Source organism: Scomber scombrus, chromosome 14 (genome assembly GCF_963691925.1).
Source record: "Scomber scombrus chromosome 14, fScoSco1.1, whole genome shotgun sequence".
Taxonomy (NCBI): Eukaryota; Metazoa; Chordata; class Actinopteri; order Scombriformes; family Scombridae; genus Scomber; species Scomber scombrus.
Genome location: NC_084983.1, coordinates 1,413,544 through 1,464,407, shown reverse-complemented (window position 1 = coordinate 1,464,407; position 50,864 = coordinate 1,413,544). Strand labels below are relative to the sequence as shown.

The following is a 50,864-nucleotide window of genomic DNA, read 5'->3' as shown; positions in this document are numbered from 1 at the left end:
CCTCAAACAAGGTTAACTGTCCAGACACCACAGAGAAAAGGAAGGCCTCACATCAACAGTAAGGCTTTTATTAGCTGGCCAATTAATTCTATCATGAAAGTCAGTATCTCACACAAACACACAGTTGCATCTTTCTAATACTGCATCCAAACTGAGGGGAAGTGGCAGCGCCACAAAGAATTGTCCTATTGCTGTTAGAACCGCTCTGCCAAGCAGGATGCAGCTTTTATATCAAGGGCTCTCTGTGTGTGTCTGTGTGTGTGTTGCACCTGCAGGTTCAGCACCAGAAGACTCCATAATGATGGTGGTGGGAGTCCGGCCTACCCAAGGGCCAAGAACCCCACATCACCCCGAGGAGACCCTGAGTTTTTAATAATTCATCTGCAGTGTGTCCTTAGTGCCATTAAAGGGAAACTTTACACATACAGGTCTGTTTGCTCATCATGGGCAGAACTGCTCTATGACTACTCCTTAAATAACTGTTGCATAACATCTTCTGCAGCACTAAAGGAGCGTTGTCAAGTCTGTGAAAAAAACAACCATCAAGATGATGTCATAGTGATGTCATCAGCATGATCTCAGCTCAGGCTTGCAGAGTAGAAACTCAGAACGGTAAGTCTGTTACAAACTGGGGGGGTGAAGTTTGAAAGACATTCATTAGGCAGAGAGAGTATACTGAAAAACCTGTGATTAGCTGCATTATGGGAACTGATCCAGCATTTCTGGAGCTTGGCCCACAGTGGGGAATAAAAGTCTGCTTCTCTTTTGACTACAGCTTTTACTGTGCCTCTAGCTTTATAGAACTGCAATACTAAATCACTGCAATAGCCCTTTAAGAGACACATTATCAAGGTCATATTATATTACAGTGTGTATGGTAATGTAGTGCTAAGTAAAAGTTAGACACAGAAGTTGAATGATTGTCTCCAAATAAAGATCTGACGCTCTTAACATGTATCAGTTATGTCACTATAGCAGAGACTAGGATTGGCAGTCTACATTCCTATTTATATATAGATTCAATCAACACTATGACCTGCAGGGTGATTCATATTAGTTTCCATCAACCACCTGCTGGCTTTACTCCACCACCACCACTTCCTGGATCTCTTAGGATCCTGTCCTATCTCCTCAGATAAGAGGCCTGCACCTACAGAGTGACTCCTGGAAATCAGATCTTAGTTGATCTCCAGTGGTGGAACTTCTCACCTCGCTGCAGTGATATACAAATGTACTCCAGGACCCCATGACATCACTGTTGGCTGTGGTTACCGGTGCAGCAGACTGTAAAAAACTGCTGCTTTTCAGTATGGGGCCATTAAAGGATGGGTTCGCAATTGTTTAAGTGTGGCTTAAAATAACAGTCAGGTGGAGGTTTTTCCTCTCTGTAATCATTCCTCCTGTTCATACTGACTATTAAAAGATCTCCTTCTAATGTGCTTTCGATGGAAGTGATGGAGGACTAAATGTCCAAACAGTCATTTAAAAGTAGATGATCAGCTTCTATTGAGCTTCATCAGTGTGAGTTAGTCATATCAAGTGATATCTGACACATTTACAGTCTTTTTAGCATCAAATTCCCTCTTAGTGTTTCCCTGTTGAGCTGTGGTGGAAGTATAGTAACAAAAAGACTTTGCTACTAAAAACACTAACGTTGAAACATAGAAGATGAAGAGGAAAACAGGATTTAATGTTCATTTGGGCTCCTGACATCACATCTTTAATACAGATGTTAAACATGAGTCTTTTTCTCTCTCATTAATAACACACCCACTAACACAAAATGAAAGAACATGTGCTTTTGATGAATAAATACAGAGTCAGGTAACTGTGGAAGCTTGCACTTTATTGGAAAAAATCAAACAAACAAAAATATAATCTGCAGGGACAATGCAGCAAATATGCTCAGTTAATGGATTATGGGCCACTTTCATGTTCAGGTCATCTTTCATACCTGCATCCATCCATTCCTGTGACTGGCAGGATCAGTTTTATATACACAAAGCACCGATCAACAGCGCTCTATTCTCCTGCACAACTGGACCTCTCTGCTCCTGACCCAAACCTACACCTGATGCCTCACCGTGCCCCCCGCCCACCCCCACCGTCCTAAACGCTCCAGTGCTCACCTATGGAAACATGATCTGAGCATGAAAGAGACCCTGCACATTCAGGTTGGAAAAAGGGGGGCAGCCAGGGGCTTTGTTAAATGTAAGAATAAACGGCATGCCAAAAAGCATCAAAAGCATAAATGCGGATTCCTTTCCAATGCGATGCTGCCTCGATCACAAAATGTAGTGCTTTTGCTGATGTGAAAAATGTTCCCTTGCCAAATTCATAGAAATCGACCCCACTGAATTGACAGCGTTAATGAATTTTGACGTCCACACACACACACACACACACACACACCCTTAGTGTGACCTCTTGAGCCACAGAGAACTGTACAAGGCATCATGCGAGTACAGAGAATATTTTAGTGCCCCAACAGCAAAATGTGTCATCTCTTTAAACTTTATATTAACTTTTTTCTTTTTAAAAATCATCTCAATCACTCAAAATCCAATTCTACAATCAATCATACCTATGTATAAACCTGAAGACCTCCTGCAAGGAGAAGGTCAATGACTAGTTACATTTCCTTTTTTTCTTTTTAAATGTCATCCTCTCTTTAAGGTAATCATAAATAAATACAAACAATACACAAGGAATGTCTACTGCAAACAATACATAAAAAAAGAAAGAAAAAACAAATGTGTGGTATAAACAGTTGGAGTTTGAAATCTGTGAGGATGTTTAAAGAAGGTAATCATGATTGATAATCAAAAGAAGTGACTCCCACCTGGAAAAAGAGGAGCGAAAAAAAAAGAAAAAAAGACAACTCAAGCAGTGTGTATGTGAGACAACAACCCAACTTGTTTTGTTTTTTTCCCCCCCAGGTTCATGAACAGTGATGTGAAAAAAAGCTGTTCTGGTTATCTCTTAGTCCAGGATACAGAGGGGGCTGAGTGATCCCTGTCCACATGGTTTTAGAATGGCAGCACGTACTCTTCTTCTCCTTCCATGACTTAGACATGACTAGATGGGCACAATGTCCACTGTGATGCCTCTCTGAGATGGCCAGAGCCGCTCCGAGTCACCGTGATTTTATTCAACAAGTCTTTATTTGGGCCGTTCGTTCTCAGAGAGAGGTGAGTTCATTAGAGGCAAACTACAGGTTTGCTTGGATAGTTGACTTTGTCGTGGATCATCTTCAGACGGGAAACGGCGCTCCCCCTCAGATTACATGAACTGCATCTGCTAAAATAAACAACAGCACAGTCAACACACAGGAACAAGCTGTAGATGTAGTATTGTAACTCCAGTATCTAGACTTCTGAAGCATCTCTATGTACATTAATACACTCACAACAAGGCAAAATAAGGAGGTGTGTGAAGCTGGCATTGCACAATAAGAGCTGAGGTCCTATTCACAAGAGACTAGTGTCACTGTTCATTTATTCTGTGATCTCACTGATGAGTCACATCAACACCTGCCTTCTTTGTTTCAGATAATGAATCAGACATTCAGATTTGGTCCAGTTTCTGTGTATCACTTTCAACAAGGTGTGTAACAGCTACTTTGACCTCCATGAGTCCAGGAACAATATTGAGGTCTGTGTGAAACTACAAGTGTAATTCTCAGTGACCATAGTCCTGTGCAAATAGAGCTTTAGTCTCCTGCAGAGCAAAGAAACCTCCACTTAATCAATCCTCATTCAACAAGAGACAAGGCGTGTGTGCAGAGTGCAAAGTGTGCAAAGCAGCCAGCTGGGGAGTGGAGCGCAGCAGCATCTCACAGGGGACTGTTGTGACTGGCACCAAAATCAGCCATTTAACAGCCAACTGCGCTCAAACAAAGAAGAGTTCAACATGCAGTCTGTTCACTCAATCAGGATCCTGAGTTGCATGTAGCACACACACACAGAAGACGAGCGGTACCTAAAGATGCTTTATAAGAAATTCTGCAGAAAGAGCTGTGCAAAGGGGTCCTTCCCTGGTGCTCTGAGGGGGCTGAGACTGGAGGGACTAGAAGTTGTGGGGGACTGAGTCACACAGGATGAAAAACAGACCAGGAGAGAAATAGAAAGCCAAAGATAAGAAATGAAAAAAATGTTCAGTAATGCACATAATGATATGTCAGAGAACAGCTGCAGACCTTCTATTAGGTCATGATACACAGTGACAGAGAGCTGGAAGCAGATTTAGCAACCTTCATCCAAAAGATGGATGGATTCATAGATGATCAAAAAGACTTAGACTACATTATGGAGTCTATATACAAAGACTGGAAATACTAATTTACAGTGTAACAGCAGCAAGTGAATAGTAAAAAGTAATCAATACAAACACATGAACATATTAATATGTATTGATGTATTTTAGGAATGATTTTAAGGATTCTATGTATCTTATGTCATTTCTGTCTGCTGTGTGTCTGTTATTGGTGAACCAAAGATCATTTCCCACCATGGCAGACAATAAAGTTCTATTCTACTCTATTCTAAAAATAGAAAGATCAATAAAAAAAGAAGAAATAACAATAAATAAAACGTACACAAATCAATAAAAACAATAGTAATAAAAAATATAGTTAAAACAATTATAACATTATGACCAAGAGTAATATTGGTGTGGACAGAATGATAATATATCTGAGTCTGATACTGTACAGATTTTAACGTGAAAAGAAATATATTGCACAATTGAACTATAAGTAATAATACACCTGAAATACTGATATTGCACAGTAGTGTACATTAAAAAGTGCAGTAATAGTTTTTAGCTGCTTCCAGAGTCAGATGAAAGTTATCACTACCACAAATACATGATCAACCTGTGGAGAGAAACTTCTGGAAACCAGCAGCCAGTAAAACCAGTTAGAAAGTACTGGACACACATTTCCTGACTGAGTTGTAGAAGAACTGAACACACAGTCTATCTGCTTGAGGCTGGCAGGTTATTACACTCAAAGATAGAAGGAGTGGGATGCTGTAGATGTAGACTTCCGTTACCTGTGCGCCTGGATTGGGACCGAAGGGGTTTGGTGGTCTCATCACCGGCTGGGTGTACATCATGGTGGGCTGTGTCATCATCACAGAGCCCATGTTAGGGGGCTGATGGGAGAGAAAAAACAGCAGGCGACAGATGAATAATAATGCCTAGAATATCATAATGAAGTTCTGGGGTTAGTTATCCAAAAAAATTCGTGTGATGTTCAGTTTCCAGCACATTTCCATGTGCTCTATAAAGAAGTCTGAAACCAGCCTGTCCAATGAGAGAAGTGTGAAACCACTGAGCTTTGTCACTTGTCACCCAAATATGAGAACGCTGCTGTCACCTTCAAAGGACTCAATTGAGCTGGTTAGAGTGGGTGTAGAAAAGAAACCAGGACTTCCACTTCTCAGAACAGACTCAGCTTCTATCTGAGAAACTCATGTATTTACTCAAATAATCATCACTGAACACATGAAAATCAAAACCATCACTTTTACATTGCGTTACATATGTAGTGCTGTGTGTGCGTTACTGCACACTCAAGTCAAGACCCTAACCCTAACCCCCCCCCCCTTGCATGCACAGTGAGTGTGTGACAGGAAGTGAAACCCTGCTGGAGAAGACAGTTCCCAGCTGACTTACCATTCCATATGCCATCATGCCTGTTGGTGTGGTTGCAGGGAAGGCCATGACAGATGGTGCCTGAGGTGACACAAAAAAAACAACAACAAGATGATCACTTTTACAGAATGAGGGCACAGAATTCCCCAACTCACACTCCACACTTTATTCACTTCATCAAACTTGTAGTTAGACTCCAGTATTTAATTACAAGAAAGCACAAGAAAAGAATTCAGTTGACACCAATTTCAATTAATCTAACATTCAATTCAAAACAGGTGCTTTAGCAGCAGAATGTCTTCCGTTAAAGAGAGCAGTCACATGATGAAGCTGACCTTGTTCTGACTTGCTAAGCTTGTCGGTGCTTTTTTTCTCTGCTTCATTCAAACTTCTGCGTGCTGTGTGTCTGCACAGTTTTCAGAGTAAATCAAGAATGCAGCCTGAATGGAAGTGTGAAGATTGCAAGATACTGCAGACTGTAGCAGTCAGACAATATGAAGATATGTGTAGGTTACCAACAGCTCATATTCATTGTGGAAGATGGAAAGAGGCTGAAAAAACAGCATTTAAGGCCTCAACCTGCCACAAACAATCACATAGTATCTAAGAAATGTGATTGTTTGCTTTAAGAATCATGCCAATAACAGATAGAGGTAAAGGAAAGCAGAGAAGAATGTGTGGAGTCCTTGAAGTAGAAGTTGGTTACTGGCAGGTGCAGAGCTCCTTGTGGAAAGAGATTAGAGAGAGTCTGTTTCTCTGAGCACTCCTTGCTCCTCCAACAGCCCCTGCAGTGATAACAAACCCAGATTTGTCTAATGCCCAGCCCTCTCGGGAAGGATACGTTTCATTAACTATTCAGCGGTTGGCCGGGGAGGCGCAAGTGAGTCAGACGTGACGCTGCTGCCAAAATTGCTTCTTTCAACACAGACTGTGCTTGTTTCATTGCGGGCTAGATGGCTCCTTCAGAGTTCCTCCTCACTGACAATGTTTGGTTTGTTTCAGGGACGCCTCACTCATCGCCTCTTAGATCGTCAATAATGACATGATAAGGCTTGTTTTTTAGCATCATGTTAGGGATTATCCTTTAATAAGGAGCTCTGACTGATGACAGCTGTGTGAAGCTTCTTGGTGTCTTCTTGGCTTTCAACATGATCACAAGCACTGAGTGTATACTAAGAGCTAATACTGTTGAGAATAGTCAGAGGCTGGATTTCAACATTTTTATAAAAGTCAGACCATGGACTGAATACTTGAAACCAAAACATTGAATCCCAAAATCATGAAAACACAAAGCAGATGGATGGAATGTACAGAGAATAACATGAGAGCCTTCTTATTTCTCCCTTAAAACTAATCCAAACTACTTACTGAAGTCACTTCTTTTCTTATTAAAGGAGCTTGTTCAGTGACTGCACTGGATTTTAACTTGCACTCTATTAGGCCATGTGTTTTTATAAAAGAATTTTAGTAACCCATCTCCTTCACATAGAGTTGATCAGGTTGTTGATTGTGGCCTGTGGAATGTTGGTCCACTCCTCTTCAATGGCTGTGAGAAGTTGCTGGATATTGTTAACTGGCCACAATCAACAACCTGATCAACTCTACGCGAAGGAGATGGGTTAGCAGGCCCCCCCCAGACCCCCTCAATAAAGCAAAACTGCACATTTCAGAGTGGTCTTTTATTGTGGCCAGCCTAAGGCTCACCTGTGCAATATTCATGCTGTCTAATCAGCATCTTGATATGCCACACCTGTGAGGTAGGGATGGATTATCTGGGCAGAGGAGAAGTGCTCACTAACACACATTCAGACAGATTTGTGAACAATATTTGAGAGAAATAGGTCTTTTGTGTATGTAGAAAATGTTTTAGATGTTTGAGTTCAGCTCATGAAAAATGGGAGCAAAAACAAAAGTGTTGCGTTTATATTTTTGTTCAGTGTATCTATCTATCTATCTATCTATCTATCTGCTTTTCATCCAGTGGTTTCCCACTCTGTATGCAGTAAGTGCAAGCCAGTTGTGTTTTTCCATCCTATTGTACAAATAAGTGCATGTACAGTAATAAGTTCAGTGTAGAATCGTCTCTGATCGCTAATGTAATTTAGACCAAACATTATCAGGGGATCATTTCATTTCATATCATATTTATTGTATATCAATCTATCTATCTGTCAGACTAGTTATAATAATAATAATAATAATAATGATAATAATAATAATAATAATAATAGGCATTTTAATACTAGAACCCAACATGGCTAAATCAGATAATTCATGATCTTCTGAACATGGCCATGTTGTTACAGAGAAAGCTTCTCATTGGTTGATAAAGGTTTTATTAAAGTCCTTTTCTTCATACTCCTCCATTAACTATCCTGGTTGAATCATGTGACTGCACTCTGGATGACTGACAACAACAACAGCGACTACAGGAAATCTACTGTATGAGTCTATGAGAATGCAATGGTAAGAAAAACAATACAATGACAGAGCTTAAAGTTCTACTGGCAGCAGGTTTCAGCTTGGTATAACTTGTGGGAGATAATCAGTTTTTTCCAGTTTGTTCCCAACTCCAATGATGAATATGTTGATGTCATTGTTCTGACTGATTCTCTAATAATTCAAAAATATTGACTACAACAATGAAGACGAAGCAGGAAACTGAACATTTCACTGTAATAAAAGCTCTCAGTCTGCAGTCTTGTAATAGTAAGAGAAGTTCAGACACCACAACTGTCCTCTCTGCAGCTGTTCAATAGGACATAGTAGACAGACACGAGAGCTTGTGACTGGTAGGACACCAGTTAAAGAGAGTAAAGGACACTCAGGAGACACCGTAAATACACACTTGAGGAGAAAGTGACAGGCATCCAGGAAAGCCTTCAGTCAGTACCTAACAGTGGTGAGTCAGCCAGAACAGAGCTGGCAGGGAAAGCTTAATTGGACATTTCTTGGCAGACAGAAAACAGACTCATTTTTAAATAACAGTAACTTGATATTAGTTAAAAAGCTGTAATGAAGTAGCTCCACACAAGCCTACACTGAGCCTCTGTGCCTGTGTCTATGTAGTCCACACAGGAGCAGGGTGCAGAGGATGGACTGAGCCCAGGCTGCTGCATGCTGTGGCTGCAGTAGTTAAAGAGGCCTGACAGTGCGCTTGTGTGACTGTTAGCTGTGGCACGGATTCTGGACAGAGTGCTGCAGAGTTAATATGAACCAGTGCATGCCATGTGTTGGTCAGAGAGCAGGGAGATATTAAACCAGATGTACAGTAGGGATGGACTTACGTATTGTGGAAAAAGCATGCCGTTCTGTATGTGTGGCCCCCGGAGAACAATTACACATTGCAACAGACACAGACATTAAAAGAATCACTTGGAGCAAACAGACACTGTTATGTTAACATTAACAGACAAGACATAAGAAACAAAGTATACTACTAAGCTTTAAGATCCCTCCACACATATTGAATATATATTCAAATACTAAATAACAAATATTTGTCATTTCAAAACTTTACGTTTTTTTCTTTACTGACAAGTTTCAACATCACACTTGTGTTAGTTGCATATTGGACCATGACTGGCTCCATACTAGTTGTGATGTCACAAATCAGACGTTCATATCTTGAGCTCAGATTTTAAATGGAGCACAGAGACAAACACACTGTGAATGGAGGACTTGAAGTCATTATCAGTTAGCTTTCCCAACATCATATTTTATAACCACCTGGGCATGAAAAAATATTACAAGTAAATCAACTGCTTTTACTGCCAGTCTTTATATTCTCTCTTGCTGCATCAGCTCGTCAGGTTTATCTAGAAATCAAAGGCTGAATGATAGAACTTAAAATCTCTATGACTGACACCTATTCATGAAATAACAGCTACTTTCTGATGCATAAAAAAGTGAATGTTTGGCTGAAGCAAAATCAGAGATGTGAGCATTTTTAAAAGGTAGGGTTGGTAATCCTGTTCAGAAGCACTTGTTGTTATACTGGGTGAAATGGTACTTCTATTATCAGAGGTATCAATACATTATGACTTTAGAAAAAGGAACGGAAAAAAATCAGACCTCTGTGACAGCCACAGGACTGATAAAACTCTGACCAATCCATGCTCTTCGCACCGAAAAGCAAAAACCAATCAGGTGCCTTCATGTCTAGTTATGCATCCCTCTCTCCCTGCCTACTTCGCGCGTGCACAGTCTTCACCTGTCGCTGTTGCCGGTTTGTGGGGGCGTGGCTTGGACGGACTCACTGACGGGAGGGGGAGCAGCAGGGTGGAACTTAGAGGAGGCAGGAGGAGGTGATATTTTCAAATCTTGCTAGCTCTCTTGCTAGCTTTCCAACATTACCAACCCTACCTTTAATTCATTATTTTATAATGTACTAAGACTATGGGCCTGATTTACTAAAGGTCTGTGTGTGTAGAAACGTGTGCAAACTTGACATCACCCGCAAAAAATGTGCAAGCTGATCTACTAACGCAGTGCACTGAGGTTTGCATCTTACATCAGTGTAAGATAATACACTCTGTCCATTCAGTAGTTTACCATAATGAATATGTAATATGAGACGTTTTAACCCCAGTGTGAAAAATACAGGGAGGAGAAAATGTAAATATGTTATTTAGCACACACATTGTGATTTACCAAACCTGAAGGTATTATTTCTGAAGCTAACTGTCTATAAATAAAACCTTTGAAGGACAGGTATTAACCTGCTGCACTGTGCTCAGATGACTTCTGTTACTGTAGAGAGGAGGAGACGGAGGCACAATGACAGAATACACACAGGACACAGTTTTTACACCTGTGTTAATATGTTGGAGTGGAATATTTGTGGTTTTACTAACAGCATTGACTTCATCACTAATACTCTCCCATATGTTGGTTTTTCTGGTAATATTAGTTTTTGTTATAACTCAATATATTAGTTAACCTCTTCCACTAGAACCTGATCACATTTCATTCCAAACTCTCCATAAAGACACAAAACCCTCATTTAAATACTGCTGTCTGCACCTGTTGCACCTGTTTTCATTTACACACTTATTCTTAGTAGATCACCTGCAAAACGCACACAAACGAGACACGCAATCTATTGCACTGTGCACGCAATTTAGTACCCACTATTTGGGGTCTTAGTAAATCAGGCCCATAGTGTTTTAATCATATTTAAGATGGTTTAAATATTTTCTTTTTTATCATTATTGGTTTTGTATATACTATTGATATCTGTCTTTTAAAAGCCTAAGTAGAGACAGGAGATGGGAAATAGCAATAGCTATAATCTCTATATGTAGAACATCAGGTACTGCAGCTCATTTGGAAAAAGCTCAAGTTGTACTATGTTCATCTGCATTGTCCCAAACAAATAAACTAAATAAATAACAATAAATCTGTGTACGTGTTTCCATTATCATACTGGTTTGTGTCTGATATGTTTGGCCTGTTTAGTTACAGCAGAATCTGTTAAAAAGAACTGGGCTGTTGTCTAATTTGGTTGGTTTAACTTTTGCTTAGAGGCCACTACATATTTTTATGTTGTAATTATTGTCATTTTATAGACATTTATTGACAACTGTGATACAAACACATTTAGCAACGAGCTCCCATATTCTAAGGACATATAAGAATATTAAAGAGAATCAATGCTTTCTGGCTGTCATCACTAGTTGGGGGGGGGGGGGGGGGGGGGGGGGGGGGGGTGGGGGTGGGGGTGGGGGGGTTAGCCGATGGGTCGTACCATGGTGGCAGGGTTCCAGGTGGTGGAGGGAGTGGTCTTGGCTTGCCAGTTGTTCCCACCTGTCAGCTTCTTCTCACCTGGCTGACTCCAGTGAATATCACTGCAGAGATGAAGTCAACATGTCAGCTGAGTTTAGTATGCAGTATCAGAGACATTCAGTTAAATATTAGCTGAGGGCACTTACTTCTTTGCTGTGCCATTGCCAATCCCCAGATCTAGAATGAACAGAAGCAAGGTAAGGAATGCATCTCAGATTTTACACTTTTTCTTTACTGCTACTGTTTGGCAAAAATATCAGCTTATATAATAATCTGCTTAGAAAACAATGAGTTCTCTTTATGACGTGTTTTATGGTTACAGTATCTTTAATTCCACTTACTGCCCACAAGATTGGCCAGTGAGGAGTCCAGGTCGGTGGACACCAGCTTGTGAGACTGTTGGCCGTTGGGGGTCATGCTCTGATTGGGTGAGGATGCCACTGTAGGTTTGAGGATGTCACCTAAAACATCTTAAACAAAGGGGGCAGGACAAAGGGACAGGGAGTGGAGGGAAGGGGGTTGAGGGTGAGAGGTTTGGGGGTTGGGGGGGGGGGTCCAAGAATAGGTGAAGACACAATATACAACACAAGACAACAAAAATCCACACACGTAGACAAACACATAACAGTATAAACAACACAAACACACACACACAGACAGACAGAGAGAAGATGTTCAGCGTGGATGAAGCAGGAAGCAGCGCTAACAACAAAAAAAAACGTATCGAGCCAAGACTGTGTGAGAGGAATGTGTGTCGAGTCAACTCACCCAGTCATGCATATGCCATGCAAAAAGCCAAGACCCCCCCGGGAGTGTGTTTAATCCCAGGAAGAGGGAGGAGAGGAAAAAAAAAAAAAAAAAAGGTTATGAGATCGTGAGCAGCCTAGAACCCAGTGAGGGTGAACAGACAGTCAGTGTGTTAGAGCTTCAACTTAAACATTTATTCTTACCCCATTAATTATGATATGTTGGTATAATTATCAACTAATAAACTAATGAGGCCATGTGTGAAATAATTGTTAACCTCAATCACATCCAGTGGCACTGTTAGTGACAGTGTTTATCAAAGTTTTAATTTAGCATTAATCACAATTTCTTATGATTTTCTCTTAAATCTGTCTCATTTGCACATATGTTAATGTATCCAGTAATGGGCTCATTTGTTAGTACTTAACCTGTAACTATAACACAATTGATACTATCTGCAAAACCTACAACTTATTTAAATCATAGGTTTAAAAAACCCCAACTTAAGTACATAATAATATTTTTCAGTGTAAAGATCTCTGTGACAATAAATCATCTTTATTTAAGACCTTCCCGGCTGAAGTGATTTCCACAGCCACAGCAAATACACACACACACACACACACACACACACAATGTCATCTTCTGCACCTGTGCATGCTAAAAATAAACATTCTGATGAGATGGCAGAAGCACGACACATGAGTAGATATCCAAAGATAAGAAACACCGACGGCAGCTTTTCCCGATGTGCTTGGCAGGATGTTTCTCTGACCTCTGTCACCAGCTTCTGTTTGTTCACTGAGCACAGTCTCAAATATACTTCAATGTTTGAGAAAATCTCTTTTTTTTTTACTATTAAGAAAGCTCTCACTAAACTGTTTGTGGGTTTAATCAGACAGGGCTACAATTCTTTCAGTGCACATATTGCACACAGATGCTAACCACAGTTTACAGTGTACTCCACTTTGTACTGAGCACTTCATCAAAAGATTGGCCAATCATGTTATTCATCAGCCAAAATAAGAGTGCATTGTTGGAATTAGGATGGTCTACATAATGGTAATATATTTGAAGTGTGCCAGTAAAAAACTTGTAGCATTTAAAGCTCTGGTACTGTGGTGTGATTGGTTAAGAATGTTTTATTTGTTTGATAAAGAGTCAGTGGCACCAAGAAAACTTTTTTTAAAAGTGCCTTTTGTCATATTTAGGTAAGCAACTTTCATTATCTGCTGAGACATGAACACTCAGTTTTCATAGTCCACATAAAACACACACTGACAAATCAAAGTCCAGCACTGTGTCTACAGCCTCCACATGATCCAATCAACGTGCATATGTGCCCCCCAAACCTTCAGGTGGCAGCAGAGTACACCAGGCCTGCTGACTCCCTAAGGCCAGCAGGAACAGTGAGAGTTCAGCACTTACCTGTGGGATCCAGGTTGTTGGCGTTGGTGTTGTTACCAAATACTGAGTCAAAGTCAACGTTAAGGCTTCGAGCGTTTTGTGGCTGCTGGGGTGTTGGGGAGGCTGTAAACCCTGCACACACAAACACATCATAAACTATCAAGAACCACATCTGATACACATATACCTCTGTTCCTCCAAACAGCAGCACCACCTGTCATGTACTGCTAAACCAGACTTCTACCTTACACACAATGCTGTTATTTTTAATAGAGACGTCACACGGTGAATGCTTTATCATCCATTTCTCCAACTTTTGTATGTCGACCATCGGTCAGCTGATATTATCGGCCGATACTGACCTATCACAGATATATCGGTATCAGTGAATATGTTGCACGATAAGTGTCAAATTTTTATCATTTAAAAAAACTTAACTATAACTATAAACTATAGGCAGCAGTTTATGTAAATGTGACCCTTTTTATTAATTATTATTTGTGTTTATGTATTCAGTCTGTATATACATAAATACACTTTTTTGTAATGATCCCCAAAATGTGGTTTTCAAACATTTGTGACAAAGATATGTAATGGAGGTATTATCAGCCAATTATTATCAATATCGCATTTTTTTCCCTTCCTAATATCGGTATCAGCATCGGTCCCCAAAAATCCAGTATCAGTCGAGCCCTAATGCCTAAGAACACTATTACATCTACAATAATGAGAAACCAGTCACACCATAATGCTTTAGAACTATACTTACCCTTGTAGATACACTTGCTTGTTAAAATGTGTAATATAATGCTGTTGATCACTACGTCCTTTTATTTGTTGTCCATCATTATTTTGTGTTTTTTTGTATGATGTGTTACTTTTTACTTCGAGAGCTATAACCACATGTCCAGCCTGACAGTAGCAAATATACAGTAACCTCTGTCTTTCAAAGGAAAAATCTTTTTCTTGAAGGCAACAAACGCTGGAGGCAGATGATTCACGCCACACACACACGTCTACTGTTCTCTGTGCCAGCTCACACACCGGTGGGGTCTTGTACAGGTTGATGTGTCATATCCTACCAGCATCCACACCCATCAGTTCGCCCACTAGAATAGCACATCCCAGCTACTGTAGCTGACTACTTCTGTCCATGCATGTTACAAATGACGCAGAGCTACACAGCTTCGGACTGTTGCATTTTACATAATAATGATAATAATACTTTAGTGGAGGTTGTAATGCTTGTTTCATATTGACCTTCTATATATTTCTTCTTTAATTAATTGCTCCTTATTTACTGAATTACTTACTACAATATTTGATTTAGTAAAGTTCATATATGTTTGTTTTTAACAGTTTGTTGTGTTGTGTTGGTTGTTTAATTTTTTTTTTAAAGCGGCCTTGGTCTCCTGAGACTACTGTGCATCTGTCTCTTCCATCATGAATGAGTCAGTGTATATTTGTTGAAGGTTGTTGAGTCTACAAGTCTTCCCTCTTTTTGAATCTGAGGAACTCGCTCCAAAACATTTACCATCTGTCTTCTAGATCAATGACACATTTTTCCAATAAAACTCCACCTTGGCTCCTCTAAAGTGAAGAAAAGTACTCCACAAACAAAACAAAAAAACATGAAAACTAAGGAGCGTGAGGTGTGTTTTGGGGTTTTGGGTGGACATGTAACACCTACCTCTGAATAGACCAGCTACAGCAGGGGGCTCAGATTGGAAGAGAGGAGTGGTGGTGTAAGGGCTTGGCCCACAGAAGGAGTCTGACACACAGCAACAGCAGCAGACAGGCAAAGAACCAGATGGAGAGAGAGAGAGAGAGAGAGAGAGAGAGAGAGAGAGAGAGAGAGAAAGAGTAGGGAGGAAGAAGGGAGAAGATTATGAAGATACAGCACCAGAAAAAAAAAAAAACAGAGCAGCGAAAGAAAAGAGCTGGTAGGAGAAGTCAAGCAGCTGTGGACTTTTTAAATAGAGCGGGAAAACAAAGGACAAAAGCGGAGGATGCTGGCACTCATTGCATGACTAACCTATATACAGGGGGAAATTAAAGACAACGCACAGCTAGTGGCTGACCACAAAACAATGCAGGCTCACACCCAGACGCTTATAGGAAGCAAGGAGGGAGGAATGTTGAGCGGGAATTTCACTACAAGACACAGTCAATCCAATTCATCTCACTCTCATGTCAGCAGCCCATAATACCTGTGATAAATGTCTCTATCTGTGCAGCAGCATCCAGATCAGATGCCAATGAGGAACTTGAATCAAAAAATGGATTGTAATGATCTAAAGAAAAAAAAGATGGATATTCATGCAGCAGAGAGTTCTGGCTTTTGAAATTCAAACACAGAGGCAGAGAGCAAATAAAAGATTAAACAGCCTAAATCAAAGAATGTTAAGAGCTGAGAAAACAAACACGAGGAAGCTTGGTCTTGATTGTGGAGGGAAACAAATATTTGGAGCGGGGCAACGTGCCAGTTCTTTGATGAATGTGAGAAAAGTGTCATGAAACAGTTTGTTCTGACCACTGACCCTAAACTACTGGAGGCATTTCCTCCATTTCTTTCCCTTACTGCTCTGAAATATACTCACTCCATGCCCAGTTTAACTCCTATCAGCCAGGATGAAGTTAAGAGACATCAGTATGACACATTAAAATGACACAAAAAGAAATGTAGACTGTAAAAGAAAGAAAAAAATGAGTAGAAGATGAAGCAAGCCCACCGAACACTTCATGGCTAGGTGTCCTAGAGGACAGACTGCCAGTGTCAGAGGACGCGGTGGGCAGGTGGACAGCATCGACAACAGGTAGAGTGAGGAAAGGGTTTGAATTTGGAATGGAATCCTCCACAACGTCTGCAGCAGAGGTGAAAGGATCTGAGTGGACAGAGAGGGAGAAGAGGAGACGACAGAGGAGAGGGAAAAGAGAAATTATGGTGGAAAGGAGGGTGAGTAAAATGTAATAAGAAAAAAAAGTTTAAAAAGTGCATGCGAGATGACATGCAGGGGAGGAAATGTGAGTGATGCAGGTGAGAAGGATTAAAACAGTGTTAGAGATATAACAGCAGGCTGATATAATGAATTCTACATCTGCTGCACTCTTATTGGACCACATTTCAGACCAGACCACCAGTTTTATCACCGCCGCTTCAGTCCAGAGATTAGACAGCTCCATTATCAGAAGGAGTCAGAGTCCAGCACAGACACTGATGTCCACAAACATCTGTGCTCACTATAAACCAGCTGTGTATGTAACTGTGTGTGTGTGTGTGTGTGTGTGTGTGTGTGTGTGTGTGTGTGTGTGTGTGTGTGTGTGTGTGTGTGTGTGTGTGTGTGTGTGTGTGTGTTCACAATGTGTGTCAGTTTTGGGGAGTCTACCCTGTTTGTGACAAAAATATGAGTCCATACATGTTCTGCCATCTATAACATAAACATAAAGATACTGTAGCTTTCCTCCAACAGTAAACATCAACATGTAAGTGAACAGAATGAACATGAGCTCTGTGGACTAATCTAAAACTATACTTTAAGTCTGCCCTTTAATAACTTAAATTACAGGCAAACACTGCTGCTATCTGTATCAGACACATTATTTACATACCTTTAGATATGAGTCTGAAGTGAAAAGCACATACAATTATAAAGAGGTATGAGATAAGGTTAAAACTGCTGCTATTCATTATGTACATTATACTTCTAATGTCTTTATAGGAAACATAATGCAGCATCCATTAGTTTCACATTCAAATCATGCATCAACTAACAGTGTAGACACTGTGCACACAGTGTGTACAGTGTTGTGATCTACTGACAAGCAGGTGTTCTGCAATCACTGAAAGTTCAATGTAAGACTAAATTCAAACACTTTTATTTACAAGTCTGTCATTTCTTAATAGTTTCCTAAAAGATTGCCTAGAAAGAACTATGTGACCTGATACTTCTAGTACAGACAATGTTGTAAGACAGTTATGTGAGTGTAGTAAGTCAGGTTTATAAGCAGCAGTTGATTTCCAGACTCTATTCCTGAAAGGAACCAAACAATTTAAACCCACGCCAACTATATCATATTGTTACTACTTCATATATTATCAGCTTTGTGCTTAACTACAGACAAGCTGCAGACCTGATGTGCACTAACAAGAACACTCTATATGTTAAGCTAGATATCAACTGAAAGATATACCATTGCGTGGACCATTGCCTAATTTCTAATAATGCAGTTCAGGAACCTTCCATTGAATTTGCAGTTACATATTGGTTACTTCCTCAGAAATTATTAGAAACTAAGGGACCTGTAAACTTAAGTGTCACCCAAAAGTCCAATGTGCTACTGAGGATGTGGAAACAGAACACAGCTGTGAGGACAGTAAAGCAGGAGTACTTTACTGGGCCTTATTGTCATCTACAGAATGTTAATACATGGTACTGGTGTTTCTAACTAACTGCTGTTTCTTTGAGTTATTTTAGACGACAATGAGAAAGAGCAGATTGGTCGAAGCTGGATGCAGCTGGATAAGTTACAGGTAACAAAGTCACTGATGTACTGTTCTGTATTCAGAGTTGGCAAAGTCCAATGTCAAAAAACCATGTCAACTTTATCAAAGCACTGCAAAGTTTTCAGTCTCCATTCTCTCTGACAGTCCTCACTGGGTACTGGTTGATGTAGCAGCTCTCTCTCTGCTGCTGTTACACCACCTGTGCTCACTTCCTCCTCCATACTCTACTGTCTGATTAAACAGCACTACATTATGTTGTAATGCTAGTTGTTTTTTTCTGTTAGATTCAGCTCTTCTGGATGAATCACAGAGAAACTGTTTGTAGTCTAATTAGGATCTCCAAAGTCGGACTCTTGCCAGCAATTGAGTGTGTGGGTGCAGGAAACATGGAGAGAAGTTAAATATTGTTCATTTACTCCCCACACTGTAATGAAAAATCACTGAAGTTTCCCTTTAAGTAGGTTACATTAATGGTTTTTAAATAGTCGCAATTAGTAACACTTTTTGTTCTTGGTTTTTCATTTTCACTCCAATTGAATAATCATGCTGTAATCCTCAGTCTTCACTTTTTAGAAAAAATACACAAATTCCATAGAGTCATGCAGCAAGTGGGAGAGTTTGAGATGTGTGTGTGTGTGTGTGTGTGTGTGTGTGTGTGTGTGTGTGTGTGTGTGTGTGTGTGTGTGTGTGTGTGTGTGTGTGTGTGTGTGCATGCGTGTTTGTGTGTGTGTACATAGCAGTATGGACTGAAGTGTTGCCAGGAAGAGCAGAGCTCTCACCTCCCCATGTGTTGGTGGTGGAGAGAGGCAGCGACTGCTGGAAAGCAGGCTGCAGGTCCAGCAGGTCGTTGGCTGCCTTAGAGGTGCTGGAGAGGAGGAGCAGGAAAACAAGGGAATGGAGGAGAAATCAGTCACTCATTGACAAAACATTCATGACCTTCCTCAGCTCCAGAGTTGTGACTAAAAGAGCAAAGTATGGCTGTAGTTTTGTCTGATAGTAGCAATATGTTACAGGAGCAACACTGCATAGTTTTACTTTTAAGAAAAGTCAGTTAAAAAGTGCTTTCTTCACTCCTCTTTCTCTGCACGTACTCTGGTGTTAAAGCAGTTGACAGTGTTGAGTTAATTTGTTACGTTGCCCTCATTTACATACAATATTACACGCAACATCAGTGAAAATATGTAAGTACTGCTGCTGCAGCATCTAGTTCCTACACAAGGATCAAAGTTTCATCTGATCTTGAACAACTAAGAATTGTTTTATAACAGACATGTACATGCCAATAGGTAGTACTTCCAATACTTAATAATCTACAAACCTTTAAAAAACCCAAATTATTCTGTTTAATACATAAAATTACAGATTACAGCTTCAATTCCAAACTCTTAAACATGTGCAGCAGTCTATGATCTAATGCATCCAAGATCTGCCAAAAGTGTTTGATCTAAATGGGTTTTGGTCTGAAGAAGCCATGAAACACCATGAATGTCCTGTGACCTCACCTGTTAGTGGAGCTGGGGGTGGAGAAGAGGTCAATGGCAGGGGCTGAGTTGATGGTCCCACCCATTGTAGAGATGGGGGAGGAGTCTGTGGTAGCTGCAGCAGGATTCTTCTGGAGTTCCTTAAGACGCTGCTCCTTGAACAATTGGGAAGTTTGTATTAGTGACACAGAAACTGAGCTGTATTCAACTACTCAGTATGACACTAGTCAGTGTATTTTATTTTGAAATGATGAGGAGAAAGCAAAGGGATTGATAAGCAACAGAAAGGTCCCAATCCTGAACTGAACAGGAGATGTTGTGATTATAAGGAGTGTATTTTGCACCACTAGACCACACAGACACCCCCCACTGCTCAAAATCTGTAAAAATGATTATGGCTATGCATTTGATATTGTCAGTGGGAGAGTCCAGACCTAAAGGACACATCAGCATATTACTGAAACACTTCAGAACAGTAGGACACAAAGGGATAGAACTGTTGCCAGTTTGGGGAAAACAAAAGCAATTAGACGTTGCTGCTCTGGCCTGGACTGCACTAAAGTGAAAAGAATGGAGGTGATGAAGGAAAATGTACTTTAAGTGCTTTTAGGCGACTCTGTTCTTCCTCCAGCGCTGCTTGTTTTTCCCTCTCGTCCACTTTGGTGAAAGATATGCCGGTGTTGGCCAGGGAGGAAACAGCATTGGAGAGGGTGCTAGCCCTGAATCAAGACACATACACAGAAAAAAGTGAACCACCAATAAACCTGTCAGGACTACAGGAATCCTCTGTTTAAATATCAATGAGTTTGCATTTATTACTTTACAGCTGGACTTTGTTATATTTATTGCTTTACAACAGAGTAGTGTCATAGTTGACTGACTGCTCCACTTATTCTAATATTGAATGCAACATGAAAGATATTCATTTAGCTGCTTTGTAAAACTTTTCATTTTTAGCATATATGTTGAAAAAAAAACAAACAGGCAAATCAGTGCAATGTTATCAAGTTGCTGAATCAAACATGAGCCTCTACTCTGAGCCTGGATGGCAGAGAGCCAGATTTAGTGAAGACAGATGAAGTACGCCTACCTGCTGGCTGCTGTTGAGTCTTTGACTTTCTTTCCCTCTAAAGAGGCCAAGTGCTGCTCCAGGGCATCCAGCAGGCTGCTGGGGGCCTAGTGCGAATGTCATTGACACACATTAAGTTTCAAAGGCTGAGGAAAACCTAACACAAGAGGTCTTCTAAAGAAAAAACAAAAAGACACTGAAGCATGCCAAGTTACTGCCAAGAGTCCACAAACAGAGGTACTCTCAAATACAGAGACAGACAGAGAGAAAAGGTTCAGATACTTACACACACTGTAAACTGAAGATGGAGAGATAGAAGGAAATGAGAAATACAGAAAATAAAGGTGGTAACGGTGAGGATTTCATTAGGAAAACTTTGGGGAGAAAGGTCTCTATTTCTGCTTTATTTGCTACCGAGTTCTTCTACAGACGCACTGGACAGCAGAACCTCCAAATATCTACTTTGTGTATAAAGCAGCCCTTCAGCATGTCCCTGGATTCACACCTTTATTTGCTGTACGACGTGCAAGGTCAGGAGTGAGTGTGAGCTGGAAGGTGTTGGTCAGTGCAGTAGTGGACACATGCATTGCCTGCCTGACGTGCACAGCACTTGGTGTTAACACGTGTGAGGCCTGAAGCTACAGGGGGTTAGCAGCATGTGAAAGGACAGTAATAGCCAAATTTTGAAAGTTCATATTGTGGAGGTCACTAAACCAATTAGAACATAGCATATGCATTGAAAGCTTGCCAATGAGCCCCGAGATATTACAGTGTGTCAATACAAGAACTTAGGTGCTGCATTACAATATACTGTTAAAGTAGCACAAGTTATATCTTAATAAATGAGTTCTGTTCTGTTCTTTCTGTGACATCTCTCCAGAAATGAGACTCACTTGATGGACACTTGCATTCAACAGTGGGTTTAATAGTGACACTGTGCTACTAGATAGAATAACACATAACCAAACATTTCACCACCCATCTGTCTAACTGCTTTTCTGTGTCTTTACTAATCAGAGTATCATGAGGTCATCTGGACTGTTCAGTTACACTGTGAAGCCCACACAGATTTGTGTTACATGACACAAAATAAGTTGTTGAGTTCTGCATACTTTTAAAAGAGTCATTTCACCCAAATCACAGATTTCAATGCAGATAATTATGGTCTGTAGGTTTGGATATACTTTGAGACAGCTGCTGCCATCCACAATGAAGATGAGTGGGATGTGTTTGTGGTACAGCAGTAAATTGACATTCTTATGAGCAAGAGTTGCAACAGATTTATCTGTGGTGATTATAAACAGAGGTTCCCAACCTGCTGAGTTCTGTGGATATTATTATAGTCACTGTGTCACTTTACGTTGTTGTTAAAAATACAACAAACTCTTTGTTTTGTCACATTATTTCACTAAACAAAAAGCAGTGATGATGGACTGGTCACCTCACTGTCTTTAATCACAAATCAGATTGAAGTAGAATACAGCAGAGACTGCACCACATTCAAAATCATTACTACAACAATACCCCATAACAGCAAGTGATAGTGATCATTCTACTTTCTGCCTCATCATATCAATCAAACTGTATTTATATAACACATTTTGTACAAAATAGCAACAAAAGAATCTAGTAAAAATAAACAGTAATATAAGGAGGGAAATGATAACATAGGAAATAAGAGACATGGTAGAACAGAAAAAACATGTAGTGTATTATATAGTTTCATCCAGCCCCCTATAGCAAGACGAGGAACCCCTTAAAAAAAGATGGTGCATCTCAAGGGGTTTATTCTCTAATTAAAGTTTGAAAACAAATATTCTGGTGCCTGGAGTTGGGAATGTTTGTCTTATAAACTCAGAGACTATCTGCATAGTTAGACACCAGAATGATTCAATTCCTTTAGATTAAGTTTTTCATGAAATTTGGTGAATTGACCCGGTACCATACTTGTAACACTGATACTAGCACATAACAGAGTGCAGGGCAGCAGATATTTACTGCTCACTCAAATAATCAGTGTGTCATCTAAAGTGTGTGTTCTCTTTTTGGCTAACACTGATAGGTTACACTGTATTTTAGAGATATAACCACAGTATGTATGAAATGTTAAATACATTATTAATCCCGCAAAATTTGGCCATTCTCCACTTTTTAGTAAAGCAAAGCCAGCAAAAAGGTGAGGCGTGTGAAGTTAATGCAAGTTATTTTAAGTGACTGCAGGACTGCCAAATGTTCTCTTTAGATTGTGCATGGTAGCACAAAGGTAAAGCTTACCTGAGACAGGTCTGGGATGTCCCCTCGATCAATGCCCACTTGCTGCAAAGAGACAAAGACCATCAGAATTTGCAGAGTAAAACAACTAAACCCTCAAAATGATCCCTGACCTCTTCTACACACACTGGGGTCTATCTGTATGGGTCAACCTGCATCAGCCAACCCTCCTTCTGCCTGGTTTTGAGGGAAAAAAAACCCCAAAAAGTGTGAGGAAGATAGAGAGTAAGCGAGTTGAAACTGCAACTTTACTTTTATGTGTTAATCACTGGATGTAGTTTCATCAGTTAAGTGCATGGATGCCAGTGTTTCCCATTAAATATAAACACTGTGGCGGCCCGCCATAGTCTAATTTGTTCCGCCACAGTTTCATAGTGAGCTGAACACGTCTGTACACTCTCCAAAACGTTACGTTGTTTTAGGGCTGAGTGGTATATTGAGCAGAGATATAGGACGAGACGTTATCCTCTTTTGTGCGGATTATATTGTTGAATTACTGAATGAAGTTGTGACAACTTTCCTCCGTCTCTGTTGCACAGAGGCTCGGCTCCGCCCTTGAGACAGAGGAGAGGAGCAGCTAACGTTAGCCTCTGCTGCTGTTTGCTGTCACTTCTCGTCGCGTTGCTCTCCTCTGCTCTCAGAGTCTGTTCAATGGGGGAATACTACTGCTTTATTCTGCCTTGCTGTTCTGTATAAAACGGACACCAACACGGACACTGAATGGAGGACAGAGTTGCTCCGTCAGTAAGCGGCTACAGGACGCTGTTATTAGCAGCTGTGGTCGAGCGAGGTAGAGAGTGAATGAAGAGAGGGAGCGCTGACAGTAAGAAAGCCAGTGAATCAGATCAATAAAACTTTTTTTTTTATAAGTAATTAACTAGTTGAACTTAGATAATCACTTCTGCTTTCTTTGTTTCACAGCAGATATATGGACATTGGTCTTCTTTGATTGGAACATTTATTAACTGGTAAAATGTCTTTCTTGTGCTTTGTAAGTGTGTCATCACCAGTTCAACCAGTAGTTCAACCAGTAGTTAAATTACTAAAGCACAAAAAAAAATCTAGATATAACCTCTTAATGTTGCTCTCAGAGTGTACCAGAATGATGCATTTGACTTAAAAATGTACAGAATTTTCTTCCGCAGGAGCATCAACCCGGACCCCCCAGAGGGTCGGACTGAAACCTCACCACCATATTCTCTCAGAATTCTGTGGGAAACACTGGATGTAATCCTGGCCCGGCTGCTCTCAGGTCTTCACTTACCTCTGCAACTTTGAGGAACTCTGAGATTCTTGTCATTCGTGTAAGGAACTTCTTGTAGATGTCGAGGCCCTCTTTGCACTGGACTTTCTTCATGTCAAAGTATTTCTCTGTAGAAGGAGAATAAGCACAACTAAAACATACAGACAAATATTATCAACTTCTACTTGGGGGGGGGGGGGGGGTACATGTACTGCATGTATCAGGGGTGTTACAAAGTGCTTGGATTACTTTTTGGATGTAACGAGTAATCTAAACGCGTTCAGTTGCGTCCGCAATTTAAGTACTCTGTTGTTCAGTTACGTTTTCAAAAAGGTAATCCCTCATTATTTTTAACCAACTATTTCTGTAGCTACCGTTTTGCTACAAGAAAAGAAAATCCGCCACAAATTTAGTATTGTAAGGGCGTACTCACACTAGGCAATCGTACCGTGCCCAAGCACGTTTGCCCCCTAAAGTCCGGATTATTTGGCTAGTGTGAGTGCAAGTGTACCGTGCTTGAGTACGGTACACTTCCCTGGCCCAGTACGGTTGGAAGAGGTGTGCTTGAGCATGGTACACTTGGTCACGCATGCGCACTAGGGATTCATATTTTTCCTGAAAATAAGACATATTAAATCCCGGGAAAAGAAGCCAATTTTCCAGGGAATCCCGGGAAATCGACACTAGCTGAGCCCTGGTCATTTCGAGCAACACTCAATGCAACGTGGAGACATTATGCATATATGGGTTCCCAATCCGACCATTTTTTGTGTATTATTGTATCATTATTAAGGCAAAAGAACTCTATTTATGTCCATCGACATTATAATGAAAAGGCTATAGGCTTAATATTAGTTTGCATCCAGCGTGCTGCGTGGACTTCATTACATCTGCTGCACCGCTGCTACCACAATTATGAAATGCTAAGTTTATTGTTTGTGACTGTGACCTTCATAAAAGTCATAAGTCATTTTACTTTTACTGGCGTAAAGAGTTGAATCAGGACGTCTGCTTTTACTAGAGTCTTTTTATACAAGTATCTAGTACTGCATACTACACAGGCATGATTCAGAAGAACAAGCTTGCACTTTTTAATCATAATGCGTTGTGTTAATTGATCGGCTGTGTTGTGTTTTACCAGCGCACAGCAGCCAACACACACCTGTGCATGTTTTATGAGAGTAAACTTTCTATATGTTTTTGCGCAACGTGTCGGAGGTAACCGTGCTAGAGTACACTTGGGTTTGAGGTAATGTGAGTGCGGGCCAGCGGGGGACAGGGGAGGGAGGATATTCGTGCTTCAGCACGGTACAGAACAACTGGCCCTAGTGTGAGTGCGCCCTAAGTAAGTAAAAGTCTACCAATATCCTGAGAGAATCAAAGAGCATATGACGTCCAATCAGATGATCATGTGTACAAATGCAGTTCTGATTCCAACTACTACTGCTAATAAGTGTTAACTAAGATCTGCCCAATCCCTGCAGACCCTCCTGTGTCACATCATGCAACAAGGCTTCCTGAACATCATCTTTTGTCTACGAGAAGGTGAAACCAAGGTGGTTAGCCCTGCCCTGTAGAAGCTGAGCAGGACATGCTCATCATGCTAAAACAGAAAAAAGCAAAGCTCAGTGCATATTAATTTGAGGCGAGGGTCAGTAAAGAACCCATGAGGTCTGTAGGGAAATAGTTTGTGACAGCCCCCCCTGTAAACTTTCTTTGAAATTAGCTTGTTAGAGGTCTGCATTATTCTGTTAATTAAAGGCTTCCATGAGCTGTATGCTGATGGGAATGCTAACGAACATCCTAATGCACATCCTCACTTTCAAAGCTGAATACAAAGTGTTAAATAATTGCGAGGACTTCATTTCACCTCTGGTCAATGTCCCTCACCATCTGCACAGACCTTCTCTATCATAATGCACAGGACAGTGTGGTACAAGACAAGAGCCTTTTCTCAGATGGAATACAGAACACTGCAGGCTTCATCTAGCTGTTAAAATGATGTGAAGTTCCTTACTTGGTTATTAAGACATGACAGGACATTAATGGTAAGAGACACAATGCTTGAGATACTAGTGCAGGAGAGGGAACAGAGAGCTGAGAGCTGCGTTATGACCAGGAGTTTTTGTTGACAGCTCACATACTCTATGTGAAGTGTTCTGCTCAATCTTTATTCATCCATGCACTTGAAATGAAACTTGAAAGTGTTGGCAGAGAGTACAAGGTTGTGGTTGTTTGTATTGTATTGTGGTTTTCTCTGTGTGTAGTGTGATAGCAGAATAACATGTGCATTTAATGTCTCTGCATGTTTTGCTTTGTGCTGCTGTGATCTTTATATTAATCTGACAACATCCAGCTCAGACTAGTGTTGTGTTCAAAGCGTTGCAAGAATGTTAAAGTGCCGACCTTCTTAGATTGACATTTACATAACAGTGACTCAGGCATTCATTCAGGCATGAGAGCGACATGTTAAATTGTCATCAGAATAACATAAAGGTGTCTGAGAGGAGCTCTGCAGTGTTTTTACCCAGGAGGTTGATTATGCCCTCGTTGTAGGCTGCAAACAGTCGGATGGCATCTTTGAACAGAAGCATGAAGGCTGCGTTGATAACACCGTTTGTCAGTTCATTGGCATTGACCTGGAAGAGAGGTGGAGGTGTTGAGGACAGTCCATCAGTGATTGTGAAAACCCACAAGGCCACAAAGGAAATGATATAAACAACACCTCTTATCTTTCCTATGTAGGCAGAGGGTCACTGCTATTGATACAAATGTTAACCAGCTCAGCCAACACTGAGCACTCACATTGAAATCAAGTAACACATCCATCTGGTTTTGGATGATAGGGATGGTCTTGAGGAGTTTCTCTGTGTTCATAGTTCTCATCACTCCATCAGACCTGTGGGAAGAAAAAAATCATGTTTTAATAAATTATTGACATACTTTATAGATGTCTGTGAGCAGCATGCTGACACCTAGTCACTCTAGTCTTGTGCATTTGTGAATTTGATTATTTTTATACTGCATGCACAATGTATTAACACAATGCACACACACCTTCTCATTCACTTTAATGACGAAGTGTGTCCAGACTTTTGACTTGTACTGCATGTATCAGTACAACATCTCTCCTTACAGAGTGGTGTCACCATGTTTAGTTTCAGCATTAACACTACAGGTGCACCACTTAAAAATGACTACATCATAAACAGGACTCCACCCCTCAAAAAATGTTATTCTGTCTTTAAAAAAAGATGAAGTGATGATGTGAAGTTAAATGAAATGGAAAAAACACAAACCTTTTCTTTTACTAAAAGGTAGTTAAATATTGCATGTGTCTGGTGAACTTAAGCAACTTTCAACAGAATTGTCACAATGTTTTGACAGGAAATAAAAGAATTGCATTGCTAACTTTCAGTATGAGTCAGACCTGTGGCTGACCCCCAACTACAAGTGTCAAACAACAAACATCAAATATAAGCTTCTCACCCTCTTTTCACTTTAGTGAAATCAAAAGCAACTTGTCTGTAGGACACAGCCTTCTCATTCAGGTAGCGGCTATACCTCCTGATGAATGTCGACATGTCATAGCCTGCATTGCAAAAAAAAAGAGAGAGAGAAGGGAGGGGTCATGTGAATGTCATGACATTTGAATATTATCTGAGGATTAGAATATTGTTGCATGTGTACAGTGTTGGGAATATACCTTGAAGGCCACTTTTATCCAAAAAATTGCTGAGGTTGAATAGTGTGTTCCTTGAAGCCAGATACTGTATAAATCTCTGCAAGAAAAACAGCATATGAGGACACATGAGGACATATGCTTGCACAACAAGACTGTCAGACTTCTAAGCAGCTAACTGTTGTGCAATGTAACATTTAGTGTGCTACTATACCAAACTATCTCATGCACCATACTGTATATTGTATGTATTATACTTTGCATGAAAATGGTGTGAAAACTTCATCAGATTACTTATTATTATTAAACTAGAATCTCCATAATCCTTCATGTTATTCCAGGATTTATAACCCAGAGTGGAGAGCAGCTGTAATTGGAGTTCTGACCTCGTTGCCGTAGACCATCAGATGGTGTGTGGCAGTGAGGGACTTGAAGACAACCACCCAGCTGGTGTTGGCGGTCCTCTCAAACAGTGTGTCAGCCAGCTGAGGGATGTTCACATTCATCTCGTTTGTGCACTGAATCAAGTCTGAGGAAGAAGAGGAGGAGAGAAGAAGAAGAAGGATCGATGAGCCGATGTGGTCACAAAGCAATCAATGCACAGCACCTCAGAGGAAACACACAAGAGGCAGAGATTTTCTCCATGCAGCTTCCTCTGTTTCGTTTATCTCTTCCTGTTCATAACATGTTGACCCAATCGATGAAAGACTGGAGGGCAAAGGATTGCTGAGGATTCAGAGTTCAGGTAAACACAGACTTTTGGGACAAACAAACAGTTCTAGAAAGAGACGGTACAGGAATCTGTGACACACTTTGTGGATGTGGACGTGCTTATCATTTTGACCTCGGATCAGTGTCTGCCTGTTCAACAAATCAGAAAATATGGGTGAGATAAATCCCACTTAATTACAACATTTAGAGAAGAGGGGTAACCTAATGTGTGTGGCTTCACTTCTTTTACTAAAAAACACCATGGTACTGCCCATCATTTTTCCTTTCCACTCACACACAGGAGTGGGTATGCCTCTGATTTGAGGACTGACAGGGCATACATCCTCAGCGTGGCTGCCATGGCAGAGCGCCACGACCATCTGGCCTGAAGTGAAAGCAAATGCCTCCTGGTTCTTCTTTCCTTCAAGGCCACGGGACTGATCAATGATGCCAGACCTCATCAGACCGCCCATATATCTCACACACACACGCGCACACACACACACACACACACACACACACACACACACACACACACACACACACACACACACACACACACACACACACACACACACACACACACACACACACACACACACACACACACACACACACACACACACACACACACACACACACACACACACACACACACACACACACACACACACACACAGGGTCCTCTCTCTCAATACTGTGTGCCCATTCTTCACTGCACAACTTGCACTTGATAGTAACCGACTCAATTTCTGACCTTTTCTATTTAGTTGTTTAGTGTGTGAAAATAAATATATGACAAGTAAAGTTTGTTCAAAAACTTCATTAAAATATCTACTATATATAAACCTGGAAGACTTATTCTTAAATTGGACTAATCTCAGAATTTGTTTATTTTAAGCCACGATGTGATGAAAATGACACAAATGAATAAAAGCAATACTGAAAATAAGCAGTAAACTGACAGTTACTGAGCAATAATCTGATCCCGTCCCTGTACATGTGATCAGATATTATCATGTCTTCATTTTTTCCTCTTCTAAAAAATCCTGTGACAGACCAAATGTTGACAATGATCCCAGTTATCTAATATTCATACACCATCAGATGCCAAAAACAGGCTTGGCAGATGATGTAAATTAATATTTAAGTGAATTTTATATTTAACGGCTGATGAATGACCCTCTGCTGGCCTTACTGATTCTTTGAGTCTATCCCTGTTACATACATGCATTTTATTAGCTGGAGGACTACCGTGGATTAAGAATGAACTGAAAAAGTCACTAAAATGGGTTATGAGTAATAGCGAGGTTTCTAATTAACATACTATATAATGAATAACAACCACGTCTGGAGCAAACATCTCACCCACTTGTCTCAATCTACAGGGCCACATTTGTATTTTGTTTAAGTTAATAGTTAACATTAACGGTTGCGTAGGTGGCTGGTGCAAAGCATTGAGGCCTGTTTACATGGGTGGTCTATGAATCCTCCTCAGTGTTTGTTGAAAGCCACACAAAAGCCTTTTTGCTTTTGACATCCACAATAGGCCACCCATGTGACAACAAAAGCCTTTTCAGACGCCACTGAAACGGCTGTGTGGAGTACAAACTCACCATCAACTGTCTCCACTGCTGCTGAAGACCAATCAGAACTATCTGCAGCTCTGCTTCTGGAGATAGTTACACCACTCTAAATGTTAGACTGAAGCCACTGAACTGATCACACACATACTGACAGGAGAGTGTCAAACAGGAAAGTAAAGATATGGAACCTATCGGACAATGCATTCCAAGTGACCTTTACGTATTGTTCACTTCAAATATGTGTCATGTGTGCTGATTAGCATTCCATGTTTGCATCATCTATGATGGTCTGAATAGCATGTCAGCATTCAGCTCAAAGCCCAGCTGTATCTCACACAGTACAGTACAGCCCTATCAGTGACGTGGGTTAGGAGTCTATCTGTATCAGCTGACCCTCCTCACCACCAGGGTTGGATGCAGGTTGGAAGCTGCTTGGCGTTGGTGACCTGGTGTTTCTACCAGCAATGGAAACACATTCAATGATGCTGACATTTCATTTAAATTACATTTAACCAACCCACTGAAAATATATACATAGAGAGAGAGAGAGAGTTATCTGAAGGTGTGAAAGTGTGTTTTAGACTGATCAGCCTGATGATGTAGAGCTGAACCTGACAAACTGACTCTGAGACTTCCTTCAATGGCTAATGTAGCAAGCAAAAACCCTTCTGATTAGATAAATATATGACCTCTCACTCAGGACATATGATAGTAGCAAACATGTCCTTCTGTTTTTCATATCATACATTATCATTTAGTGTTCTCTGTGACTGTATTTACTGGCTCTAAAAGACTAGTCACAACATAGAGTCTGTATTTTATTAATGACACATTTTTAAATAGACAGACTGCTGTGCATTTTTAAATGATATGAAAAAGTGAAGAGTTTCATAAATGGAAAAGAAAGAAGTGATTGACAGCAAGTGACTAGCAATTTCCCTTTAAAATAGTTTATAGCAAGTCTGCTATTAAGAGTGGTACCATGAAGAGTGTATGCGTGAAGGTTTTACATTTATTAAGATACACAAAATATAAAATGGAATCATGTGTGTAAATTATAACACAACAAGCTACTGATGACTACAGTTCATCAGAAATTTAATCTGCTGAACTCTGCATCTCTGATGGTGGTCAGACTTCTTCTACCTCTCTCCCTCTCTTTAGTCTGCTGCTACATGTTGCTGACTGGGTTGAGCTACTTTGTGGTATCCAGAGAAAGTGTCACAATTACCGTTTGTGAAATATGTAGAACTTACTCGAAACCTACCGACTTCCCTAAAAATCTGCTCTTACTGAAACTAAAATAGTTAAAAGCTGCAGAAATGCAAAACGCATTTTCTTTGAAGGCAGCTTTCTAAAAAAAATTTTTTTTTAAAAACACCCTTGCACAATTATTTCCAAAGACAACATTCACACAGCTCTTGGCAAATACTCCTTTTTAAAGTCTCATGTCAGCAAAATTCCTGAGACACAGTATTCAGGATACAGACAGAAAGACATTATTTCCTGTTCTCTTTCATACGTTGGCTGGGCCACTGGAGGCACACATTAAAATGTCACTAAATGCAGTGTAACAAGAAGCTTATAGAACCCACACACTGTCTGTGGGCTGGAATGGCCTGAATATATTGAAGCTGGCCAGCAGGCTCATTTAAGCTGTACATTTGTTAAGAGCTGCCAGCAGTCCAACCACAGCAGGCCTGCAGTACACATCAAACATTTAAACACAGCTGTATTCTTTTTATGTCCAACTTGTGACCCACATTCATCACACACACACCTCTGTTTGTCTAGGGTCATTTACACTATCATGCTGAGGACAGGGAGATAAAATGAAGAGCCATTCACAGTGCAGTGTGGATAAGGTGGATATGCATTTAAACATGTGCTAGTTAAACTGAAGGTTGAGGGTTAGTGTCAGAGCTCCTACTGTGTCTATCTATACGTTTCTGTTTGAGAAATGCTCTCCTACTAAGTGATTGTGAATTAACATCAGCATTTAATAGAGCACTTGATGGCAGGAAGGCTCATGCTGCATCCTGAATCCTGAACATTCTGAGCTCTGCTAACATCTCAGACATGGGTTACACACATATTTGGCAGCTATGTTACCAAAAAAAAGTGTAAAAGGTCTAGAAAATGTGACACGCAACAGGAAGTCAAAGTAAAGCGAGGCAGCTGGTAAGAGCTTATTTGTATACGATGCGGCAGCAGATTCTCTGGTTTTGGAAAGACTTGTGTCCGTGGAGGATATCCAAGTGGAGTAGCATGACAGGGTGGAGGATTTAAGTAGCTCAGTGAGGACGCCTGCATTATCAGATGGAACTGACTGACTGTCCACTGAGAACATGAAAGAGGAAGTGATGAGTAAACTATTCTGCAAAGAGGAAGTATGAGGTATGCAGGGCTGCTGTGCGATGAAAAAACACATGTACTGTTCTGGCTTACTGCATATGACATGCATTACTGGATATGGTTAAGGTGTCAGGGCAGGGGCCTCATTAATAAATCTCTATGTTTATAAAGCACTGTGATGAAGGATGACACAGCTGTCTGATATGAATTATTCACTGAGTGATAAACACACAGTTACCTCAAGCTTGCTGTAAAATGTAGACATGGAGCCTTTGTGTAGATGAAGATTAGAGTCATTAATATCTATATATATATATATATATATGTTAATATATAGGGTCAATTGATGTAAGCAGTATTTTTTCATAAAAATCTGATTTATATACAGGAAAATGACTTTAACAGTAAGTAAGTAACACTATGTTTTGTAACAAATGTTACCTCATTTTTCCGGCTCAGTATTGACAAAATGCTTTAAAATTTAAATGTGGAAATACTCCAAATGTTTTTCTTTTCAGTTGATGTTTTAAAAGTAAAAAAGTAATTATTAGTATAAGTCCACTTAAATACACTGTAGGTGGATACAATATTTCATATGTATCATTCTTTTGTGGTTACACCATTTTCAGGAGCATTCAGTCTTACTTTTGGTAAAAAATGGTGCAAATGTCATAAAACCAACATAAATACAAAATGTACATTTTAACAAACCTGACGCTGCCTTTAACTATTTTTTAAAGATATTTTGGAATTGCTCATCTTGCCAACTGTTATTTATCACTGACCCAGATAACATCTAATGTGATGTGTCTCCTAATGGTCAAAGCTAACTCACAGAGTGAGTGAGTGAGTGAGTGAGTGAGTGAGTGAGTGAGTGAGTGAGTGAGTGTGAAGTGACTGAAAACATTAAATAGAAGTTTGCTTTTCTTGCTTTAAGACATACTTTACATCTTAAGAAACAGTTGCATCTGGTAACTGTTATGACATGAATCATTGGCCACATGAAACCATCACTGCTATAAAAACAGCATCATTCTCCTGTGATCTTCATCTGCAGTGGCATATCAAACCAGCACATGTTAAACCTTCATTTTAAATCAAATAAACTCTTATTGTAAAAGTTAGTCCAATTCCAATAAATGCATTACAGGTCAAGTTAAGGAGCTTTCTGGGATTCTAGTGCATCTGCTAAATAAGCAGCTTCGTGAAACAGAGCCTAGCACACATCACATACAGCTGCTTCAAAAAGATCAGTGGATGCCAGCAGCAGAACATACAGACCATATACAAGCACTCCCTGACTTTTAATTAGTGATCTGTGCTACAAATGGCTGCTTTATGACACACCGGTCCTGGCATTAATTTAAGCTTTTACTTTGGCAGCTCTGCTAATGTGGGCACTTCCCCGTCTGGAGAACGCCCAAACAATTCTCAGTTAAGATGCATCAGAGAACCTTAAGATAACATGATGATGACATGTCTGGCATGTGGAGGGCATTCCACAGTGTGGCCGCTGGGACCATGTATTCTTGTAATCACCAGTATAATTAGCAGGAAATGCATCAGAAGTCTCTCCGCCAATCTCACATCTGATCAGCTCGAGTTGCTTTGTACTCTGGGAAGGGGCTGGGTTATGTAATGACTTCCTGTTAGCCATTTACCCTTCGCCATCCCATCTGAGGCTTGCCTTAGGAGCTACAGGAACACTTCCTGCTGCAGGAAATGTCTAACCCCTTACAATCCATTTACTCTGAACATGATGTGGGCTAACAGAACCCCTGAAAGTACACCAGAGCTGGCAGGAAACATACTTCATATTTCATAAAAGTGAATACTGATTTGCTAAAGGAACGCTTGCCAAGAGTCATGTGACAGACAGGTGTCACTTGTCTCCACTATAAGAAGGTGCTGTTGAATCTCACAGGCCTCTCACAGGCACAGTGGGCTCCATTCAGCTCAGCTGGTCGACACAGAGCCAGCACGCCTTTTTAAGGGTGGTCACTTGATGCCACTGCAGTCACATGTTCCTTGTGCGGCTCTGCATTCTGCATGGGGTGAGGGAGGGAAGTAGGGAGGGAGGGAGGGAGGGAGGGAGGGAGGGAGGGAGGGCTAGGGTGAAGCTATGAGGCTGGGTGCAAAGGTACAGATGTACAGGTAGAGGAGTATGTACTGCTGTTACAGCTCAGATGATTCACGTACAGACAAACACAGCGAGGGGACAACAAACACACCACCAAGCAACATCTGACAGGATCAGAGATATGAGAACAGGTCAAATGTCTTCATCACAAAGCACTCATATCACATGCAGCCTCTTCCACTGATTTAGTAAACAGCTTCAAATACGATAGACAAATCAATAAAAGCAACTCAATGTCTGAACAGTCCTGCTCTATCCTCTAGAGCTGATAACTTGTTAGTCTACACTAGAGCTGCAAAGATTAGTCGATTAATCAAAAGAAAATTAATCAGCAGCTATTTTGATAATTGATTAATCATTTCAGTCATTTTAAAATCAAAAATAAACATTTTCTGGTTCCAGCTTCTTAAATCTGAGAATTTGCTGGTTTTCTTTGTTATTAAAGATAGTAAATGAAGAGTCTTTAGGTTTTGGACTGTTCGGTGGACAAAGATGCAGTTTCACTTTGGACATTTTTCACAGTTTTTTGACACTTTATAGACTACATGATTGGTCATTTAAGCCATTTTTCAAGCAAAAGTACCAAATGTTCCATAGTTTCTGCTTCTTTAATGTGAATATTTAAAGTTTTTTGTTAATTATAACACTGTGGACATATTTTCCTGTGTTTGACTGGATGAAACAAGACATTTTCTCACATTTTATAAACCTGATTATCATTAATGAGTTTATTGAGAAATAGCAGGCAGCTGTCTGGATGACATTCTAGTTTTGTGTTTCAGCTTTTCATTCATTTTTTAAGCAAAAATGAACATTTTCTGCTTCCATCTTCTGTAATGTGAGAATGTGCTGCTTTTTCTTTTTCATGTATGATGATAAATGAAGAGTGTTTGTTGGAAAAAAGAAGCAGTTTGCAGACGTCACGTTGGGCCCTGTGCTGTGATGAGCATTTTTTACTTTGACTCTTTATAAACAAAACAATTAATCGATTAATGGTGAAAATAATCAGCAGGTTAATCAATAGTGAAAATAACCGTTAGTTGCAGCCCTAGTCTACACTTGTTCTTGCTGTCTGAATCCTATCTCATCACAACACTCCGTCTCAGTACATACTTACTGATAGACTAAAATATTCTCAACATGTCATTTCCTAACACCTTTGAATCCTCTGCTTTAAACATTTGTTTTATTGACAGGAAGATTCACATTTCACTGAATCTCTTCCAAACTTACTTAACATCCCCAATTTATGCAAATCAATAAACTCAGGGTCTTATACGAAATAGTTTTACGTAACAAAAATGTCCAACCACAGACAGTGTCAGAAAAGCAGACAAAAGACAAACCACAATCTAACCTCAAAGCAGGTGAGAGGTGAAGGAGAACTCGTAATGCTCCAGATACAGATATGCATGTGGGTCAGGGGTGTGTGTGGAACCCAGTCACCTCAAGAGCTACAAACTGTGGCAAACAGTGAAGAAGTGGGTCAACCACAGACAGATGAGGAAACTGTGCAGCCAGTCAATTTACGGACACTGAAGCACATCATTGACACCTGTTTGGATGATTATTAATTAGTAGAGCACGATAGATATATTGGTTCACCAATATTATCGGCCAATATCACAGATATATCAGTATCGGCGTATGTGTTGTCTGATATGTGTCAATTCTTAGAGGTTATATAGGCAGCATTTTATATATATTTGATTCTTTTCTTTAATTCAACTTTGATATATACATACATATTGTTTGCTGTTTTTTATATATAGTTATTGATAATTATGAAATTACCAGTGAAGTTTACTCTGTGTACTGGAGTCACTTAATACAATAAGGTTTATTCCTAAACTGTAAAATATGTCTTCATTACATATCTTTGTCACGAGTGATAACCACATTTGATGGGTCATTGCAAGTCATTCATGTATATATTCTATAAGTAAATAAATATCGGACGATATAGGAATCGTTTTACTCCCTAATAGTTGATAAACCTCTAATCACTTTGACTACAATCACAGAGGAGGATGTGCTTGATGAGTATTGTTTGTGTCTGAGCTGTTTCTCCAAAGTCATGGTGTTATCAGAACACTTTTACTGCTGGAACACATCACTGCTTCTGTCAACTAACCACAAGTTTTTTTTAAAGTGGGTTTATCTATTTATATTATACATCAGCATCGAGAAACTCCCCAAAATGAGACGTTTACATTGAACCTTGAACAACAATCAACGCTATCAAATGACTGACTACACAGGAAGTCTACATTTAATACCCAGCCCCTCCAACCACCAAGACTTTATGCCTGATTAAAGACAGAGTGACTCCAGTATCAATTCACACACACACACACACACAGGTACCTTCAGCTTCTAAATGATGAACCTTGGACCAAATGACATAACAGGTCACATTTATACACACCTAAAAATCTTCATCTCTCTCAACAGTATGTGAGAATCAAAGGTCCGCAGTCATAGCTGACTCCATATACTCATTACCTCATGAGAAACCTTTGAGCTGTTAAACAGCAGCGTGTAATGGACTTTACATAACAGCAATTAACCTGGACGATGCTGCCATGCACTCCGGCTGCCCAGTTTTCAACAGCAAGTCTCAGTGGAGGAAATACCGTCCATTACATAACTGTGCAGCTACAAAGGCCACACGTCTAAAAGTGTGTAGTTTCATACACACTGCTGGGGTGTAAACTGCACTGAAACACTCAGTGAAAACTTTCCCAGAAGTCATTTCACACTCACTTTAAACAAACATAGAAGTAAATAAGCCTTGGCTGGCAGCAGAGGGTGATGTCTTCAGCCTTTACGTGTGTCCGTCTGCTAACTGCACAGTCTCTTTAAAGTTATGGGACTGAGTTTATCTAGCGTACCAGTGCTGAAGAATGTTAACTGTGCTCCAATGCAAACTCTATGCAGACTGTGCACAGGGTCATATCTCACCTGCAGTCCAGACAGTAAGAACACACGGACGAGGCAGCTCCACACATCACAGCTATATCAGGCTAGTCAGGAAACTCCAAACACAAGTGCACCCTCCAGACCTCTTTAAATACCTCAAACCTAAGTGAGAGTCCTGCCTGCCAGGAGAAGCTTCAGTTGAGCAGCTCCACCGAGGAGCCACATATCATCTGGCTGTCTGGAATCAGGAAGGTTACTGGGGCATGATGCGTATCCATCAGCTGTAAACCCATATGTTTCAACATCAAACATGGAGCTCCTTGTTCTAGCCAATCCTAAAAATAGGGAGTTGAATGGAAGTGGATTCCACACGGTGCCAAGGGGCTTTCTGAGCTGAGCAATCCACTGTGTGTAACTGAGCCAAACAATACAACACAGCACACCACTTATCTTTACTATTCTTCACTTTCTCACAATAATAATTCTTTATTAGTAATTATGCCAACTGCCATAAGAGTACTTGAATAGAAATATGTCTTTGTGTCTGACAGGCATGTATCTGACAGGCTGGCTGACGGCTTCTATTCAAATTCAGCTGCAATGACCAATTTGCATAGTAGGCACACTGCATGTTTGCTGTTTGTTGACCAAAGTGCTGCTAGGCTCTGTTGCCTGGTGTGCCTCATTTCATCTGCAAATACAGATAGAAGTAGGCCAAAATCTGAGAGTGTGTCCCTGAAGGGGAAAAACATCACATCAGAACGGAAAGAGGAAAAAAAATAGTTTGAAAGATGAGTAATACACACAGTTATCAAATACCTGCAGGGCTACAAATTGTCACAGCTAGTGAAATTGAGACCGTAAGTGCCAACATATGGCCTCAGTTTGAAAAAATAATGTATGTGTGGACTTTTTCACTTGTTTCTACCACATGGAGAGGAGAGCAGCATATCCACTTGTCCAGCTGTCTCAAAGTACACAAACAGCTGGACACAGAACACGGGGTTAACTTTAATCTCAATCTTTATTTGTAACTTAGCTGCAGAGAGCATTGACGCTAACAGACAGACGTCAAAATGACCAGATGACAACTGAACCTTTACCATACAGCTGCATACACATACTTTTGGTCAACGAGCTTCCATTTTTCAAACCAAATATGAATTTTAAAGAATGATTAGTAAGTGGAGACAGAGAGTAAGAAAGTGTTGTCCTGTCATATAACTTTAATATCAGTTAGTGTATGCAAACAGTGCCCTTTCCTCAACATATTCACCCGAGCCAAAAGGAAGTTACATGGAGCATACAGAGTTGTAAAATCATGTTATTGTTGTGTGGTCTGGCTTCATTCCTGCACTGCAATTAAACTACTTTTTTCATTTGGTGTTACGGCTCAACTTTGGTATCCTTAAAACTACTAGCTGGGCAAAACAGCAGACCTCCCAATAACAATCTGATCTATCAGGACAGATAGTTGAAAATGTGAACATGAATTAAAATGCTAGCTGAGACAATGATTAAGATCACAGATAAACCACAAGACATCTGGTCAGAAATGAGAGTAAATATTCCATTTGTGTTGATTTTGGCTACAACATATGATCCGTTTGCCTTGGAAGCCCCTGATAGCAGCATGGATGTCTGGGAAAGATAAAGACTTAAAACATGACCAAAAGGCCAGATAGTGGAGAGGCAAACCTATCTATAGGTAATATATAGGGAAATGACTCCTGGATTTATCCTGATGATATCCAAATAACACCTCGACAAGTAAAATAAACTTGTTCCGAAACAAAAGGAATGACGCTGCTGAACATTCATTTGCTTGTGTGCTCTTGATAAAAGCTCTGTGTTCGTGTCCACAACCCTAAAACCACTTCCTCAAACAACAATTGACTCAACAGGCTGTAACCACTGGCCTTCCCCTCTTAGAGCTTCAGGTGATGTCAGCCCTTGAATACATTTAGAAAAGCACAGCCTGCTTATTGGCAATGTGCTGTAGTAAAGTGCTCCTGGTTAGTTACATGTCCAGTGAAGCTTGACTCATATCAATACAGACTCACAGTATTATATTAAACATTACACAAGGAAGCCTTTTCAAATACCTAAGTTGACTTATTCTTACAGTATGTTTGTACTGAGGTTAGTCTCTTTTGGGTTAGTTAACCACACAGTTTCCTCCTCAGATAAAACTATGTTGGTATGTTAATACAGTGGCTGTCTGGAGAATGTGGTTAATCATTTCAAAGATTTAGCATTAACAAGAATCCAAGCTGCTAACACTGTATGGATTTTATCATCAAACAGCTCGTCAGGCCAAAACGGTTAATGCTAGCGTGGCTAATGTACTATGTAGGATGAGATGAATGGTTTATATATATATACATTGAATGCCTGTACAAACTCCTATATGTGTATTCAATAATAGACTCTCACAGTATGGCTAACGTTACACTACTGCAGGCCTCAGAGCCACACACAGCCTTCACATTCCCACGAAGTGAGACACACAGCCATGACAATAACCAATATATGAACATACTCACAATCCAAATGTTTCTTTTTTGGGCCCATTATTTCATGTGTAGTCGCCTTACACACAGTTTTGGTAATGGCCGAGCCGGTGACACTGTGCTGAGCGGCGGTTATCCTGTCTGTAATGCTCTGTCCAGACATCCTGTATCTGCTACAATACACGGTAACCGTTACACTAATGGTTCACTATCCAGCGGAGTAGCCTGGCCTTTGTGGACGGTGTCGGTCTTCTAAAGGTCTGTGCCACCTGACGACAAGAGAGACAAGGGAGAGAGGGAGAGAGAAAGAGAGAGAGAGAGAGGGAGAGAGAGAGAGAGAGAGAGAGAGAGAGAGAGAGAGAGAGAGAGAGAGAGAGAGAGAGAGAGATAATGAGACGACGGCAGGCGTTAAATATCGCTTGCAAGTTAGCTAGCGAGCTAACTAATGAGACATATTTACACACGACTTTAGATAAAAACACTGACAGCACAGTAAATATGATACATATTATATGACTGTAAAATACGAACCCAGTCTTTTAATCGATCCCACACGTCTACGGTCTGCTCTCCTCTTCCCGTACAAGTCTTTCTCACATACCGGAGCCAGACAACCAGAATAAAAATAGAAGCTATTTCCGGACGACGGATGTTTTTCAAAATAAAATCTGTGTTGAGACGCGTGATGTTTGATTTCCTTTTGTCAGAGTGGATTTTCATTCAATTGAATGCAGATAAACGTCGTTGTAGATAGGAATATAGGAGGACAACCACGACAAATGATAAAATGTACTTTATTAATATGCTGGGTGTTGAGAATTCAGTCTCCGTTAATGTTTCTCTGAAAATGAAGCTATGAATAAAAATGAGTTGTTGCAGCTGTAAATAGTGCATGCTTATAAATATATGCCTGTCGAAACTAATAGTGAATCATTTAATCAAAAACATATCCACAGTGTGGTAATATCATTAATAATTCAATTCAAGCCTTTGTTTTCAAGTCTTTGTTTGAGACTATTGTGTCACTTCCTGTATTGTTGCGGTTAAGTGTGGGTAGCTTGACACTGCTCTGCTTCTCGCTTTCTTTGGTTCCCACGCTGAACTCAGTCCAGTGTTTTTTACAGCGCCTCCCCCTGCTGGCTTTAAATCATCGTTTAAATGGACTGAAGGTTTTTGGAGGAAAATGGCGGGTCTATTTCCTGGCCAGCCATGACCTCTCATAACTTCTTGCACACGATTCACTAAGTAGCAGTGTACAGGTTACTGCCTCCCGCTGTGAGATATGTGTGTGTTTACCTGTCCTCCGCCCTGTGCTTCTCTGACTCAGCCTGCTCTAACACTGGGCTTATGTGAGCATTTTGTATCCATCATTAGTATCCACATATACATAGAGCTACCGGCTTTAGTGACAATTATGATGGACTTTATTTTTTTTAAATAATAGCTAAAACCAATCAAATATGAAAGCCAAATATGAATTCTCATTGTTCATACTACATTTTTGATACTTACATGTAATTGGTGTGTGCTTCACTATCCATGTCATTATTATTAACATTAAACAGTCACTCTTTGCATTAGTTACAATATACACTATTACGTCACCTTTTATTATATTGATGGAAGTATTTTATATTCAGACTGAAGTTAACACAATGTTAGATGTCAATAGTCCCTGGTGAATAGTGATTATGAACAAAAGTGTTCTCGCTGTTAAAAGGCCTTTGAACAAAATTAACTGGGTATTTCTTTTCCTTTAGATAACAGTAATGCAGATTAAGTGATTCCTTACAATACCACTTAATGAGAACCCTCTCAGCCCACTTAATACACAATGATGATGACACATCCTAACTATTACAGAACCAGTCTATCTCTGGACGCTGCTTTTAACCTGTGAGATGGAGTCATGTTGGGATCCAATGGAACATGTGAAGAGAAGCTATTGTTTTATTGACATGATCAAAAAAGTCAGGCAAAGAATGATTTTTATAGCAGTCATGTGAATCATAAAGCGACCTGTAGATGGTGTCTCCCGCAGTTGGAATCATGTGAGAAGCAGCTGATAGAGTACAATGATTCAACCACTGCCAGCATTGACTCAGCTTCTGTGCCCTCTTCCCATAATCACCTCTCAGTAATGCAGATATTACAGAAAACGTCCTTATGTAGCTTCTAAGCAGTTAACACTTTGCTGGCTCTCATGCATTGTTTAGATTTATTTATTTCCGGCAGCATTTGAACATGCCTTCGCCTCCCTCTCATTTATTTAGTATAACTATGAGGACATCTAGTGGTCAATACTTGTAATGACACATTTCATGTTTTTTTGTGTGTTCTTTGGTCCTGATTGACAAAATCAATTATTGTGAACAAACATTTTTGTTGACTTCAGAGTCAACTTACAATCTGTTTCTTTGTCAATGTTTTCCTTCCTTTCCCAGGATGACTTTGTTGAACTACCAGAGAAGGGACACAAACACACTGCTTAAGTTGAAGGTGAGTTAACATCATAATTCAGTGTATGGATTTATAAATATAGCTAGTTAACTATTGGCAGAATATGTGAGTTAATTAATGGATAGTTTAATAAATGTGCATTAAAGGGTATGATGGGCCAACACTATGACCCCTCATTTGTTTTTTATATGATCATATCTGTCTGGAGAAATATCTGGAGAAATAAGTATCTGTGTCTTGAGTTTCTCTCTGTATGTGTTGTACTTGGGTACAAAATGGTGAATCTGTAAAAAAGGCCTTTAGAATAACAATGATATTTACTTTGTGTTTTAAATATCTGAAAAATTAGCTGTGTAGGAAATGTCTCAACGTGAAAATTGTAGTATCAATGTTTGATATTCCAGAATAAGAAGAGCACACCAATCAAAATAGACCTGGGAATGCATCAAACATCACATCAACAATAACTGCTGTTTGACAGTGAGTCAGACAATTGTTTGGTTGACTTTACCTTTTTGATTTGAAAACTGGCAGCTCAGCTAACACTGCTATTATTCTTTAGTTTTGTCCAAACACAGGATGCTGACCGTGTTCATTACCTGATAAATGAGATGTGACAGTCAGCTTTACTCAGACCTGCAGAGGATGACATTTCCAACATATTGAACTCATTCCATGCTGAAAAACAAACATTCTTTGAGAATAAATAAAATCATAAATAAGGTTTCAAGGTGAATGGAGGACAATATCTCAGGATGGTTGGAGCTGGTAACAACACACACACTTTTCTCTCATTTAACATTCAGCAAGCCGCTAGCAGGCTCCAGGAAAATGTGAGCTGGGCCTCTGCTGAGCCTCCTGTTCCCTAACTTAGTTTAGTTATAACTTGATTAAACGTATATTTTATTTAATACAAACTGAAATATTAACGTTATTCAAAGCAGATTTTGGCACAGGGACCCATGATTAGCTGAGTTACTGAGAGCAGAAGTGCTTTTCATTTCAGTTTATATTAATCAATTCATAAAGCGACTACAAACTATATGCCTCACAGTAAACATAGGGCCATTGGGGGCTCTGAGGGGTTTGGGGCCCTGGAACTTTGATACAAACAATGTCAAAAACAAACACAATGTCAACAAAACAATAACACTGACAGCTGAAGAGTACAAACTCTGTGTTCTGACAACACACAGCTCTGTGGACAGCACACACTGTCCACTGGTCCATCACAGACACTGCTCACTGAACACGCTGTCCTGTCCCTAGGCTGTGGCTGCTTGCTTCCAACTGAAAACTGTGGAGAGACTGTACATCATTCATCACAGCAGCATGAGCAGGACGGTACCACTTCAGCCACTTTCTTTAACAGATTGAATGTTTTGTTGTTGGTTTGATGAGTTTTGTCCCACTCAATTTAAGCTGGGAAATGTATACTTAAATTAAAATAATTTAAAGAGTACGGTCATGTGCGAGATTACGTTTGTTGTGATTTGGCGCTATATTAATAAAGATGATTAATAATAATAATAATAATAATAATAATAATAATAATAATAATAATAATAATAATAATAATAATAATAATACTACTACTACTACTAATAATAATAATAATAATAATAATAATAATTGATTGATTGAAAAAGTAAATGAACTGTACTTATTAAGTGCTTTTCTAGCACTCCTCTCTAGAGGAGCCAGGAATCAAACCGCTGATCTTCCAATTGGTGGATGACTGCTATACTTCCTGAGCCACAGCCTTAAGTGAGGAATAGTAACATATGTCACTTAGAGAAACAGATATTATTTAGCAAATATATTATTGGTATGAAACTGTCTTCATAATATAAATAATGTAGTTTAAAAAAGTGAAAGTAAAATGACAAGATACAAATTCATCCAAACGTCTACACAAAAAGCTGAAGGATTTTTTTTATGAGGCTGCAAGAAAGCAAAAGTCTGTATGAGAGACTCACTGACTGGACTGTTCACTCAGATCAGTAATACGATAATGACTTGTCCAATAAATCAATTCAGATGTCTAATTTAAAAAAGTACCTGTTGTTACATAATAACTCACTGATAATAGAGAGTGTGTGCATTGTCATTTCAGTCATCATTAACAATCCGCTTTTTCTTCACACTAACGAGTCCTGTCAACGACTTTAACTCATTTGGATGCATCAGAAATCAAAGCTTTTAGGATCTTTATAGCCTGTGTTCATGTATTCTGTCTCTGAGGCATTACTCAGAATACATGTAACGCAACACCATTTCATTGATTGCTTTTATTCAAAAACATATAATTCCCGAGAGTGGTGAGAAATTCATTGTTACTGCATCTGATGGTCACATCTCTCTTGAGGAAATGAAGCAAACATGGCTGTTTATTGCATCTCACCAAGATCATTCAGACCGAGTCCTATTTTATCTCCTTGTTTGATCAGTGACTCGATCAAATAAGAAAATATAAAATATAGATATGTGAATGTGATAATAATTATAGACACCAGTACATCATGAAGAAAATGTAGATTGTATATTCTAACTTGACGTTTTATTTATGACTGTATTCAAACTTTATGCCACCAAATTGACCACCTATACATGAGAATAGCGCTACTAAAAGTATTCATTCTAGTTTTATATCTTGTCTGTGTTATAGTTTATTTCAGTATATGAGATTCTGATTTACTGTAGTTATATTAGAAAGTCTTTTCTCTTTCCTGCAACAGCTATATTGCACAGACATAGACTCCATCCTCCTCTGAAGAATGTATTTGTCATGTATATAATGGCTATGTCAACAGGGAGGACAAGCTTATACAGGGATACTCTCTGAGGGACACTGGGAATGATGCAAAGACTTGGCTACTTGTATGCATGCCAAGTGATGACATTTTGGCCAACAAAAGCAGAGAGACCTGCCCTTTCATTTAGTCAAAGACGCAAAATGATTTGTGTGCCACTCAAACTCCTAAAGAAAGTTCAGTGTGACGGCACACAGTCTAGATTGATTTCACTCCAGATAAAAGATCCTCTGATCTTTTTTCTGCTGAGAGAGATGATGACTTTTATCATAGTTTGAATGAAATACCAGAGTTTTGAAAAATAGGTTGATTTATTGTCTCCTGTGACCTTATTAAATGGCATATTAACACCAAATACTGAGGCCATAGATACATTTGACCTACTTACATTATCAACTTATATACACAGTACAGCAACTGAGTTTACCAAACATAAGGAACTCATTCTGACCTATTAGACACACCTTATATAAGAGCACTCCCATGTGATAAACAGTGAGGGGATCTAACATGCATATACAGTAGAACATCTATTAACCCTCACATACTGTTCATAATCTGACTCATAATTAAGTGTCTACACTAATTCATTATTAATCCTTAATGAAGTGTGTTCTACTTATCTATCACTATTATATTGTCAAAGAGAACTTTATTATAGATTATAAAGACTCCAAAAATACGTTTGAATGCCAATCTTTGAATTTTAGGTCAAATTTGTACATCTGCATAAGACACAAATGTGTATCAGCTGCACAAACAAAAACATAAAAAGATGTATTTTATTTCCATTTTTGTATATTCAGGATCACATTGGGAAAAGTCCTATTAGAAGAAATGTGTATATGGTGTTTTTACAGTCAAATCTGACCCCTGAACAGTAGGTAAGGGTTAACATAATAAGTGTACAACTACCAATTAATCCTTCATCTAATATAACAAGTGAGACTTTCTACTATTGTTGTGAAATGTATCCACTTGTTTCCCCTAGTGCAGTTGTACGTCAAGGATTTTAAGGATGTTTATTGTCATTCCAGCCGTGTAGATACATGAAAGAGAAGTCAGAACTCAGGTCCCGCTGATCATAAAATAATGAACATCTACACAATAAAACATGAATAAGTCAGTAAAGAATCATATAAATCAAGTGAGCAGTGCAGTGTGCTGACAAAGTAATAAAATCTCACAGACCCAGAGTCATTATTACAACATGCCCTGAGGAATCTAATAATATACAATAAGCCCTGAGGGATATAATGATATACTATAAACCCTGAGGGATATAATGATATACTAGAAGCCCAGAGGAATATAATGATATAGTTCAAATCACAATAAAAAGTAGCAGGAAGATGGTAAAGAGTAGCAGCAGTTGATTGCAGAGTTTATCATTCTTACAGCATCCAGGAAGAATAATTGTGTCAAATAATGGTGAACATTTACAACAGGATGTGAGAAAGTTCCCTAACTCAACAAAACAATTAAAAGAATAAGTATAAAAAAAAGATTGATCACCACTGAATATAACTGCAGCCTGGAATAAATGATTTGTTCTGATGGATGTGTTAGTGCTGTACTGAAGGGATTTATTGACAGAATGATACACACACCGAAAGCAAATCATTTACCATGGAACTTTATTAGTATGTAAGCTTTATTTCTCCAAAACAAGAAAGATGTACTTTGTATTTTTTTTTGTAATTTTTTTTTTTTTAGTTTTTGTTTTGTTTGTCACGTTTGAGGAGCACCTTCATGAATATTGGTGACATTTGTATTGTGAGTCACCAGATTTCCCCTGAGCAAGTATTCCTGCTGCTGTCACAGAAAGGTAGAATGACATTAGTTTAATATCATTGTTTTTTTCTACCACAGAAAGGAGTGTAACTGATGTCTCAGTTTGTCACAGATATTATGACCCTGAGAACTACATGTTGAAAATGTTCTATTCAAATTCTATGAAACGTATTTCTAATTCCTTCCCAACGTCCCACCATCTCCTTCATTGCTAAAATTTCGTCCAACTACTCTCATCTTTACCTGGCATGTTACACTCTCTAAAGCTCTAGCCATGATTGCGCTGGCTTTCATAGTTGGCCTATATAACGAGACCACATGAGAAATTAAAGTGAAAGTTTGTAATAGAGACTAAATTGTGAATTTCTGGCTCAAGGCAGACGCTTTAAGGACAGAGAATCATTTTCAAATCAGTGAGACTTAACTTTTTGGGGCCACCCAGTGAGCAACACTCTCCTGGTTTGTAACAAATATAAAATTGTTACAGAAATGTGAAGAGAAGTATTTATTACCAGAAGCACGAGAAGACATGAGGCTCATATCTGGTATTCTGTGGCTCAGACTGCTGAAGCCTCATAACATCTCCAGCTGTATGTATGTTTGCACAGAATATAGACTGTTGATTCTGCTCCACATCTCTTACATAAGAATCACAGGAAGAGATCTCTTCCCAGAGACAGAGCTTCTGTAATACTGCAGTAAACAAGACACGTCATTATGCCGACTTTTTTTTCACATTCAACCAAACAAAGGCGGTATAACGCTGTGCCTGTGTGTGATCTTAGAAAGCGTGCTGGCATTTTGGAATCAGAGGTGTGACATGAAACACAACAGTGTCGGCATCCAGTGTGTGTAGTCCTGCTGATCTGACAATGTGACTACCTCTGCTGTTTGTTTAATGGCCCCCGATTCTGTGGTCATACATTTTATATAGAACAGTAAAGCAGCATTACAGTGTAACATTCCCACCTTGAACAGGCTGTAAGGGGGCTTAAAGTTCTTTCAATGTACATATTGGTGTACAGTAAGTATTACTGTGAAACTATCCTGAGTGAGTTTTGGAGGTGCTGGAAGGTGGATTTAGTTCCCTCAGGACAAAGTAAGGCTAGCTGTTTCTAGTCTTTGTTAACCAGCTAACCTATAGACATAACATCTTCTCATCTAACTGTTGTCAAGAAAGCAAAAAAAAAAAAGAATATATAATTATTTTAAAACAACCACATTAAAATATCATTTTCTGGAAGTATTCACAGTTATCAAACAATGTAGATGAGGAGATGTCATTTTATATTACCTCAATCAAAGACCAATACAATGAAGAGAACATGTATGTATCGATTCATATGTCAGTGGAATAGTCTGCTTACATAATCTAATAATGATGTTTTAAGAGACAACTAGTGTGATACAAAAAAGATAGATGTACAAATGAACTGAAATATCTTCTTGTGTTTTTGTTTTATGGACCCAAGGAAATAAATACTAAACCCTATACTGTACCTCAATGACCAGGACAATACATTACTTTCTTACACATTTGCAGAATTTCCAGAATAAATACATAAATATGAAATGTTTTAAAAGTCTTCCTCTGTGGTGCACTGTACACATTGTGTGTGCATGTTGGTGCACTAATCAGACTCTTGAAAAACTTGAACTTGAATAAGTCAGTCCACTGTAAACGCTGTTTCAAACTGCTCCTGTTAGTTTGGTAACAGAGCACATATTTTCTGTCCCACAGCATGGAAACAGGCTTTATAGCTGTTTGATTCTGCCCAGCAGCTGTTGCTCACATTTTACAGCCATTTTGGAAGGAGCAATTTAGTAAGCACAAAGACTGACTGAGGAATGCATCAATTTTGTATGATTTTTCTGTTTTTTTCTGACAGTCTTTAGTTTATAAAAGGTTAAAAAAAAATCACAAAAGAGAGAAGAGGGAATGTTTATAAAAAACTGTATCTGAAAAACAGTGATAGTCTGCAGTGTTGAAATTGAATTGGATTGTGTATGGGAAAGGTCACATGTGCTGTAAATACAGTGCAGACTGAAAATGATGTTCCTAAGAAGAGTTGCTATGTTCATCATGTTTCTGGTTCAGGGTGAGAAATGATGGGTGTCTGTGTTGTTGACTGGAACAGCTTGACTCTCTATTGTTGCTGAGAAGAATAATGATAACTGTCAGTTTCATTGTTCAGGCTTGAGTAAAACCTTGACAGTAATGAAACTACTGAAATTGGGTAGTGCTCAAGTTGTCAACACGTTCTTCAGTAACTCCATCTTTCTATGCCTTTACCAAGAGAATGTATGATTTCCATGAAACCATAGATGTCTTATAACATGAACAGCCATAAACAGCTAATGGGATGCTATGCATTCACATGGTCTGTAAAGAACACTATAAGTAGACTTGTGGTTTGTGTAGGAGTACTGTGGTTTGACAATGTCAATTTGTCTGTTTGTGCAAGGTGATGAAAAGTTGCTAAATGGTCTTTGACCCCCGTGGTTGCCATGTTCCATGGAATGAGATGCTCTCCAACTGATAAGACCAACAGGATCTAACGATGAGGCATATAGAGTGATGAAATGAGCTGTGGATAATTGAGGTGCTGGGGCACTCTAGATGGTTATCAGTCTCAGTGAAGCAATGAACTACCTCCAGTTTTTAGCCAAGATTCTCATAATTACAATTTATCTTGATTAGCAATGTCCTTCCAAATAAGAAGTTCCCATTCCCCAACTCTCTGCGCTCAATTCTAAGACAGTTCTCCAGGTGAACATCAGAGCAGTGAAGGAACACTGCTGAATGTCTTGAGCTACAGAGAATCACTGACTTCCAGTAGTTTGTACTGGCAGATAGGAAGACCATGGTGGATTGAGGGGTCATAAATGCTGCCTGAACACCCTTGAACAGTGGATTTGAAATTAAATCATCACCAAAATGACTGCTTAAGCTTTGAAGAGAGATACAAACACAGCAGATGAAGGACAGAGGCTACTCTTGATCACTTTAATCATCTGAGACAAACAAGGTAAGCGCACCTAAATAACTGCACTCTGAAAATACAATACAAGCAATGTCAATACTATAACAATGGTATGTTGTGTTGTAGACTAAATGTAATGCATTGTTATGGCTGATGAAGCATTTCAGGACAGATTGTAGAAAAAAACACAACAGAGGCAAACTTTGACTGCAGCTAATGTGAAATAACGTAGGTGATAATAGCCCTGTGTCTGACAGACAGGAAAATACATGTGGGTGCTTTTCAAATGGACAGAAGAAAGAAACCTAACAAGTGGCTCTTCTTTCCACTGGACCTAAAGTGAGAAGTTTACTCTAAACTGCCAATGCAATGTCCTTTCTATCTCATATTCCATATTCACAGGATCCTTGTTTGTCTTCTGTCTGGTTCTCACTGTGGCCAGCTCATCCCATATACTGCTGTCCATATGGAAGATGGGACAGCGAGGACCGGCTAATCCCTTCAAACTCCATGAACTTTGCTTTCTTTTGCTTTGCTCTCTTTATGTGACCAGGAATCAAAGTTTGGGGATCAGGTAGGAGGCCGGCAGTGGCTTGCAGCCCTACTGAGCAGATTGCCTGCTGCTGTGCTGACTGAGGACTGCCGCACACACAATGCATGAAAAGTGTGGATTCCCGGGGCCAAGGGCCTGCGTGGTGGGCCCAGGGAGAAAGGAACGGCTCAGTCAGCAAGCCAGG

The 50,864-nt window shown here is 39.6% G+C and overlaps 1 protein-coding gene across 5 annotated transcripts; it reads right to left on the bottom strand.

Moving 5' to 3' along the window:
• Positions 1 to 1,825: 1,825 nt before the first annotated feature.
• Positions 1,826 to 40,688, bottom strand: picalma (phosphatidylinositol binding clathrin assembly protein a). 5 transcript variants are annotated; one of them, XM_062433844.1, is made up of 23 exons: positions 40,608 to 40,688; positions 40,110 to 40,345; positions 28,236 to 28,378; positions 27,874 to 27,949; positions 27,657 to 27,759; positions 26,973 to 27,066; positions 26,695 to 26,806; positions 24,189 to 24,295; positions 22,928 to 22,969; positions 20,675 to 20,760; positions 20,180 to 20,303; positions 19,606 to 19,739; positions 18,883 to 18,968; positions 16,332 to 16,484; positions 15,810 to 15,893; positions 15,290 to 15,370; positions 13,621 to 13,731; positions 11,787 to 11,915; positions 11,592 to 11,622; positions 11,408 to 11,507; positions 5,680 to 5,739; positions 5,055 to 5,156; positions 3,993 to 4,085 (listed from the first exon to the last, which is right to left on the bottom strand). In XM_062433844.1, the coding sequence occupies exons 2-23, from the start codon at positions 40,237 to 40,239 to the stop codon at positions 3,993 to 3,995; spliced, it is 2,181 nt and encodes a 726-aa protein (XP_062289828.1). In that variant the 5' UTR covers positions 40,240 to 40,345; positions 40,608 to 40,688. The 5 variants fall into 5 exon arrangements, with proteins under 5 accessions (XP_062289824.1, XP_062289825.1, XP_062289826.1 ...); XM_062433840.1 differs by lacking the exons at positions 3,993 to 4,085; positions 15,810 to 15,893; positions 16,332 to 16,484 and adding an exon at positions 1,826 to 3,300 and having other exon boundaries at positions 11,787 to 11,885; XM_062433841.1 differs by lacking the exons at positions 3,993 to 4,085; positions 15,810 to 15,893; positions 16,332 to 16,484 and adding an exon at positions 1,826 to 3,297 and having other exon boundaries at positions 11,787 to 11,885.
• Between the last annotated feature and the right edge of the window lie 10,176 nt (positions 40,689 to 50,864).

Excerpts from the sequence above, each read along its gene's own strand:
- picalma (XM_062433844.1), bottom strand. The coding sequence starts at position 40,239 with ATGTCTGGACAGAGCATTACAGACAGGATAACCGCCGCTCAGCACAGT. Across the intron at positions 27,760-27,873 it reads GGATAAAAGTGGCCTTCAAG|GCTATGACATGTCGACATTC; the intron begins GTATATTCCCAA and ends TTTGCAATGCAG. Across the intron at positions 19,740-20,179 it reads GTCGCCTAAAAGCACTTAAA|GAGCAGCGTCTTAAGGAACT; the intron begins GTACATTTTCCT and ends CAATTGTTCAAG.